General features: G+C 41.5%; 2 protein-coding genes across 2 annotated transcripts; both read left to right on the plus strand.

Moving 5' to 3' along the window:
* Positions 1–7,868: 7,868 nt before the first annotated feature.
* COLEC10 (collectin subfamily member 10) lies at positions 7,869–31,922 on the plus strand. The gene is made up of 6 exons (XM_051778510.1): positions 7,869–8,485; positions 20,320–20,391; positions 21,801–21,872; positions 23,866–23,919; positions 24,524–24,619; positions 26,094–31,922. Exons 1-6 carry the CDS (start codon positions 8,338–8,340, stop codon positions 26,483–26,485), a joined length of 834 nt encoding a protein of 277 aa, XP_051634470.1. The 5' UTR covers positions 7,869–8,337; the 3' UTR covers positions 26,486–31,922.
* Positions 31,923–42,233: 10,311 nt separating this feature from the next.
* Positions 42,234–53,871, plus strand: MAL2 (mal, T cell differentiation protein 2). Its single transcript, XM_051778517.1, has 4 exons — positions 42,234–42,450; positions 44,594–44,764; positions 48,747–48,905; positions 51,171–53,871. The coding sequence occupies exons 1-4, from the start codon at positions 42,316–42,318 to the stop codon at positions 51,249–51,251; spliced, it is 546 nt and encodes a 181-aa protein (XP_051634477.1). The 5' UTR covers positions 42,234–42,315; the 3' UTR covers positions 51,252–53,871.
* The last annotated feature ends 18,218 nt before the right edge of the window (positions 53,872–72,089 follow it).

A 72,089-nucleotide genomic window follows, 5' to 3' on the forward strand; every position in this document is an offset into this window, starting at 1 on the left:
TTCTTCAGGCCAGTTCCTGCTCACTTGAAATATTCCACTTAGGAGGAAAGGTCTGAGGAATCCCAGGAGCAGCAAAATCAAAGCAGCAGATGTTTCTAGTTTGGTTATAATCTCATGTAATTAGAAAAACAGATAAATCATAACTTCTCATTTTCTGATTCCTGCTTACTTTTTAAGGTTACTTGATTCCTTTGTTTCCTTGCTCTATTACTGTGGGTGCCTGTTACTTACTATTTATTAAGTGCTGGTTGATGCAAATCTTTGGAGGTATAAAGCTGTAATGTTTGCCATGATGTTTAGGGGCTCTAGTCAATAAATCTCGGCTCTTGCCCTTTGTCTCCTTGAGAAAGGGCAGCTCAGCATTCAGTTTCTGACTCCATCACCCTCCCCACCATGGAGTGGCACTCACTGAACCTGTTCCAGCCTGTATGGCACAGCCTGAGGGCAGGTACAGTCATAACATCCCAGGGGACACACTGGCCTCTGCACTCAGGGAAAGACTCACACTTACTGACTCATTCCCCACCACAAATTCTCCTTAAAAGAAAACACATTAATCTCTTCCTAGTGCTAAATGGCAGTAATTCACTTTCAGATTGATTAAGCTTAAATTTTTTTTATTTTATTTTCAAAGTTATCATTGAAAATAAGCCAGTTCCAGCTGGGGAATTGGCATAGGCAGCATCGAGCAGGATGCCAGCCTAAATCCACTTCCAGTGCTCATCTGTACCCTTGTGTAATTGGCTTCCCACTTCCGTGAGCAGGCACCATGCCATCGCACTGCATGGGTACTGGGGTGGGCAGCCAAGCAGTCATGTGCACACACTGACTGTGGGCAGGAAGGGCACAAATCCAAGCCCAGGAATGTGGAGGCAACAGCATGCCTGGAGTCTGCACAGATTCAACAGTTAATGGACCGTGTCAACAGCATGAAGCTGGAATTGCCTCTGATATCAGCCAAACAGCCCCCTTCACTGTGTGAAGTACTTTTCATCACCAAGGAATCAAGACATATGTTGCACCAGAAAAGAAAAAGGAGAAGAAGGAGAAGGACAATCAGATTTCTTAATGATGGGTTGTGCATTCACACTCTGCCTGCCCTTCCCCTAGCCTTTATTCTTTTGATTAGGTTGCTGATCTTTGGAAAGGGAATCACTGATCTGTGACGCAGCACTGTGGATGCTTTGCATGGCAAATCTCTTTTGTATTATAAAGCCAAGGACCAGTTAAGATTAGAGGAAATCTCTTACCATTAATCTGACAGCTCATAAATTCAGGTTTATTCTTAACTGCTTCTGGCTCGTAAGAACTTAAGGAAGTGCTTTGAACTTCCCAAAGGGTAAGACCTCTTTGCCACAGCACAGGACAAGAACCTGCCAGGATCTACTGTTTCCTCCCAGCACATGCTGCTATGACCAAATTGCAAGCACCTAGCAGATTGTGGCAATTTCCTGTTCCTTAGATTGAAAGTGACTGTTAATCCCATGAGAATAAAGTTGAAATCTCCAAAACCCTTGGAGAAATAACAGTGCTATATAAAATTTTACTGACGGTGTTGGACATAGTCTGACACTGTCTTTGGAACTGATTTATACTTACTTGTAAACTCATAAATTCTTTTGAATGCTGTCATAAAATTCCACATATTAAACAAAACCACGCACCAGTTTTTGGTGGTGAGAAATACTGTGCTGACTTATGAGCCTTTTTTCTGTATCTATACTTACACTGCTGCAGTCAAGAGAGCAGGTAGATTAAAAAGCAAAGCATCTAAGTAGGTGTCACTTCCTCTGAGATGAACAAAAACTTGAAGTTTCGGAGAATTCTGTGTTGGGGAAAAGTGCTGAAAGCTCTGTGGTTCTCAACAGTTCCCACTAATGGCAAAGTCATTACTATTCAGAAATCTTTTTATAAGCCCTGTAGCTCATTTTTTGCCTTGCCAGAGGTAGCTCAGCAGTAGTTCCAAGTGATGTGAATTACTCCAAATGGTAGAAGTCACAGCAGTCCTTTTATCAAGTTTGTGCTAGTGCTGTAATTTATGTTAAACTATTAAACTAAAAAACAGCCATAATGACACCACATTGTACACCTAAGCAAGTACCCACAATTCAGAGGACTGGGCAATCACCAACTATAAGAAGTTCAACAAGGGAAAGTGCTGGATTCTGCACCTGGGGTGGGGCAACCCTGGATGTTCATACAGACTGGGGAATGAGATGGTGGAAAGCACTGCCGTGGAAAGGGACCTGGGGGTCCTGATCAATGGCAAGTTGAATATGAGTCAGCAGTGCCCTGGCAGCCAGGAGGGCCAACATAACTAGGAAGGTGGGAGAATGAGGTTCAAATCTTCTTTTTCTTCCCAAAAAGACACCCACATATACGTGAAACCAATGTTACGATACATATTACACAGCACTGTGAGTCCCCAAGCACCAGAGAAGCAACTCAGGATGCAAGATAGAGTTCACTGAGCAGTGCAGACATCGAGACACACTTAGTAACAGGGTTCAGGCAGTGACCAAGACCAGGAGAATATGAGCTAGAAGGGAGGTCTTTAAGCATTCTCTGGTTTCCTGTGGACCCTTACTTGTTCAGTGTGTCTCCCACTCTCATCTTCCTCACATCCTTGCCTTTCCTTTTTGCTGGATGAGCTCATAAATCTTCTGGGGCAGGTAGCTGCCTCTTGGTTTGTCGGTGTTTCTTTCGCAAAATGCTGAAGAAAGTGATAAAAGCTTTTTGGCTATGGCTCTGCTTGGAAAATATGCAACAGCGTTTGAACTGAAAAGGAAATAAAAAGAGAAACTAAATAACTATAAATTTAGATGTTCTGTATAATAATAACTTGTAAGGTCAAACGGTTAATACAAGGCACAGCAGCTGAATTCTAGGACCAGGGAACTAAGATCCTGTACGACTGGCAGAGCTTGTGTTTTGAAGTTTTGTCATTGCTCTGCATGAGAAACAGGTTTCATATAAAATCCACAGGTTGCACGTCCCCTAGGTACCACTTATTCATTTATGTGTTTTATCCTGGACACAATCTTAACATCTGCCATCTCCTGTGACTATTTCTGCTACCCATCACATGGTTTTTTCCAGAGTACCCCACACAGTTCACCACTTCATGGAAGGGTTGTGATCATGTCAGAAAGCAAAGCTCAACTTTGCTCTAATACAAGGCTTTGTACAAGGTTCTGTCAGTCTGTGCTTCAATGTCAGTGTTTTTCTGTTCTCTTAAAAAATGTTAAAGAGAGCAGAATCAACCTTTTTCAGTTTGTCATAGGGGGGATTATACCTGTTCTCTTGGGGAAACTTGTGCACAACTTTGCCACTAGTCTGTATTATAAATTTAGAAAGCAAACACAAAAGACTGCACACAAGTGCTATTTCAGTTCACAGCCATGTGTACAGGCGTGTTTCTAAAAAGAAATACTTTCATTAGCCATGCAATCCTCTGTTTCATTGCTTACATGATTTTTTTTTTTAGAAAGGAGCCTCAAACCAGAATGGGAAGCGCATAACTATGCAGGACAGAACTGTGATTCCAGACAGAACATTAAATTTGGTTCTTATTTCTGCAGCCCAAAATAACAACTCTCCAAAGAGCATCAGGGATGTTCAAATTCCAGAGCCAGAACTAAGCTCCATGACTCAAGACATTCAATTTCTAGGAGGAGACTGAAGAACAACTCTAAAAGACAGAAATGCCTGAGATAAGAATGTAAAAATCTAAGGCTGGGTAGATGCCCATAATCTCTCATGTGTAAACAAATAGTTAAATTTATGTCAGGGAGCAGCATGTTCAGTTTTCTGAAGAAGACATGTTTCCCAGAAGGAATTACATAAATATTTATGAAAATGAAGCAGGAAATATTTTCCCAGGGTAGGACACTGTTCCGCACTGCATCAGGTCAGTAGAAGCTGGGGTTTATTTTGTCAGTCTTCCCCTGGAACTGAATCATTGCCCTCTTGTTTGCAAAAATCTGTTCTGACACAGGAAGAGGCTGCACTTATATAAACACAATTACAAACCACACTGAGTATTTCACTTTCTATCACATCTCTGAATGCATATGTGAATGACTTATATTTTTGGACAGCTTCTCTGAGTGACTGCCCAGAAAACAAAAGCAATAGGTATCTCTTAGGCCTCTCTGGAAGGCTGGTACCGTTAAGTCAAAAGTGTCTTCAACAGAACTGAAAACCTGCATCCTAACTGATAGAGAAATATTCTCAATCCTAGTGTTCACAATAAAAGTGCATATAACACATTCCCTGTAAGCCAGGACATTTTTGTTAAGTGCAAAAGTTAGAAGTGCAAAGTTATAATGCCATGCTACCTGCGTGAGCAGAAGTCACACACAACTGAGGTCTATTTAAAAAAGGGAGTACAGGGTTCAGTACTGCATCTCATACAGCATCCAGTAGCTCTCTGAATCTGTGGTCTGCAACCCAAGCTCCCTCTGAAATTTCAGTGCTGACCAGCTATTCTTCTCCCTGGACAACAGCTGTCTCCAAATCCCTCCTACCTCACAGCAGACACTTACAGCTGGAATCTGGGTCAGTGTTTCTGTTTAGGGGCTAAAAGCTGAGGGGGATAGGAATGTGAAAGGAGAGGTAGGAACATCCCAAGAAGGGGCTGTAAGCTCTAATGCAGATCTAAGGATCCCCCAGAGGACCATGCCTGTGTCAGACCAGGAAAAGCTCACACCTATCCCTCAAGACACTCAACTCAACAGAGAGTAAAACTCATCAGCAGGAAACCAGTGAGATTATAGTTGACAGGGGAACATATATTTCTATACTGCTGAGGTTGATAAAGCCTTTCAAACATCCAACAAGAACTATCTATAACCATTAGAGTCCTAGAAGCTCTGTTTACTAAACACATAAGCAAGGAGATTTTGGAGAATTTTGTCCTTAATTTGTATTTTTTTCCAGTTATTTTCAGGCATATCAAGATCTAGTAATTGTTTATATCTTACTCAGAGGAACAACAACTGGTGAAGACTGTGTTTACAGGCTCAAGTAGTCATTGAAGGGTGTCAAAACCAAAAATGAGGTTTTACAAAATAGCCCTAGGATTACTTTCCTACCTACACTTTGCAAATCATGTGTTACTGCTCTTCCTTTTCCATTTTCTCTAAGCTTTGCCACTGCAATTGATGTATACGGTATGACAGACTGAAATATCTCAAATGATCATGACCTCTGATACCAGGAGAACTTAAACCATCCCAAAGTGGAGAAATAGTCTAATTTTTTTTCTTTCAGATGTTCCCAGATTTATTCAGTACAGTAAGGTACAGAAGAGGAAAGTTCTCCTTAATACTCAGTTTGGGTTAGAAAGGATGCCATCAGACTCTCAAAACTGATGGCTGAATCAGCAGGATGTATTAACTTAGAGTCCAACCACAGGATCTGGGACTCTATAAATTATTAAAATTGTTTTTTTATGAACACTATTTCAGGATGTTATCTGTATTCCTTATAGTCTGATGACACTTAACTACTAACAGCTGAAGAATAAGCAAATGAATTACAAATTTTGAAGGAAGTTACTTGGACTCCAAATAGGCAACGCATGACACAAAGATTACCTGACCAGTGCTCATCTCAAAGAACAGAATCTTTCAAGATATTCTTTTGCGTCTCAGAGTTTTCTTGTAAAACATTCATGTCCCTCGAAATGTTTGCTTTATGTCTTTTATGTCTGGACAATGCTGTTTTTCTCTCTTGCCTACAGACATTTCTTTAAGCCTGATTCAATCAGAATTAACATGCACAATAGGCACTTTGCCTCATTAAATCTCCATCAGCAATGAAGCTGCTTGAAAATTTTTCAGTGAAACTGGTTTGATAAATACTGATTTGCCAAAAATCAAGCTTTTCATGCTAGCATATCAATTTTGATGGATTGCCTGCTAAGGGAGGTTTTCTAGCTCCAGGACAGTGTTTCTGGTCCAACATACAGTAAGACCTAACTGATTAGCATACAGCCTTGTAATAAGGGAATATAACCTTAAGGCTCTAGTGCAAACATTGGTTTGAATTAGGCAGAGAAATAATCTGAATCTGGAGCTCCTACATTTTAAGTGTCTCCGTTACCAAGTTTTTAGATACATTAAACTTAATTTCTCACTGCGTGTTCAGGAGGTTTCTGACTGTCATGGAGGGGGGAAGTAGGGTCTTGATTTATTTTCTAATGTGGAATGAGAACATTTGTAAATGATCACAGCACTATTAGAAAAATGTTCCCTGCTTAGTCCCAGACAGTGACTGAAGTGGCTAAACAAATGGTTTCCTCTCTCACTTACACTTACCCCTCTTTATCCCTGATAAATAACAAAGAAGTCACTGTAAGTCTCTCAGTACTGTGTAACAGATAGCATCATTCATGTCAGTTTGGCAACAGTTCCCAAAATGCCTCCTCCAAAGCTAAGTACACTAGCTTCCCACTCCTACGCTCTCTATTCTTGCTCTTACATTGACCTTCTGCTCACAAAATGGAAAGTGAAGAAAAAGATAAATAAAACAGATTTACAGTGTACAAGTCAGAGGCACAGTGCCCAACGCAAATCACAGAGGAACAAGTTTTTCCTGGTATGACTCTACTCAACTATAATCCTGTCTTTCTCTTTCCTCCCCCTCTAGCTGTGCGTACCCATTATCAAGGCCACATTTGAGGGGGTTAGTTAGATGACATTCCTTAGGACAGAGACCACTATTTATTTCTGAAGTACTGTATACATTTTAACAAAAAAGAAAAGTGTTTTGAAAAGGCGGACAGTCTGTGACCAGTCTAGAAAGAAAGAGGGAGAGGAGTGTCTTGATGCCTCTTGGGACTTAGGCCAACATTTTATCCCAGATGAAAGCCTGAAATTGAAGCCTTCCTTCAACCTTTACAGAAAGGTATTCGCTTTTACATCAGTACTGCTACTTATTCTGTCTGCCCAAAGGTTGAAACATTGTAGGACTAGGGAATTAATACTCTCTTAAATAATGAGGAAAACCTCTGATAAGCTATTATCATAGGGAATATGTTTTTTGCCTAGAATGGAGAGCAAACATGCTCTCATACACTACACAGTTCAAAACCATAGTTTGGTTTTTAGAGTAGCTATGTCCTTCACTGTGGGAGAAACCAGAAGTTAACAAAATTACTGGAAATACTACAAATACTCATCTCCCCTTTCTTTTCTGCCAGGCTATGTCAGTCTTCTGTCCCTGGTTACTGTGCTCTCCTTAAGAGAAAGTTAGAGTTTTTTCTAGGAAGGGAGTGCACATAGAGAGATATCTGTCACAGCTCCTTTCAAAAGGAAGGATGCACACTACTTGTTCCTCCATCCAAGAGGCCTCCTACACCTATTTTCAAAGTCTCAGCAGCGAACTGAAAACCTCGTAGCTGCCTCATGCAGATTTGAACAAGTTGCAGCTTCCTGGACAACCCAAACATAATATTCTCTTGGGACATATGCTACACCACTGTCCCAATAGATGGCCTTTCCCACTGCATGGAAAAAGCGTTATGGGAGGAGGTGCTGCAGTCATTCAAGCTCATCTTGTTCTGTGTCTTCAGTTCTGAAGTGTGCCCTTTCTGTACTGTGTCTACCAACGTAATCTGGGCTTGGAGCAAGCATTGTGAAGTTATCTGTAAGCATAAAACCATCACTTGTGGGTTTGGGGCTAAAATACCCATTGATCACATAAACTTTTCATTTGCCACTCTGGGGACTGTGGGTACACGGCACCCAAAGGGTGTGAAATGGCACCAGTGATTTCCACCCACAGAGAACTGGCAGCTCGTCCGTGGTCACTAACAGTCCCCTTGGAGGAAAGCTTTTGTGGAAAAGTGTTATATGGAGTTTGCATTACTTTCAGACCACAACCTGCCAAAAGTATCCTATAACTAATTAGTACACACTTGGATACCGTACCAAAGTCTTTTGTCTCTTTTCACTTTTGTCTCTCTTGTCCCTTTTCACTTACTCAAGTGAAAAGCTGAGCATAAAAAAAATCAGTGCTGAAAGGAAAAAATATTACAAAAGAGATATTCCCAAATGTTGAAGAAATTTTCCACAGCAAATGTAGCTAAATGTCTCACAGATAAGAGATAAATTGGAATAAACAGCTGTCAGTGTTAAATAAATATCCTGGATAATGTGCAGGACAGAAATAACTACAGCATCGTCAAACTTCTTTCTTCACTTTATTTAGCTGTTCTTGCATATAGCTCCCAATCTTTCCACTGCTCCAGTTAGTGAAGCATTTATTTTTGAGTCAGCTGCATTTCTTAAGACAGTAACAACGAAAGGCATTTCCTGAGAAGCTGCAAGGATGAGCAGCAAGAAAGAACAACAGCTAAGAAAATATGGGACCCTTGTAGTGCTTTTTATATTCCACGTTCAGATTTTTGGTTTTGATGTTGACAATCGACCTACAACAGATGTCTGCTCAACACACACAATTTTACCTGGACCAAAAGGTGAGGAATTATCAGGTTGCTAATGCGGAGACCAGTACTGACAAAGGCTGATTTTTTAAAAATTAGAGACATGGAGGGTTTGTGGCATGGGCTGGGCAGGAAAGATGTGAATTATTGTGGACTGTACAAACATCTAGGAAAGTGGAACTGTAATGGGGGGAAATGATGAAGCAAAGATAGTTAAATTTGCTTTTCTTCAGTTTCAGGAACAGTGTCACATATTTTCATATAAGTTAGAGGTGTCCTTTTGCATCTTTCTCCAGCCATGTAAATCTTCTCTTAACTTTTTGAGTTCATCACGCAACTAGTACAGCTGCAAACTGAGGAACTTGTCTAAAAGTAGAACCTATTGTGAACTGCTAATTGTCTGCTTTGCACTTACAGACAGAGATATGCAATATTTAAAATGACCGAACCGTCTTTATTCCCAAATGTTTACTTGTAAACACATCTCTGCTGCACTCATCAGACCTGATCCAGTAGCTCTTGTTGAATTAAACAGGACCTTAGCTACAGATTTCAAGAACTGGATCAGCCCGGGCATATACAGGTCTTTTATTTTCAAAACACTTTGAAAATACGAGAAATCAAATTTTCTGCCTTAACTAGGTTTTTCTGTAACACAATTAATGTTGTTGGAATTGCCTGGAGGGTATCTTAGCAAAAAATTCAGGTTCGTGACATACAAATCTATCTTGTACTAACAGATCTAAAATATATATTCCACACCATGGCTATTGCAGTTCAAACTATTGCTTTCTTTTCAGTAATTCATTGTATTTTTCTATGGGCTACAGACTGAGAGAAAAAAAAAGTACAACTGATGTAAATTTAAAGCAGAAAAAAGATTATCAAATCAAGAGCACTGCTATAGACTCATTTGTTTTTATGATGGATTATTCAAATGCATGTTGCTTAAAGGACCATTTTTAATCAGCAAGTTAATTTCTTTATGATTACAATCCAAGCTTAAACTTTTGCTGCCACAGCATAAATGCAGAGAGATTTAATGATCCCCAAGGGAGCTAGTGGGAGTTGGTTTATTTAGTATCTAAATAATGGCAGGCTGGAGAACAAAGTTTGACAGGACTGTGTTTAACAAGTCACAAGGCTAATGAGGTGGTCTCATGAAAACACAGAGTAGTTGGAACTCCGGCTGGTTTCTGTGGTCTAGCTTGTATAGGGAGCATTTGAAGGTTAGGTATTATGGTTCTTTGTAAGTGTGGTACTGAGAAAGTCAGAATTTAGTCATTAGCAGTCCTACTGCCTCCTGGCTGACACCAAGACACAAGATGAGACAAGTAACGTATTGGCATAGCCCGCACTACCACTTTAGATTACTATGCCCAAGATCCATGACTGATAGAAGGAATATCAAATAAATCACCTCCAAATTACTGGCTCTCATCCACTGCAGGTCATTAAATACTATTTTGCAGACTATGTGATATAATTCTGTAGATTAATTTCAGTTCCTACCAGAGCTGAGCTCATCCAGGACAGTTACAAGCAGCTCTCAGTGGTAGTTTTAACTACCAGTCATCTGGGCAACTGAAGACCAAGCAGGCTGAGTGTATTAACTATCCTATTACTCCTCAGGCACCCCTTGTAGTCAAGTATGAAACATGCTGACCTAATATGGCAGAAGAAAGTCTGTCCTGCTGCCAGTTTTCCTCTATTCATCTTATGTCTATGAACTCAGAGCACATGATCCAAGCTTATGACCACAGCCACAGGCAGCAGTTTGCTGCTTAAACTCTAACCTCAGTAGTGCACAAGCCTCTGAGTTTTGCTGCTGTAGGTTTTATTTCCTGTGCTACATTTGTTGTGTCCCTTTGTCCACTGTTCTCACAAAAATGGGGTTTGACCCACCTGGCACAAGTTTCACCCCCTCACCTCCCTCTGCTCAGCATCCCAGCTATGGTAAAACATAGTGGTGCTCCCACAAGACAGAGGTGCTGAGGTCACTCAGTATATTGGCCAGCTTCTTCTACCACCACAGACCAGATTCCCGTTGTGACAACTTCCTCCTTCCATGAAAACATGGAAGTGTCTAATGGTCCAAAGCAACCAGAATTCAAAGGAATTAAAAGATATTCAGTAGTTGTTAAAACTTCCTACACTGTTCCACCTCACCTATCCCAGTGCAAGGTACAAATTGTCCTGTAGGTTAGACCCAGTCTGTGTGCTATGAGTGGGATGGCTCCTGGTTCTATGCAACAGCAATACTGCCATTTCCATCACACAGCCCAGAGAAGAGTAGAAAGCTGAGGGAGAAGTGAGTTTGTTTGAAGAGGCTCAGAATTTATAATCCTTTATTGCTTGCACTGTTGGGGGCTGCATTTCTCACTTCATCATCTAGGCATTCACAGTTGCTACAGGAGCAAGCTCCCAACCTCTCCACATGCTCACCCTGAAAACTACCTGTTTAAGAAGGGTCATTAGTGTTGTGAAATTAGGCCACTTTGTCCACATGTAAGCCACATGTAACTCATCCAAGTTACTTTGTGCAAGGCATATTCTTCCCCTTCAAAAATATACTATTTGGTATGCTCATAACTGAGATGTCCCAAGAGTAGTATGACATGAGTGACGGGATGTAAAAAAAAAAGGGTAATTCCAGGTTAATTATCAGGAAAGCCTTCAAACCACTTATGACACTCGCACCAGCTCCCACAAAGCATGAGGCAAAACGAGAGGCCATCGTGTATAACACTGAGCTAGAAAATACTCTCGAAGACTGCAGTCTCCCAGCAACAAAAGGAATGTACTAATGTCCTGTCAGCCTTTGCACTTTGTATAGCAATGACAGAAGTGGGTCCGAGTTAAACTGCTCAGTGTGACAAACCATCAGGGGTTTCAGCCTGACCTCTGGTGGTTCACGCGATGATCACCAGGCGCCTGCAGTCCACGCCATCCATCTGCTGCTTTCCATCATTGGTGCAAGAAAATTAAAACTGAAGTCTGTTTGCAAAGAATTATGCAAAGAAATTTGCTAAATTGGCACTCCCTAAAAATAGGAAATTAAAAAAAAAAAAAAAGAAGAAGAAGAGACAGGCAAAGGCTGGCAATTTTCTCCCAGTTTCCTTTTCTAGGCAACTCTCAGATTTCTTCTCAAAAAGAGGGGATTATTTTCAATGAAAATAGCCCCACTGCAATGGCTGTCTAGTGCTGTCTTTCTGAAAATGCTTTTGAGATACACAACAATCTGGCTTACATGGCAGTGTGAGGCATTTTCTAGGGTTCTTATTGAAATACCCAAGGAACAAAACAAACAAACAAAAAGTACAGATTTTCAGTGTTTCTAACTAGTGATTTTTGGTGTTTGATCTGAATCTGAGGTGTTAGGAACACCTTGCTCCTAGCTGGGTTGTTGTGGCACAGGAACTGGGCTGAAAATTTACACTAGGTAATGCTGATCCACAGCTGAGCAACTGGGGCAATAAAGGCCAAGTTCTGTACTTCAATCACTTCTTGGGTCCAAAGAGAACAAGATCAAGCACAAACAAAACCATGAATTTTCCAGGGTAGCCAGATGTTTGGCCTAGCAAAACTAGTCACGGCCCTATTGCTTGCTTTCTACCCTTCCAAGCTTGGAAGCAGGCTGGCTGTTCCTGCTGCTGAGAAAGGATCTGGGACTGTGGGGAGGCAACAACTAACACAGTTAGAGCAATGGCACCAGTTGTTGGTCCATGCCCTGGCAGCATCAGGAAAACCAGGCTCTGCTCCCCTGGGCTCTGTCCTTTCTTCCAGCTTGCTCTTGCCTAGAGACTGCAAGCTCAGTTCTGTCTAACCAGCAAAGGAAACAGACAAGATGAGATTTGACCTGTTCTGAGTAAATCAATAAGCAAGAACATGAGGGTAAAAATAAGCAGAGAACCCAAAGCTTTGACTCCTAAACTCCCATTAAAAACATGAGCAGGGGGAGAAGATGACTGGGGTGGGGGCTGGCTCTGTGGAAGCTCATTTCACATGGATTCATGGGAGCTCAGCACTTCAGAAGGCTGGCTCTAGATCTTGCTGTCTGTCCCAGGTCCCAGCTCATTTCCTTTGAAATCCAGACACAGAAACTTTGAAGGTCTTGAATCAGATCCAGGTTGAGAAACTGAAATGAGATGAAATCTGAAGAGTACTGGGAGTTTTCCATAGCAATTTAGATGTTTCCTTATCATTATTTCTGACAAGAGATGCTTATAAACTCTTTGACATTGGCTGTTGCCTCAAAATAGCATTTACTGTGGTCTCCAGTATAGCTGTCCATCTCTCAACTTTAATTGTGCTTATGCAATTTCACTCCTGGAAAATCTCAAACTCTCTCAGAAACCAGATATACTCTTATGCACATTTCCTTCCGAAAATATAAAATGCTTTACCACATCCTATAAGCCGTTCAAAACTATAGCTAAACTTCCCTCTTAGTGCCTCAAGTTTGATCTGAAGAGCCCTTTAATTTCAACACATAATTCTTTTCTTCATGGCTTTTAAAATTCCTCATTTTAGTGTACATTAAATTTCTGACATTTATCAGCCTGAGCTACAAAGGATGTATGTGGGGGCTTAAATACATAAATTCAAAAGATAGTGGGTCTGTATTTCTTACCAATGGCAGTCTGATTCCTCCCCGAAGCCAAAATAATTCATGAGTCTCTGAGACCATGCCAGAATGGCAGGAAAAAAGGCTGGGAAAATTAAATTAAGCAGATCAGGTAAAAGGAGAATCAGGGATAATTTAAATTATTTCTGTGTTATTAAAGAAATAATGTATGTTCCACTCATGCACAAAAGCCCCCAGTTTCAAATAATATAAGTCAGCAGAGGTTCACTGAGCCTCCTGAAGGCTTAGGTATGACTCATGCAATGCAATAGGAGTGGAGGGTATTCCTACTGAAGTCAATGGATATTTACAAGTAGAAAAGCAAGCAGAGAATTCAGTTTTTCTTGAAGATTCTATTTCACAAGGGAAGAGATTCTGCTGTCTAGTTTGGATCTGGGTGAAAAAAGACAACACGTCTAAAAATGGAGGAATATGTGGGAGCCCTGTATGTTCCTGCAGGACACCTGGGAGAGTGGCCATGGGTGCAGTTTCCCACTGCACTCAACTTTCAGGCTTTCTACCAAAAAGGGAGGCCAAACATTATCTCCTTCTTACACTTTGACCACGTGGCCCCACCTTCACCTTGTGCTGGGTCAGCTATTTACTCACCATACTTTTCACTGGGCTGATTCAGCTCACTCACTGTATTTGCCTTACCGGTATTCCTCTGTTAAGGGAGTTGAATTCCTTCAACACAGGGTCAAAAGAGTGCTCAACATCAGGCAGAGGGGAGGGAGGTGTGCAGGACAGTGCTGGGAGCTGAAGTGAGGAGGAAGGACAGGGAAGATGACATCATGTCAGATAGGCAGATGACATCAAGAAATCCTGTCCTCACTAGACATGTATAGTGTGAAAGCAAGAATGCACACTGCTATGGAAATTTGCTAAGGATCTAAAAGACGCTGAAAGTGAAATTAGAGGAAATCTTGAGTCTCTCCACTGACGTAACTGTGACGCGCTCATACATTGGAAATACAAACTGGGACGTGTTTGCTTATTTTTTAAGGTCTGTGACTCCCTCTGGTGACAAACTCTTTCAGGAGCTATTGCGCATGCGAAAGTGCTGCAAAGGTTCTCCCTGCTCAGGGTCAGTCGGTACCCCAGGCTGCAGAGCTAATCCTGTGGCTATCTGCAAGGTTCTTCCAGAAGGGCAAGGCGCTCAGTTGTTCCTGCAGGGTTCTCAAGGCTTCAGAATTATGCACATCTCCTTATCCCTTTAGTTTAACACCCAAGACAGGCAGAAATCACCTCCACTCTTCACACTCTCTCTCTGGAGATGGGGGAGGTCTGTCCCTCTGGTGCCTCTGGTGGGACTAAGAGCATGAAACGTTGCTCAGCAGAACTGTGTCACACATAGTCAGACGGTAAAACCACATAACAAATTCCATACAAAACCTTTGTGATGGGACATTGGCTATGCCCAGCAATGCTAAACGTATGCAAGGCAAGCTGTGCAAAGCACCCATGTGGTATACTAATCGAGTTAACCATCCTTCCCCCCTCATAGCAGATTAGTCATGGCCCAGGGCTTCTCAAGGACTTTTTGACTGGTAGTGGGCTTTTTTTCATTTCAGAGTATCTGATGTAGGAGGACAACTGCGCTGTAGCCCAGCATAAGTGGTGTTTCATTTGGAAGGGTGGGCATGCCCTGGAGTGTGGAGGAAGATATAGCTGCCAAAGGGAGGATGAGAGAGCATTAACATTTCTGTAGTGGTTTTGCTCAGAAGACAGGAACTGGAGCTGACCTGAGGCCGTGGCTTGCCAGCACACCTAAGTGTCCCTGCATGGACCCAGGGAGTCTGAGTAGAGCTCCAAGAGAACAGGCTATGTGCTGAGAGAGATAGACATGCATAAGCCCAGATAGGAGTCTCCTCCTGGTGTTAGCCCTTAGGCAGCCTGCAGATGTGCTCTCACCCTGATGCAGGGCTGCCTCTGTTGATAAACGCGGGTTCTGTAACCTCCGGGAATCACAGCCTGGTTCTCCAAAAAACAGGGTCAGCCCTTGATCACAAGATTTGGAGAGTCATTAGATATATGTGAACAATATATATGAACCAGAAAACATCCTCAGTTCATGAATACAAACGAAATAAATTGCCTACAAAAGATTCAGCAGGGAAATCTAAGTCACTTGAAGGTCAGTAAAATCTTACTACTTAAATTCTCACCAAATGTAACCTCTCAACACTGTGTTCTTTAGTGAAAGTCCTAAAAAGACTGAGCCCCTTCCAACTGTCTAAAAATCCTGCTGGTGATTAGACCTTTAGCATTTTCCTGAACTTGTTTATAGGAGAAAGAAGGTCTGTTGTTCCCTCTCAATTATAATTAAAATTTTCTAATGGTTGCAAAAATCACTTTCTATTTATGGCTTCTGCTTTTCTTTTGTCTTGCACAGTCCCAAGATGGAAGAGTCGAGTAATGTACTGCTTCAGGTGTTCATTTCAGTAATCTGGTATTTTAAATCTGTAACACAGAAGAAACAAATCAACTTGAGGGAATACTAACAAGGTTGAGAAATGGTCTTACTTCAGTTACTGATTTCAAGTGCTTCTTCACCCATGCTTCAAATGCCAATGCAGTGCATTATCTGACATCCCTGCAACCACAGTTTTAAAGTGACAATCTGCTAATTAGATTAAAATTTAACCAGACACTGCCACGAGTGTAAAGCAGCACAAAGGAGAGGTGATACTCTAGGTATAGATTACAAGCATATGAGGTCAAGGGTCAGAAAAATCACATTGCACAAAGCACAGTAGTACAGAATTCAAAAATCCAGCCCAGAGTACTAGCAGGACAGATTTTTTTTTTTCTGGATAATCAAAAAACAAAAAAAAAAAAGGGGGCTAATACAATGGGATGGCTTGTCCACGTGAAGCCCCAGAGGAAAGGGAGGAATAGTTATTATAAATTAGAAAGGAAGTCAACTCAACCTCTGCCCAGAACAGTCAGCCCCTCCTACTTGGTTGCAAATCATAGCGAGACCACAAGAGGGGAGCACAACACAAGAGTTCAAGTTTCGTGCCAAAATTTGAGATCACTGCACACAACACCAGCTAAAGGAGGACACAAAACATTTTAAAACCATATTAGCAAGCACTGGACTTAATCCAGTCTTAAATTAACAATTAGATGGTACCACTAACTAATAATGGTTTGTGTCTACCCTTGTTTTGTAATGGCCTACCTACTCTCAGATACATGGGGAGAAAAGCAAGATTACTCTCCTTTACAGACAAATTATTTTTCTTCCCATTTTTCTGGATAGGGAAACTAATACAGAATGTGGTAGGCTGCTTTATGCCAAGGTGATAGATATTACTTCCCTCTCCCTTAGGCTTTTGGATGGTTTAAGCAAAAATTTAGACTATACAAGGTATAAACAATAAAAGTTGAGGCCCTTCCATAACCTCTCAAAATCTCAGAACAAACTTTCCAAAATCTATCATTCCTTTCACCTGTTGGCTCTCAGTCTGATGGTCCATACAGGACAACCTTCATCTGTAGCAGTCCCATGTGTGAAAAGCTTACTCCAGTGTCTCTCAGAAAAAGTCACTCTAGCTTTCAATGGCTTGAAATGTTGAAACTGAGATAGGAATAAAACATCTTTGGAAAGGAATCACAGCTTCTCTGCTTTTATATTGGCTTTCTTTTTTGGGTTCTATTTCTAGGATTAACTGTCTAAGCAAGGTTTCTTTAAAAAGAAAAAAAAATGAAAAGGCATCTTGCACAGAGGTCTTTCTTCTGCAGCAAACAAGAGTCCTTCTGGAGATTTTAACCCCACAGAGCAGCCTGCAGGCCACAGGGAATGTAACTAACCAGCCTGAAAGATGATGAGGACTGCCAGGGTGACAAGCAATGGTTTGAAAGGTCAGCAGGAATTGGTTTGCTCTAAAGAAACTCCAAAGAAACAAAGCTTCTATACCAGACCCAGAATTACAACCTATCTTACATAAAGCAATTAATTGCACAGGGAAAGGTTGGACCTGAAAAGCCTCCCACAATTCTCTCTTGTCAGAGAACATAGTCCATTTGTTAAATATCCCCATATTGTATTTATAGTCAAGATTCATCCAGCTTTTCCAGCCTTTGAATCATGCCCTGCTTCCTTTCTATTATCACACAATTTCCCCCCTGTATGGGTTTCATGACCATATTGGCTCTTAACCTCCTCCCAGAATTTCATTTCACAAGCTCTTTGTCAGACTCTGGGAACCTTTTCTGAATTTCTGAGCTACTGAGAAGTGACTTTTACACTTTTCTCAAGGGTTTCATAGATGGATTTGGAAAGGACAATATCTTGTCCACTGAAGTCAACAACAAAATTAAACTGTACATTCTCTAGCTCTGCTGTTTGATGACCAGTAGAATCATAGAATGGCTTGGGTTGAAAGGGACCTTAAAGATGATCTAGTTCCAATCACTGCTGTAGGCAAGGACACCTTTTACTAGGCCAGGTTGCTCGGAGCTCCAACCCGGACTTAAACACTGCCAGGTATGGAGCATCTACAGCTTCTCTGGGAAACCTGATCCAGTGCCTCACCACACTCACAGTACAGAATTTCTTCCTCATACCTACTCTAAACCTACTCTCCTTCAGTTTAAATTCATTTCCCCTTGTCCTGTCACTACATGCTCTTGTAAATAGTCTCCTCCATCTTTCTTCCTTCAGGTACTGGCAGGCAGCAATTAGGTCACTCAGAGCCTTCTCTTTCTCTGGCTGAACAAACAAAATTCTCTCAACATTTCCTCGTAGGAGAGGTGCTCCATCCCTCTGATTATCTTGGTGGCCCTCCTCTGACTTGATCCACAGGTCCATGTCCTTCTTGTGCTGGGGACCCCAGAGCTGGAGGCAGTACCCAAGGTGGGGTCTCACCAGAGCAAAGTAGAGGGGCACAATCACATCCCTCACCCTGCTGGTCATGCTGCCTTGGATGCACCCCAGGACACAGTTGGCTTTCTGGGCTGCAAGTGCACATTGCCAGCTCATATCCAGCCTCTCATTGACCAGCACCCCCAAGTCCTTCTCAGCAGGATTGGAAGCCAGTAAAAGCAGGCTGATCCTTCCATCAGCTTCAGGCTCAGACCCACAGCTTCAGCTGGATATTTAAAGAGCTTGGCTTTTGGAAATATATACTAAGTTTTTCAGTATTTTTAAGACCCAGTGAAAATAGAGATGTTTAAAATTTCTATTGCTGCCTGCTTATAGCCTTTTCTCTTCCTATTTTGTCCTGTGGCAGCTGGTGTTAAAAACAAAGTGCCTGAGTAAGCCAGCCCACACATACATCATGTTTCCTCCTTGTCTAGCCCTCTAGAAACTGCTTCCTCCCTCCAACACAGACTGAAGTTCAGCCCTTTATCTTTCTCAGCTTGGACCACTGACCTGGCATCCTGATCAACAGACTGAATCTGCTCTCCACAAAAAAGTCCCAACATTGAAGGGTTTTTTGGCATAAAGGGACAGACTCAGCTCGGTCCATGCAACTGGCATGGAAAGGTGCCAGACATCTAAAATTACATTTTATATGCTGCAACTAATATGCAGCACTTCTCATCTGGCACCACTCCACAGAACAGCCTCATGGCACACTACCTATGACTACAGAAGTAGAGGAAGATAAATAAGGAATGAGTGGGCAGTATTTCTCAGGAAAAAAAATGAGACCAATGTAATGATCAGTCTTAAAGCAACCACGGGAAGGTAGTTTCTCCTCACCACATAAAAAAACCACTGAGCTCTTTGCCACAGGATATTTATTATAAGGGACAAAAGTATACATGGATTTAAAAGGCTATTTGGTGGAGGGAAGAATCACTAGTTCATAAGAGGTCTGGATGCAGTGTTTGGCTCAGGTGAGCCTTTAAACCACTGCTTGTGAGAGTCTGGAAATGGCTGCCTGGGTCATAGTCACCCTCAGTAGACACAGTTCCCTAAACACCTCCTGTCAGGGCTTGGAGGCACCATCCTCAGTGAGACAGGTTATTGGTCTTGTCACATACTGCTGTTCTGTCCTCATTTCTCATTTTGCTGACATCCAGGCAGACTTCCCTCCCCTGGTTCTCCATACACTGAACTGCAGCCTCTTCTTCCCTTACGGGCTGCAGGCACAGACACAACTGGCTGCCAGTAACAGGTGAGATCCTGGCTGAGCCAAGAGACTGTGGCACTGCTTCCCACTGCATGGCAAGGCTTACTGCCAACAAGGGTAGGGAACAGGGGGAGAGGCTTGGAAGACTGCCTGTATTCAGTGCTGCTGTTTGGTGCAGGTGAGTTGTGTCCCCTGCCTGCACCTCCTGGGAGAGGGCAGGGGGGAAAACCGAGAGTTTTCTCGGGAGTTTTCTTGGGATTTGGCTCAAAACTAAGAAGTAAAAAATAAGAAAATCAACTTTAGTTGTGCCTCAAATTTCCTGCATAGTGCAAAGAAACATTGCATGCTACCTATGGAAGGAGATAACATTTCTTTCCAACTAATTGCTGCCTTGCACCTTTGGACTGTAAGCTGCACAGTGAGAGACTGTCTGTTACAACAGTAAAAATGTTTGTATGGTACTACACAGGAACCTGTGTAAGAGGGTCTTGATCTCATTTGGAGAAATCTCTGCACTACTGTAATAAATGCAATGATTTTGCCTCTTACAGATACCCTGTGTGTGATTTTTCAAAATAAAGCATTGGAGTAACTGCAAAACAAATTTGTTATATCAACATACAAATGTTATCTGTCAAAAACTGAAGGCAAGAATTCTGCCATATTAAGTGCCAAGGTCTATGTTAAGAAATATTTCAACATATTTACATTCCTCCCATTTTGAAAGCATCTGCATATCTTGAACACAGAGTCACTAGGAAGAGAATCACTAGGAACAATTAATAAACACCTACTGCCTCCCCTGGTAGTATGTCTGTGTGTTCACAAGTTTCCCAACAGAGAAAGATTGGCTTATTTATCTGTTTTACAGCTAATAAGGCTTAACGTGTGGGAGTAGAAATTGGTGTTGTTGAATTCCCATGTTGTAACAGCCTCTCAGAAAGGGAAAGTTAATAGCTTTTCCTAATGATGGTCAGATTCATCATCTCTTCTCTGGAAATTTATCCCATGGCTACTGTGCCTTCAGTGTGAAATAGAAAGAAATTAATAGGAAAAAAACCCTGTGAACTTTACTTTCTGAGCATGTATAGTTGTACTTACTGCACTGAGAGAAATGTACCATGTTGTTTTATTTTCTGTTTTTTTGGAAGGGGATGAAGGTGAAAAAGGAGACAGAGGAGAAGCAGGCAAACAAGGAAAGGTTGGACCAAAAGGACCAAAAGGTATTTATAACATTTTGTTGGTTATTACTGATATATGAATATCATTATGTACAACTGTAATGGTGCATATGATTGCTGATGTTTAATGCTTTTCATTCCTGTTGAACCAGTGGATTTCACAATCCTGTCAAACATTAATCAGAGAACCTAACAATACTAAGAGAGCTTGGAGCAATTCCTACCGATACTTAAGACAACCATATATGGCTGTTATGAGTGTGATTCAGAAGACCCACATCATATGTATAATCAGAAAGATTACTGATCCTTACTCAAATGATTCTTTAGTTGAAACTGAATTTTGAAAGTTATTTCCTAGTAATACATCAGGATGCTCAATAATATTGGGTCTCAGTTGTCTGTATTCTGCAGAAGAGCAAACAAAGCCATTGAAAACAGAAGTTCCTCTAATCAAGCAGCATCTGAGCTGAGAACAAAGAGTCACAGATGTTTCAGAACTTGGCTCAATTAAACATATTCCATATCCACAGTGTGACCTGTGGAGGGCATTTGGAGGCACCAAATGTGATGGTGTCAGCCTTGTTTGCATTCTGCAATTCAAAACCTTAATTTATCTTTAGAGTTTGATGATAATGTGTATCCATGGTCTTTCTTCCTTGATAGTGGTGTAAGACTAATTGGGAAAGTTTTTACTTTTACAGAACCTTTAAAATCACCCTGTTATTATTGCTATAATAAAAAACTTTTTCCATTTTAAATGCATTCTTATGATTTTGATTCTTACCTTAAAATGAACATCAGGTAAGATACAAGGGAGTCAGCTAACCAACCATTTACAAAGCATCTTACTGATGTTAAATTCAGTGTGCAAGCTGAGATTCCCTAGATTGGCCTGTCATCATTAGACAGCTATTTTAGAACTTGAACTACTAATCAATTAAAAACTACATCCGTTATTTTGGTGCTCTGAAGACAGGGAAAGCACATACAGCAAAACTAGCTCTTGCAATTCTGCTTCGAGAAGGATTCCCAGCAAAGCTGCAAGGACTTTACCTCAAGAAAGAAGGGAAGACTTTTGTCTGAGGTGGAGAAAAATGAAAACAAATAAAGCTGCTCTCAGCCTGGTTTGACTGTGAAGTAAGATCAATATTTGAATATTCACTAGCAGTTTTAGTTTGCATTTTCTGTAAGAAAATATGATATTTCTGGGCATTGAACAGGCAGTTCTATTAAGGTGCCTTGCAACGTCCCACTGTCGTATCCTACAGCAGCAGACATCTGTGCTGTACTCCTCCAAACATCCTCAGGGCTGCGCTCATTCTGACTTTGCCACACATGCAGACTAGCCACACTCAGGAAAAATAGCAGCAGTAGATACCTAAACAGTGCCTTGGAAAAGAAATTACAGAAACCATCCATACTCATTTCCTTTTCATTTCTTCTCTTAGGAAACGAAGGACCAGTGGGGGATGCTGGTGACCAGGGAATGCTTGGGAAAATTGGCCCAATTGGTGGCAAGGGTAAGCTCTGGTCTGGGAGTTTTCTTGTTTTTTTTCCCTTAAGGTAAAAATGTGTTTTGTGAGAGTTCCAGAGATGGAGTAATATCAGATAATGGCTGTGACCAATGCTCTCCAAATAAAGTTATGCATAAAAATCGGTGATGAGAGCTAATGGAGATATTCTTGTTTTATTCCCCATGTGCGCTACATCTGTCTTATTTGGATAAAACAATTTGGTTTATGAGTTAAAAAACCAACTCTTTTCGATGGATCTAGTTGAAGGTGTCTTGGCTCATTGCAGGAGGGTTGGACTAGATGATCTCTAAAGGTCCTCTCCAACCCAAATTATTCCACAATTCTACGGTAAAAGAGGAAAGGAAAAATCTAGCCCTTGTGAGGCAAATCCTCTGCATGTTCTAAAAAAGAAAGACAAATTTATGTCTCTCATTTGGACACAAAGGCCTAAGTTAATGTTCTGCTGCTGTTCAGGATGCCACACCTGGTCACCTGCACTGTTCTGGGTCACATGTGCACAGGACAGCTTGGTAAGGAAGGGATTTAGGAGTTTTAAGAAGATACTCATGTAAGCAGGGACAACAACTACTTGCAAATCAAGGTAGACTCCAAGTCTGCCTGGACAATAATTTCATGAAATTATGCTCTATTTATCTTAAGAAGAACCTCGGGCATTTCTTTCTGGTATTTCTAAAGAGTTACTTAAGAAGGAATATCAATTCTGCCACAAGGAGACCTGCCTTGAAAGCTGATCAGGAACTCCACCATCCCCAGGGGAACTCTGTGGTCTCTAACCAATGCATCAAGCCAGGTATGCTGGTGAATGGGAACAATCTCTCCAGGGAGCTTCTCAAACCAGTGTTTTCAGTAGGCCTTTGGTGGCCTCTAGCCAGCGTCAGTATCAGAGAAGAAAAGAATTTTGTCTGAGGGACTAATTTTAAATGAAGTATCTCACAAATTGCTTTTCTTTATCTGAAAATAAACCAATGATCTGAGCCTTTAAACCAAGCTCTCTCAATCTGAATGCACAATTTTCCTCTTACAGTTTTTCTCATTTTCTTTATTTGCAGAAGCAAAGGTCATTAAGTCACTGTTTAAATCTACAATTAAACATTTTAGTTTTTAATGAAGTAACTGAAATTCCAGCTTGCAAGTATGCATGTCAAGCAATGCTAATTAAAATGACAGCCAACATGTAAATTCTCTTAAAAAACACAACCATATAAAGTAAAAAGTTCATCAAAACATGGCTATCAATAAAGCAGAGCAAGCAGTATTTTTTCACTTCTAAAGGTTTAATTCACAAAAGAAGAGCTGACATGAATTCCAGATAAAGTCCAGCTGCTCCTGATCCAAATTACAGCTGAGATCTTTTAAAAAGCTAGTCACCTCCACTTATATACTAGCAGAGCATTGTAAATCATTTTTATGATTTACAAAAGAGGAAAGCAGTTGGATGAAAATAATTCACATTTCCATAAACTGCAACTGAAATTAAATGCTGCTCCTTACTGACCTCCCTCTGTGCAGGTGCAGGTGCCAACTGCTGCCCACACACACAATCTGTGGCACACATGAATCCAGTGGCTTAGTGCACATGAGCCTTGTCTGGTGCCTCAGCCCATCATGGAGCTACTAAACCCAGGGAAGGGCTCTGTCCTGTAGCCCGTGAGAGAACCCAGATCTCACCTCTCCAAGATTTCTGGAGTGCTTTCAGCCTCTCAGGATCGTTTTGCAGTTTATATTTACAGTAAGTAGTACCAGGAACCAGCAGAACACAAGATGCCTGTGTTATCAGCAAGTTAGCTATTAAAGGGTTCTCATTTCCATACACCAGAATTAATCATGGTTTGTTTAACTTGGCATGTCTTCCAGCACAGTACATCAGAGCTTCCTATCAGAAGCACGCTGTTAATATACTATTAAACAAGTTTTCGAATACACTCCCCTGACATGTGCACTGTCTGAGATCTGAGAATATATTCTCCTCTTTATTCAGGTGACAAAGGAGCCAAAGGCTTATCAGGGGTTCCTGGAAAAAAAGGAAAAGCAGGTATGCTATGCATCCTTCTCTGCAGAATGGTCAAGTCTGCTGGATTTTTGATTTCAGGACTGGTTTGCCTGGAGTTTCGGGAAATTTTGAGGTCCACGGGAAAACATGAGAATAAACAGGAGGAGACTGAAAATGTTTTGTTGAGCAAAATGAAGACTAGGATAGGACATGACTGATGCCTACAAATACACCAACATACACAAAATAAGAAGAGTCACCCAAATTAATGGGCAATGTTTGTTATCACAAAAACTAACACATAGACAGGACAGCAGTTTACATTTATACTGGATTCTAGAAGAAAGTTACTAACATAGTTCACTAACATACCCACACTGATATGGGTCAAAAGAAGATGGCAAACTCTTCTATCCACATTTTTAAAAGCAGGGATTCTTAAGCCAGTTAGCAAGCGATTATACAGAGCCAAAATATTTAGCGCTTTGATCAGCAGAAGTACAGCCAGTGGGTCAAGGTGAGACTGGCTGTCCACACGTAAAGCCTGGGTCTTCAGAAGCTTTGGAAGTGGGCTATGGGTGACTCTCCATGCACACACACAAATGCTTCTAAACAGATAAATCCTCTACCCTTTGTATTGCATTAGGCACGGTCTGTGACTGTGGAAGATACCGCAGATTTGTTGGACAACTGAATATAAATGTTGCTCGTCTTAATACATCCATCAAGTTTGTAAAGAATGGTAAGGATCTTTATGTATTTGATGGGTTTTAATTGGCTTCAATAGCAGTTATCATTGCTATTCTTCTACCATTGCTTCTCTATGGTAGAAGCCACAGATGACCCAGAGACAGGGTCCTGCTGTGCCAGGCACTCTAAAAACCTACAAAAGAGAGACAGTCTTATACCTATAAGAATGTAAGGACCAGATGACTAAAGGCAAAAACAATAAAGAATTATCTACAGCACAACAGAATGAATAATGAAAAGCACAAGGTACAGCTTGCTAATCACCTCTGCACTGTCAGTCTGCTTAGGTTCAGTGTCCAGTCAGGCAATGTAAGGAAAAAGTTTGTGTCAATGTACTCCAAAGAGGCAGGAAAAGCAATAGGAACCTCTTGATCTTTCTTCTGCCCAAGAAGGCTGCAAACATTGTATTCCTAGTGCTCCCTTCAGTGGAAGCATCATTTTTCTGTAACAGGGAGCCAACGCTCAAAGATATGGGTTATAAGAAGCCACATTTGCAGGCAGTGCTGTCAGGTGGACAGTGCAAACTGCCCCACTGAAAGGAAAGCAGAGAGTTTCCTGGCATATCAGAGATTTTGAGACAGCTCCACCACTGCTTCCAGGACTAGGGCTGCATCAGTAAATTAAATGCATTTAAGACTGTTCTCTGTCACTGCAGGCATCCAGCACAAAACTCATCTGTATTATAAATCCCACAAAACTGAATGACATATTATCAAGGAGTATCTCTCTACTAACTCCTAAACTGTGCGTGGGATAACTCCTGAATTGTTTGGGAGAGTGTTAAATGTCCCAGGCCAAACACTGCTCAGGACCATGCCAGCAATCCATCAGCAGAGACTACCAACTTCCAGCTGCCCAGGCACGCTCCTTGTCACTGCTTAATTCACGAGGTTATACACTGGTTGAGAGGTCTGCCTTTTAAAGCTGCTGAGCAGCCACAATTTTCTTCCTGGTCAATGCCACATAGTGCTACAGAAGCTCTGAGTATCAGGCTGTATTTAAAATGTCTTATTTTAGCAGTCACATTCATTTTCCTCTTTATGGAAAGGGCCTGAAAAGCTATCTATATTCCTATGTTTCTATCCCTGGGCACTCTTTCACAATTTATATTCAAACACGTACAATGGAGGTGATTCAGAGTTAGACATTGCTATTTGACCATTTAGCATGCCTTAATTTGGCTAGTATTAGATATCTATGAAGTAAAACTTATGTGTCACAGGAGACACACCAACCAGGACTGAATAGTTCTTGTCCTAATGTGTGCAAGGTGCTTGTCAGTCCCATTAGTTGCATCACTCTCTGATCATGTCTTCATTGTTCATCACAAATTCAGTGCTGGGAATACTTTTCCTCTTTCCCTTTTATCAATTCTAATCTAAAAATCATCTTGCTGTCATGTTGGAATAGAAGCACCTTCAGCACCTGTTGACATGCCATTAAGCAATTTTTCTTCTCCTTTAAAGTAATAGCAGGTATCAGGGAGACAGATGAGAAATTCTATTACATCGTGAAAGAAGAGAAGAATTACAGAGAAGCCTTGATCCACTGCAGGGACAGAGGAGGAACACTGGCCATGCCTAAAGATGAGGCAACCAATGCCCTGATTGCCGACTACATCTCCAGCAGTGGTCTCTTCCGAGCCTTCATTGGGCTGAATGACATGGAAAAAGAAGGACAGTTTGTGTATGCAGACAACAGCCCACTGCAGAACTACAGTAACTGGAAGCAAGGGGAGCCTCATGACCCAGCTGGCCATGAGGACTGTGTGGAAATGCTCAGCACAGGAGAGTGGAACGACTCTGAGTGCCAAGTCACCATCTACTTTGTATGTGAATTCCTCAAGAAGAGGAAATAAAGGTGCCAGAGAATGTGCCTGGCACCTGCTGTGTATACAATAACCCATCCTCATTCATCTGCTGTAGAGAGAGCAAACCAGGGATAGCAAACTAGGGATAGGACCGAATCCAGCCTTCATGTCACCGGGTTAAGCAAGAGTAGCTAAGGTTTAGTCATCAGTGACGATAAAGTCAGCAAAGATTTGCAGAGGGCATCCAGCCAGTTGTGAATTTTTGTTCCATTTATACATGCATTTTAGGGTGGGCATTTCTTTGTGTAATTTAGGGGTAAATTTAGAGCATGTAGAGGTGAATATAATTTCACCAATGCCAGAAATAGTAAGCTCATTGGTATATTAATCAGTGATGTGATTTGCAAAGTCCACAAAGTGGAAAAAAAGTGAAAGAGTATGATTTTCACTAATCTCTGACCTGTGCAGGAAGTCCCAGCAACTTCCCTGGTGACTTCAGAGCTGGGAGAAGAGATTTACAGCTTCTCTTGAAAAAATCCTTCTTTTGTTAGAATCATAGAGTAATCTGAGTTGGAAGGGATCTCTGGAGGTAATCTGGTTGAATCATCCATGAAAAACATGGCCAACTTCAAACTTAGAAGTTGGAATATTCCCTTAATTTGGCTGTGCAATTATATTGCCTGATATGCATTTATCTGGACTTCTGCGAAGCCTTTGACATGGATGCCCACAACATCCTTCTCTTTAAATTGGAGTGAGATGGATTCTCTGGGTGGACTATTAAATGAATAAAGAATTGGTTGGACTGTGACATCTAGATGTCAATGGTTGATGGTTTGAGTCCTGATGGTCATCAATGACAAATGTTGTGTGTGTCCCTCAGGAGTCCATTTTGGAACCAGTGTTATTTCATAGCTTCATTAATCACATGGACAAAAGGATTGAGTGCACCCTCAGCAAATCTGCAGATGACACTGAGCTGAGTGGTACAGTTGACAGACCTGACGGATAGGGTGCCATCCAGAAGGACCTGGACAAGCTCAAGAAGTGGGCCCATTGGAATCTTATGAGGTTTAACAAGACCAGGTGCAAGATGCTGCACTTGGGTCAGGGCAACCCCTGGTATTAAAAACAGGCTGGGGATGAACAGACTGAGAGCAGCTCTGCTGAGAAGGACTTGGGGGTGCTGATGGATGAGAGGCTGGACATGAGCAAGCAAGGTGCACTCACAGCCCAGAAAGCCAATTATGTCCTGGGCTGCACCCAAAGCAGCGTGGGCAGCAGGGCAAGGGAGAGGATTCTGCCCCACTATCCCACTCCTATGAGACCCCACCTGCAGTGCTGCATCCAGCTCTAGAGTCCCCAGCACAAGAGGGACATAGACCTGTTGGAGTGAGTCCAGAGGAGGGGCCACCAAGATGATCAGAGGGATGGAGCACCTCTCCTGTGAGGAAAGGTTGAGAAAATTGGGTTTGTTCAGCCTGAAAAAGAGAAGGTTATGGGTGACCTAATTGTGGCCTTCTAGTACCTGAAATGGGAGCCTACAAGACAGTTGGAGAAAGACTTTTTGCAAGGGCATGAAGTGACAGGATAAGGGGAAATGAGTTTAAACTGAAGGAGAGTAGGTTTATATTAGATATCAGGAAGAAATTCTGTGTGATATCAGGAAGAACCACTGTGAGAGTGGTGAGGCACCAGATCAGATTGCCAGAGAAGTTGTGGATGCCTCATCCCTGGAAGTATTCAAGGCCAGGTTGTATGGAGCTCTGAGCAATTTGGTCTAGTGAAAGGTGTCCCTGCCTATGGCATGGGGGTTGGAACAAAATCTTTAAGGTCACTTCCAACCCAAGCCATCCTATGATTTTACAAAGGAGGGGTCTTGCTTATTTCTGCTTCCAACTCTATCTTTTATCAGGCTGGTCTGAGTTGTGAGGAATTAATGGTACTTCTGCATACAAGCCTGCACAGCTCGTAGGAAACCTGAGAATAGGTGGAGAAGTTCTAGTCTCTGAAGTCTCCCAAAATCTATGAAAGACAAAGAAAAATAAATCTAGTACAAAGAGAACTGCACAAAGGAAGCAAAACCATTCCTGTAGGCTGTAAACAGCCCCATGTAGTATAAGCTATACCTTGTGCATTGCTGGTTTAACAAGAGATTCTAGAAACATATTAACTCCCTAACTCAGAAGGCAGTGACATGTGATGTCTAATGCTAAAATCACCCATGCCTTTGCAACACAGGGCACAGCTATGCAACAGGCTTTATCCCCCAAGAATTCAGGTGTTGTTGGGCAACTTAGTCATGCACTTCAGAGGGACTCCCCAAAAATGATAAGCAGTGAACATGAAGGCTCTGCCGTCCGTGCCTGGCTGCTCACATCCGTGCATCAGAATGCCCACAATGGATCACAGCTTCATGTCTTTGAGAATATTAACAGACCTTTTTTCTTCAGATACAGCAACCACTTTGCCTTCAGAAGTGAGCCTGTTCTTAATCATGGTTCACGTTTCCTCACAGCAGGAGATGTCAAGAGACATCTCAGGGCCATTGCCATGAAATTTTCCTTTCCCACTTGACACTAAAAATTAAGGAATGATATCTGGAAGCTAAGGAGAATGCTAGACATTAAGCACCATACAGCGACGTACCCTGCAGGTCACTCTGAGCACCAGCTGCACACAGTCCTCCTCTGAGTGTATGAAGAGGTGGACATGTCATCAGCTGGTAATGCAGAGGATCAGCTCCAAGTCTCCTACTACTTTACACAGCACTGCAAAGGCAAACAGACAGTAGCCAAATTTCCTCAACCTCACCCTCAACAGAAAAATCCTCCAAACCATTTAGCTGGTCGTTAGTTTGACTCCAGGTTCAGCTCTGAGCAATGACCAATGCAGAAAGATCCCAGAAGTGGTTCTGTGACTCAGAACCACTCCTGTAGTCCACTTTCTCTGACACTTGTTCCTCCAGTGAACCTGTTACCAGCAGTAAAATATCTGTGTTGCTACACGCCATCCAGAAAACTATTCAGATCCATGAATGAAGGGGTGGGACCACATTTGTTTTCATTGCTCCCCTACTGTGCCATGAGAGTATTTGGGCAAACAGGTTCACTTACCGCAACACAACTCAACATGAATTGTTCTTTCTCTGGGAATTGATATTCCCCAAAATTAAGCAGCATTACACTTTTTAGGATCTATACTAATAAACTCATTAAGCTAAACATTTTTGGTTTAGAATCATTCATGGGTAATGATAGAGTTAATGACTAATTCGAGGCCAAGTTTCTTGACTAAAAGTAATACCTTTTAGAAGTTCAAGGCCAGGGCTGCTGGCCTCACTCACAGCAGATCAGTTCCTACCAGTCATGCAGAAGTGTCACAGTAACATCCCTGTGAGTAGGCCCAATCATTTCTCTTCATCTCATCTTCTGACCCAAAAAGCCACCAAAACATGCTTGCCAAACTGGGGCCATATTTTGAAACCCTCTAGCCATACTGAGACCACTGAGTGACAAAATTTAGAGACGTCCTTAATGCTACAACCATCAGGAACTGGATATTTTCCTGTTCTTTAGGAGGAAACTCAGAGTTAATAGAAGGTGAGGAGCATTACTTTGCTGCAGGATCAAGTTCTGCCTCATATTAGACCAGGTACACTCCTACACATTCAAAATTGGGGAATACATGTCTAAATTGAAACTCTAGGGGTTTTTCAGGTGACCATGAGTTATGAGTAATCCTGAAGCATGCTCCACATACAGGAAGGAGTGACTGTCACAACCTCTGGCTGCATGGCTGAGGGAAGCGAGTGAGGACCTTGTGTCAGGTTTGTACAATGGAAAGGCTGGAACTGCCCTCATCCTCTCCTACCACACCAGCTCCATCCTTTCTTAAACAGAAAAAAAATAAACAAAACCAATCCTTTTACACACTATGTAGTAATGTAACCCTGGGCAAGGCTAGGCCAGTTAAAACAAGCAGGTTTGAGGTTGCAGTTCCTTTGCTGACTACAGAAGAGGGGCACAGCAGATGTTAACCCAGCCAGGCATAAGTGTGATCAGGTGCTTGTGCAACCCATTCCTGCAGCACTAGGTCCCAGTTAATAAATTCTGCCAAGAAGCCTAACCCACAGGCCATGCCAAATAAATAAAGCTATCCCATAGAGGAAAATTGGCAGGCAGGTGCATGCAGCCCTGCACCATGCCATGCAGACACTGGCTTGAGCCTTCACTAACTGAAATACTACAGCTGTGTTTTGCAGAAAAAAATATTCTTGTTATAATTAAGAATATGGGATATATCAAAGGTTTCATTGCTAGCCAATGGAAATTCACCGTGGTAGGTAAAGTATCTTAGGTTTCTGTACTAGGTGGATGGAGCCAGGAACACAGGAAATGGTGTCTGACTATTCACTATTTATGGTCTGTTAGTGCTTGACACTAAACCATTTTACCCAATCCCAGTATTATTTTTCACATGTTTTTCTTTTCATCATTGCCAGGCTGAACATTTCTTGTTTCAATTTATACCTGCTGTTTCTTGTTCTCCCACCAGTTACCACTGTGAAAAGCTTGGCTTTTTCTTCTTGAAAACTCCCTCATAGGTCCTGGCAGGCTGCTACCAGGTCCACCTGAAGCCACTTCTTCAGACTGAATAAATCCAGTTCCTTTAGCTCTCTATCACATGGCTCTGACTCTAACCATCTTGGGGGGCCTCAGCAGAACTCGGCTCCAAGTTTTCAACGCCTTTTCTGGAGGGGCTCAAAAGGACACAGTGTCTAGATGTGGTCTAACAGGTGCTGAGCAGGAGCATAATCCCTTCTCACAAGTTCCTGGCTGTGCTCCCTCTAGCACAGTCCAGATGCTGTTACCATCTTTGCTGCCAGGGCACTTTGATGCATGAGCAGCGTGCTCTCTGCCAGGACTCCCCAGAGCCTTTGCAGTAAAGCCAGTCAGCCCCAGCATGTATTGATGCAAGGGCTCAGCATTCCCAGGTGACAGAAACTTTCATTTGTCCTTGCTGAATTTCATAAGGTTCCTCTTGGCCCATTCCTCCAGCCTGCCTAGGTTCCTCTGTACAGTAGCACTGCCCACAGCATATTCACTATTCCCTCCAATTTGGTGGCATCTGCAAATCTGAGGAAAGTGGACTTCATCACCTCCTCAAGGTAACTGGTGAAGATGTTAAAAAGGATCTTTCTAGCATCTAGATCCCTGTGGTACTCTACTAGGAAACCAGGTAAATGTTCTCTGGGTAGAGAACAACTCATTTAACCATCCTCTTTTGAACCGAATCATCCACAGACCACAAAATCCTAACTCAGATGTAAGAATATGTTGGAGACAATGTCAAAAGCCTTGCTAAATTTGAGGTAATGACATCCACTTCTCTCCCCTCATCCATAAATCCAGTCATAGAATCATAAATACAATCAGGTGGTCAGGCATGATTTACCCTTGGTAGATCTATGGTGATTGTTTCCAATCACTTCTCTCCCCTTATCCATAAATCCAGTCATAGAATCATAAATACAATCAGGTGGTCAGGCATGATTTACCCTTGGTAGATCTATGGTGATTGTTTCCAATCTTCATATGCCCAGAAATGTGCTTCAAGAGGACCCATTCCTTAAAGTTCCAAGGGGACCGAGGTGATGTTGATCAGTTTACAGTTCCCCAGATTGTCTTTGGCCTTTTTGAAGAAGGGTGCAACATTTATCTATTTGCAGTTATTAAGAACCTTCTATTACCTCCATTACTCTTCTGATTTGATAGAGTGACTCTGCAGAGACATCTAATCAGTTTTTTTGGCACCTTGGACCACTCCATGGTCCATGTGCTCCCATGGAGTTTTCTTGTCAAACTCTCTCAAGTAATCCCTGGTTAAACACTTTAAGTTCTCTTTGGACCCTTTCCCTAAGCACAGAGGAATGGGATATTTTGGTGGTAAGGATGGCAAATAAACTTCAGAACATCTCCATTCTATCCATGTCTGCTGTCACTGCATCCCCTCCTCCATTCAGCAATAGTTCCATTGCTAATACAGCAGTGGAAGCTCTTCTTGCTCTGCTTCCCATGTAAGTCTCAACTGCATTTAGGCTTTGGAGCCCCTGAGGCTACCCCTACAAACTCAGGCAATGTTTCTAAATTATTCCATTGTAGCCTGTCCTTGCTTCCATCCCCTCTACACTCCCTTTTTGTATTGGATCTCCACCAAGCTCCATGTTTAGCCACTCCAATCTCCTGACACATTTGCTTGTGGATATACAGTGAATACAAGACAGCTGCTTAAGATCTTGCTACATCATAGGAGGAATACTTCAGCACACTTCCTGCTCTTTCTCAGTCAACCAGGAATTTATGATCGTCTATATTCTGAAGACTGTCACTTGACTCAGTGCAAGCATTATCATCCTGTTCTCCCCAGGCTCATAACACACATATGGCAAGGATACCTATGGTAAATATAATGTTTTAAAAACTAATTCTAATAAAAATGATCACAGAATCAATATACCCCATTAAGAATACATTTTCCTCAAGCATTTTAAACAATCTCACATGGGCATTCAGCAGTTGCAATTCTTTCTTTCTGCTTCTTTCACTGCCTTTAATCACTTTTCTAAAAAAACAATTTAGCACCTAGAGCAATGAAATGACACATTCTTGACCATAGCCACAAGAATATGTAGGCATCTCTATTTAGTTCCACATACAGTCTTAAACAGTATATTGCAGTTGTAGTTCAGCTGACTGAAATGGTTAATGAAATGCAATTTGACACCAAATATGATAATAAAAATAGTAAATGTCTCACAGAGAGGAATTACCATAGTTATTTGGAAAGCATTGCTCTAGATTGTCTTGATTTAATAAGGTTGCACAGGTACAGAAGCTGTGAATTGATATTTCTTTTTTTCCTCTCTTTTTTGTCATTTATTGAAGTCACATGTAACCTACTCACGTGGGGGAAAAAGAATGAGCAAGATCAAAGCAGTAGCTTCATCTGGGTTTCTTTTATGCTTGTGTGGTAAGGAAGAACAGCAAATTGTAAAAGAATTGTCTGCCTACCTGCTGCATACAGCGCGCCCGACTGCAGACTCGGGCCCCACCCCCTCCTGGCCTGGAAAGGTTTCTCCATGTGGATCTTTCAACATAGGGAGGAAAAGTTTCACTTGATTGTCGTTGGGTGGGTGGGACCAGTAACTCGCGTCACTGTTTTGCCGGCAGCAGCAACAGCCTACCGAAGTACAGTGGCTAACCACACAAAACTCCATGCCTGGGAAGTGTGGGTGGACACGTGCATTTCTGAGTTCTGAATCCCTAAGGCCCTTAGTGCTATACCTCAGCACCCTCAGTGCTATACCCGTGCTTAAATCCCATGGAGGTCCTGTGCCTAATCAAGTGCAGATCTGCAGGTGCTGAGCTGTAAAGGGACTGTAGCTTCTCACTGGGTGCGATGCAGTGCATCACGGGTGCATCTGCAGAGCCATTACCTTCACAGACAGTGCAATTCCATTATATATCTTCTCTTTGGTCACATTTGTCTTTTCTCATGTGCTTTACAAAATAGACATAACTTTATAAAAGTAGCCAGATGCCAATCATTACTTGGATTTTATTGATGCAGACATAGTTCAATCCTTAAGAGTATAACAAATAAAAGTAAGGTATTTTTGGAAACAGATTTCAGTCATGAATACCCTGTTCATTTTCTTCCCTTACTAGATGTTTCAAGCTTTTGCTATGTTACTAACCCCTCAGCAGTGAATTGTCTAGCAAGAGATGCTAATTTTCCTAACTTCATTCAATAGAAGTCTTTATAACAGTTGCCCCATGACAGTCCCTGAGCACGTGGAGCACTCTACTCTCTGGAAGGTGAAAGTAGTCACAATGATGATCATTCAGTAAAAGGCTAAGTAAAACAGTGCAGAAAAATGTGAATACAGAGTTGGCAGATGCTTAGCATGTTAACTGATCAATTTATTTCCCCCTGTGAGACAGTTTCTAGGTCTTGAAAATGCTTTAAAGTTTGTCAGAGGAAATCTAAAGGATTGTCAGTATGTCCAACAAGAAATTTCATTTTAACAGCTCAGGAATACCAGAGCTTTCTGCAAGCTCACATATGCAAGAGAGAGCTTTCTCAGGACCTGAAGAGGCAGAAATACATTTTTTGTAAAACCAAGGACAAAGCAGAACACAAATGATTCATATGATCTATTTCCAGATACGTACTTTAGTACTAAACAAATTGTTCCTCAAATGCAGCCATTTCTTTCCTGTTTGTAGTGGGGGGTCTAGCCAGGTAACTAGAGATACACAGAGGCAGTTGGTCAGCTGAATCCCAGCGTGCTTGCTTTCACTGTGCACCAGAAACTCAAAAAGGCTTCAAGCAAGTTAAGTATTTCTTTTTGAGTATAGCTAGATGTAGAAATGTATGAACAAAACATTAGTCCTGTACAACAAATTACATCTTCAGAGTACCCTATAAACCCTAACTACACAGCAGTTAGACTATGCTACTAGTAAAATAAGGCACAGAATACTGACTGACCTATTTATTCTTTTGCTATTATGTAAAATTAATGAGCTGTGTTTTTTGACCACTGATTCATCCTTCTTCCAAATACCTGTGGATTAAAATTTAAGCTACTTAAATAGCTCCACAAAACTACTGGTAGGCAGAAAATGGCAAAGCCATTCAAGTGTTTGAAATGCACTGCTACAGACTGTAAACGCTCCAAAGGATATGTGAACATAAGGTCCCATTCCAAATCAGATTCCAGGGTAGAAGAATAATTTTGTTTAAAGGTGCAAGAAAGCTGCTGTTTAAAGTTTGTTTGGTGTCATTTATTAATTACTGCCTTTTAAATAAATTACAAAATTTTCCTGGTAGCCAGTCCACCGTTCCTTTCTCTACCCTCATCCAGCACCTCTGAGAACAAGTCCACTGTGAGGAGTTATTTATTGTAGTGAATGAAAACACCCACTACATAAGAAGAGCATGTGCAAGTGGAAAGATGTAAGGAAACAAAGCACAAAGACATTAATGAATACAAGAAACCATCAGGAACTGCAAATGAAATAAAATATTCATTTTCTGTTTGAGTAAATTCTGTGGTTGTCTCATTTAAAATCATGGAGGGAAAATGAGACAGTTGGTCTTTAACTTATTTTTCATAGTCTAAACCACATCTTAGCAGACTGTGTCTCAGTATCAGGACAACATGAACCACCTCATCTTCCTTGATGATTTGTGAGCTAAACCTGCTAGTAGAACCACAGTTTGTTTTCTATCCAGAAATTGCATACATACTGTGTGTAACACATATTTCTTCATGAAGGACGCCAGGCCAACAGGAATGCAGTTTAACTGGTTTAGGATTTATGAAAGAAAGGAAAGAAAAAAAAATCAAACCTGTTTGCTTCCCTGTGAATCAGAACCTACTTGATCAAATGTTTAAACTTACCAAAACATTGTGAAAGAATCTGGGCCTGGGTTCAGTAGGAACTAAGTAGCTAAGATAGGCCTAAGAAACATATTCATAGTAATTCCATGAAATAAAGATATTGTTCTCATGTGTTCTATTAACTTCTCATGTGGCTTCAGCACCTGGTGAATCAGAAGCAGCTACTATTTGGAACTTGCCATCAGTATCAGGGCTGTTTTTCAGAGGATGTAAGCACATCAGTGGGAAGTATTTCTCAATCTGATGTCAGAAGATCAAGCATTAGAAACAGGGTTCCTGTTCTATAAGTGGCATCCAGCTCCTGAAAACACCTGGGTGTCCTAGGGAGTAATCATTGCAGAGGACAGACAAACTCATAATAAGCTCATAACTCTAAAGTTCAAGGTTACAGAACACGTATTTCTGCTTAATCTAAGTAAGGAAAATGAGAAAAATGCTAATATATTGTGACCCATTCATCTCAGTTGAGACTCTTGGAGTCCTCTGGGATGTAAAACACTGTAAACGTCACTCAAGAAAATACACTCCAGATAGCATTTTCCCTAAAATCACCTATACATAAGAATGTTCAAATACCTCTTTACAAACAATTTGAATTTCATAATGAAATCAATATTCTTCCACTACAAACAAATAACTGTGATAATTTAATTTTTCCCTTTGCTTAATATGGGCATGGCAGTAGAGTGTCTAAAGATTCAGAAGCATGGCTCAGACCACCAGAAGGCTTCTAGAAGCTGCATCACCATTTCTTGTCTAAAAGAAAAATTCTAATAATGGCTTTCCATCTATGATCTTAAAAGAGAAAAAACATCCAATTTACTGTACATTCTATGAAGAAGATAGAACATGGTGGTGTATCTGCTTCACAAGTTTGTGTTCATTTTTAAACTGTCCTTTTGTACTGAAATTAATTAATTTCAGCATAAACCTAATCAACCAAAGAGAAACAAGGAACAGTTTTGCCTTGGTCTGAACCACTCTGTACCCTCATTTTCATTGGGTTTGATGCAAAGGAGGTAGAGGGAAACCACGGCTGGGGGAATGGGATCCCTTAATTAGGCAGCAGCTCAGTTACACTGGCTTATGTGCAGTTTGAACTACCACGAGGAAGTTTGTGAACACCAGAGGCACTGGATGCTTGGAGGCTGGAGGCTTGGAGACAGTTTTGAAATGATGCTTAGTCAGTAAAAGGATTACAGGTCTGTCAGTAATTTGGTAGCAGAAGAGCTCCATCTCAGCCTTATAACTCCAGTAGTTACTGTAAGTAAAAACATGTGTCAGTAGAATAAGACGCTGCTGTTTTAAGCAAACTGAAACTAACTACAAATATATATTATATATCCTTTAAAGATGCCCATACCTACATACAAATAGCTCTTTACCATCCTATTAACAGTCATCGGATAGGTCCTAATTATTTTAACACTGATAAATCCTTCTTATTTACAACTAAATAAATTCAGAATGCTTTGAAACCTATGGATTCACTGCTTTTGTAGCAGCATTTTTATGCTATATTAAACCATTACAGTGCTTTTTTATACAACCCTATTTTAATGTCTCCCTGCTTCTCCTTCCTGAATTCATTCATCACAAAATAAAGTCACCATTGTCTTTTGCTTAAATATCCTTTGCCATCTATTGGATTTTTAGCCAGGAATTTGCTCAATAAAACAAACAGTCCCCAAAAGGTAAACAAACTCCAACTGAGGAAAAAGGTGACTTTCCGTCAGTACTGATAGTTCATCAAAACAATAGATTCATACTCCTGAGCAACAACAGATAAGATCAGAGGTCAACACATTATGAGTAAAGATTAGTAGATCAAGCCTTGAGTGATGACAGAGTGAGAAGAGACCCACGCTACCAGCAGTACCAATGGCATGGTGCCGTGCTGCATCCTGCACTGGCAGCATTTAACACATCCTCCTGCCTGTGCTGCTGAACGTGAGTTCCTCTGCGACTGGCTGGACTGGTCCTCTTTACATCATGAAGCTGGAGGGGGACAGGGAAAAAAACAAAGCATTAAGTATTGCTGCTGTGCAGTCCGTCTGCTGGTTTCCCTGGGCAATTCTATCATAAACAATCAGTGTCATTTACTCATCTCTCATCTGCAAGAATGTTATGCTCCCAGTTTGTACCTCTGAGAGTTCCACATTCCCTTCTAGAGATGATCCATGCAAAACGTTTTTCCTGCTGGGTCACCTATGCCAAGAGCAGCACATTGACTTCTGGAGACATTTTCCCATTAGGTAACTTTGCTCTGCTCTGCCATGTCCCTCTCTACACACCCTGCCTCCTGCACCATGCCAGTTCAGGATCCTCCTCTCTACTACAATGAAATTTTGCACTTTTACCTTTGCTACTTTTACCTACCCTTACACATCTAAAAGGAGTTCCTCAAAGTAAATTAAAGGAGAATCCGCCCTTTGACTGTACCTTAAACTACACTGCTAGAGAACAGCAGTGCCATCAAGTCAAACAAATTAGGTGCTGGCAACGTTAGGAACATGGAAATGATGTTATAGGAACGGTCAGAGACCTCAGTCTGTTCTCAGTAACACCAGGTTACTCCACCAAGGAGGGCCCCTGGCTCAATGCCAGACTCTCAGCTGTGTGATGCCTGTGTGAAGGGACCCTCAAATGCCCTTAACCAGCCAGCTAAGGATTCCCTGCTTTAAAGGGCATTCTTAGACTGTGGAGAGCCAAAGTAGCCAGGTCAATGCCTTTCATCCCAAAGCTGTGGGCACAGAAGACACTGCTGTGGGAAGAGGTCATATCCAGAGTACCACCGCAGGCTTATGAACCAGCCAGAAATTACTGCTTGGAGCAGCTGTGAGACTGCTTTAAGCTACTGTAGGGACTGGTTTGGTAACCAGCCATCCCTGGGACTGGTGGGCCAAACAGGTGGCAGATTTATCTTAACCTGCCCTCTGCAGCACCCATCCCAAGCTCAGTTTAACTGGATGAAGTGAGAGATTTCAACAATTATTTTTCCCTTAGTGTAATGATTCAAAAAGGGGCACCATGCATTCACAAGCCTGGCCCTGCCTGCTAGAAATAAAAACTGTTCCACTGCCTCCCAAGAAACCTCAATAGTGTAGTGGTATTTGCACACTAATTCATAATATGCATAGGTCCAACCATGACTCTCAAGTTCTGTTACCACTGAGTAATGGGTATGTACACTGTACAAATGATACAAAAGGGTTTCCTTATCACTCATCTTATGCAAACCAGTTTTATGCCTATTTAATTTCACTGGATAAAGGGGAATGACTCCAGAGTTTGTACCAGTATGAGATCAGAATCCTGCATGCAATTTCACGGAGCATGTTAAATTAATTAATCCATTAAAAAAACAGTCCGCATTTATATGATCAGCCTCAGGTTTTCTATTTTTGATATGTAACTAATTATGGGATTAAGAGAGTCTGTGTTCTTTCTTAAGAAAGAGCAGCTTTGCAAATCTAAAAGAAACACAGATGACTTTTGGGGGCAACTTCCTCCATAAAAAGAAAGTTTCTGGAACAAAGAAGCAGATCTTAATACTGTCTAATCCTAATACTTTCTTAGCTCTGCTCTGGCTTGAGGGAATCTGTTTGTGTGTAAACATAGCCACAGGAGAATAGAGCTACTCTCATTTATTGTTTTTTTATTTTTCATCCCTTTGGCCATTTTGGCAGACCACCCTTGTGCACACTGCAACGTGGGATGTGAGATTACATCTCTTCCTGAAGTGCTTTTGATAACATATTCAGATAAGGTGTAAAGGACCATGAATTCTTACACTAACATTACTTTCACCTATTACTCCTTACTAATATTCAGCTTTTCGATAAGTGTCATGCCACACATTACAAAAGGTAGCCTGAATTTTGCTGCATAGGACTGCTGTATAAGTAATTTTCATATCCTTACTGCATTTTTCTAATGGTTGATCACTTGAGGGAGAATTACAGTATTCCAAAACAGATATTTTAATTTCTATATATAAGATATCTACATATTACATCACTGTACGTGGAACTCGAATCATCAATTATTTTGCATAATCTAAAATTGATAGCAACTGGTTTTGTAGTTCTATGACAATGCCAACTTTGTGTTAGGCTGCCATAAGCATAACAACATGAAGGGGAAAGAGTTTGGATTTTATGTTATAGCCATTTAGGAGCAGTTTTTAGTCCTTGTGGTTGTATAGACAGACCTTCTGTGGCACAGTGAATCAATATACTTCTGTCTACTTGTTGACTCTGGTGGACTTGAAGCAGCATCATTAGTTTACCTTGTAACATGCCAAGATGCAATTAGTTACATAAAAATGCTATTAAAAAGCAGTCCAACACAAACATGTGCTTTTGCCATGGAAATTTAAAAATGCAATCCTGACACTAATCCCTTAAAGAATCCAGATCTTTAAAGATTCAAACAGGTCACGAATCAGTATAAAAGCAATCCCTTATGGTGCTGTAGTGCATCCTGCCTGAACACAGTAAAAATAGTTTAAACAGTCAATTTCATTTAAATGATTATGATTCAGGGAAAAGCCCTGCCAAAAATCTACTCAGCATACCTATACCTCCCAGTGAAATTTAGACTTTATTGTAAAAACCTACTAAAATTCTAGAAAAGAAGTGTTAAAAAGAATGTGCAGACTAAAAGGAATGGTATTTATAAGCAAGAAAAAGTGAATGCACATGGTATGTAATCATTAGTAAAATCCAGTGCTGCTGGAGTTCACACAGATTAATTGCACAGCTGGATAATAACACTGGAGATGTTTATGACCAAGTGTTATTTGTACTTCCTTTGTATAAGATAAGGACAACCACAGTTCTCCTTCTGAATCATAAACTGATCAACCCAGCTTTCCGCCCACTGAGATTTCTCCCTCTGCAGGGCAGTCTCAACAGATTTAGGGCCAGACTGTGAAATTACTTGGACGTATGGTCTTCAGAATGCAACCCCAAGAAGAAACCACCTACACCTAATCACTTAGGCACAAGTCTGAAACCCATTCCTTTCCAAAACACGCCCAAATCAGGTCCTGTAGGCATACACCTCCAGAGCCCAAGTCCTTTCCTGAAGATAAATGGATGGGACACAAGGTTCACTTTTAAAATAGGTCTAGAGGAGAAATATTATCTTATTGAGTAACTGATGGGGTAAAGCACTTAGAAAAGAGGGAAGACTGGGCTCAGTGCCTTCCTCAGCCTAATGGGGATTCAATCCCACATCTCCTACTTAAGTGCAAGAGGCATCCAGCTACAACAGCCATGCGGATGAAGAGAGTGAAATAAAGAATGCAAACTGTTGTTTCTTTCTCCTTTAGAAGTCACAATTTCAAAGCCAAGCAGCTTTTACTGCATTTTAAAAGCATCACAAACCTATTTATGTACTAGGTATGGTAGAAGCATGGATGAGTCGTGTTTACTGGAGTCAACTGCTCTCCACCTGGAGCTTGGATTGGGGTGGGGAAGACAGGCATTCAGGCTGTGGTATTTCTTGTCATGACAAAGGCACATCCCAGAAACATCATGCATCTAAACATAAAGGAATATAGTCCTAACACCCGAGCTAGCTCAACTTCCAGAGCTGCCGCTACGCTTGCATGAAACCTTCTTAAAATGTAATCTGTCAAATCGCAGCTATATGTGTTGTGGATAAACACCCAGAAACACTGCACGGTTTAACACTGGGGTGAAACAGTGCTCAGTCATCCCATAGTCAGGACACTTAATCCTAAACCACTCTGGGAGAAATAACAAAACTGCTGCTTAGTGCCACATCCTTCATCTTGGGAAGATGTTTATACAAAGAAACATAAGAAAAAAATGCATTATAAGTGGTCTGGGGAACGTGTGCCTTTCTAGACCCTTCCCTACCCAAAACTTTTACAAACGAACATTTTCTATTACTTTTAAGCAACTGTGCATAGTTGAGCCAGTCTGAACGAAAAGAAGATACACACGAAATGTTTTCAGTATTTTGAATGGGTAATGTTCCTTTCTAAAGGTTCCTTTAAAAAAAAAAAAAAAAAGGTGCCACCTCGTAATTTCGAAGCCCCAAAGATCTGTAACCAGAAGGTAAATAACAACCTTTTGCAAGCCGGCATTAGGAAATCACGGACTGATTCAGGACTTATGAATGCGGAGCGCTGCGCTGCCGGGGAAGCCGGACAAGCACGGGTCGGGCACGGCCCAGCCCCGGGTCGGGTGCCCGGCACGGCGGGGCCGCCTTCCCAGCCCCGGGCGAGGCGGGGCGGTGCCGGCCCGGGGCGGGCGGGGGGCGGGAGGAGGCGCGGACCGACCCGCCCTCACCTGCCCCCGCCCCCTCGCCCACCTGGCCACGGCTCGGGCGGCCCCGCCGCGCTCGGCACCGCACCCGCCGCCGCGGCAGCATGTTGCCCAGGGCAGCCTCGTCCATGCCGCCGCCTCCCAACCCCTCTCCCTACTTCCCGCCTGCCCGGGTCACGCTGCCCTCCGGCCTGGAGATCTTGCGCACCTTCTCGGGAGCCGTCATCTTCCTGGAGATCGTGAGTGCACGGGGGAGTTCGGGGAGGGGGGAAGTGGCCACCGCCTTCCCGCGCTCTTCCCTGCCCTCCGCGCCCGCGGCCCCCCCGCTCCCCGGGGCGGCCGAGCAGCGGCTCCGCGCCGCCCGCGCTCCTCACCTGCCATTTTGTGAGCGGGGCAGGTGCGGGGGCCGGGCCGGGCCGGGCCGGGGGGGCAGCGGGACCCGGCCCCGGCGGGTCCGCTCACCTCGGCCCCGCCGAGATGGTTTTCCTGGGGTTGTTTGAGCTGTCGAGGACTTTAAGCCACTCAGTGACCCAGACCCAAAATCGCACCGTGGAGTTACACCGGGTTTTCCTGCGCGCGTGCGTTACTGGTCCTGTGCAGACTCCTACAAGTGTGTTTAATGTCATGTATGTGTAAGTCCTCGCTGGTGTACACGGGGCTGAGACCTTTGAGCTAAGGCCGTGTATGAGGCTCTGCAGTGCCCTTGTACTGATAAGTAAGAGGGGAAAAAAAAAAAAAACACGGTAGAACTGATTTTATTAACTTTTTTTTTTTTTTCTCGGGGTCAGAGCAGAATGCTGCTTGTGAGCTGGGTCCCGCCCCACAAGCTATAAAACTCCGCCTGAGCAAGGAGCTCAAAACACAAGTCCAGGCACTAAATCAGGCCCTGAGTCAGTAGGAACAAAAGGTTAATTAAGTTGGCCCACCTATTGTATATCTGACAGCTGAGCTGAAGTGGACAGGTGTGGTGTGAAATAACACAATAGTGAGCACTGAGATTAACAGTCTCTACAGTACATTTCTAAATTTATTTTTAAAGAACCCTGCAAGTTTGCACATTCAAAATACTGAAAACATTTCACGTGACTCAGTTTTTTTTGTTTGACAGACACTTTCTGATATCCCTTCTGCTTCCTAACTGCCCATCACTATCTGCTCACTGAGTAACAGACTTGCACCTGCAGTTTTGTGAAACTAGAGAAAGTTTGGTTCTTCACAGCAGCTAAAAAAGGAACCCTAGAGAACAACTTGAATGCTAATACATAAACCCTTGGGAGCTTTGAACTGAGACTTACAGTGCATCTTTACATATGTGCTGCTGCAAAGTAACATGAGAGAGGAACCAACTAATTTTATAGCAGACATTATTTAAAAGGTATCTCTCATCCAACCCTGATACAAAAGGAAGTTCTCTGAATCTGAAAGTAACCTCTGACTTCCTGGTTGTAAATCTGTAGAATTTAAACAGGAGAGAAGTAACTTGCTTGGAAATTGATTGTGGTTGTCACTATTCAGCAGGTTGGATTATGAAGTTAAATCTTTCTGTAATAAATGAACATACTTCAGATGACAATTGTGATTCGCTCCATTTATCTTTTTTTTATTAAGAGGCAGGATTTGCAGGAAGAAATAGTAGCCTTCCTTACACCAAGAGTTGATTAAACCAGGGAAGTCATAGAGTACATAAATTCTCCATCAGTCCATCATAGCATTGTGTCCCTCTCACTCATTCGCTGTGATCAATACGCTGAAATGAAAATTGGCAGTACTGAATTCTTCCTCAAGTTATGATGATTCTGGAAAGCTGTATATTTTTCTAATCTTTACAACATAATTTACAACATGCCTTATTGTGTATTCTAGTTTTCTCTTTCACTTTATTGCTTAATGTGTTCTCTTTCAGTTTGTTATTACAAATACATTGAATAAGAGAAGTAGTTTCATCTTTTCTGTATCTCATCTGGTTAGGACTACTAAATTGAATAGTATGAGATTGAATCAAAATCTGAAGTACGTCCTTCTCATGCCAATTTTAGTATATGTAGATAGATTTGCTTCACATTTCTTATATTTTCCTCAAAATGAGACTAAGGGTAAGAATTTTCAGCAGCAGCAGGAGCACACAAGTCACTTGGGTTCGTAAATCCCATTTTCAAGACTATTTTAAGAACTCTGAAGAATTTCAGAGTGGCTTTGTCCTACCACCACTTAGTGCCTATCATTTCTGAGAAGAGGACTTGGCTTTCAGAGTAGTTTGGAAGTGTTTCCTCTTGGTTCCTAAGAGTAATCTGATGATGTGTAATGTGTGATATCAGTTCTTAGGCAGAAATGACTGAATAAAAGTTATCTCTCAATTCATTCTCTATATTCCTTCCCTTGCAGCTTTTTGGAACAATAGTCTGGATTTTGGTCGCTTCTACCCAAGTTCCACTGCCACTGCTGCAGGGATGGGTCATGTTTGTAGCAGTGACTGCATGGTTCCTGTCCATTGTGTTCCTCTCTGTGTTCCTCTTCGGCTATGCAAATAGAATTGCTGTCAACTGGAACCAGGCGGTAAGATTTTTTCTTTATTTAAGGGTTCCCTTTGTTTTATAAACTGATAATGATCTAATGAGAAGCCCTGATCCAAAGTCTTAATGACTGGCCTTCTGTATCAGTGGAAAGTTCTTCAAAATGGAGGAATTCAAAACTGGAAAAAGAATAGGGTTACAAAGATGACAGAGGAAATACAGGACCTGTTTTATGATGGAGGTTGAAGGAGCTTTCAAAACTGAAGGAATATACTTGTCCTCTATGAGCACATAAAATGCATGAGCAGCAGGAAGAGGACTAGTTTAACAAGGCATGACAACAAATTGGTTTAAATGGCCAGAAATTATTGTGGACTGGTAATCAGAAAATACTTTCTGGTATTAAAGAAGTGGTAGTAACACCCTGTGAATAATGGGACATAGAAAGATACATCTAATATTGTAAAGGAAGGGATGCATTTGTGAACATTCTGTGTGATGGGATTGTCTGAGATTCCACAGACTGGACTTCAGCACCCAGAAGGTCCCCTCCAGTTCCTAAGAAAGTCTATGGGTGACTTTTGGGCTGATTCCTTAAAACTGGGGCAGCAATGCTGAGTGGCTGTTAGACCTTAGGTGGTCGAAGACAGAATAACCTGCAGGATGATATAGCTGCTTATTAGGAGACTTAACGTTCGTCTGGTGAGACTACAGATGTAATTATACTCTGCTCAACTTTTCCTCATTGTGAAGACAAAACCTGATTCTTGCTGTAATCGATTGTTGTGGCTTGTGCCAACAGTTCTCACAGACTGTACCTTCCTATTAAAAAAGGGAAGTTGTTTGCTCTGGTTTTGTCAACCAGATGGATACCTCAGGTTATTGACTGCTAATTTATGTGCTCCTTTTTTGTAATTAACTGTTTTTACTTTGAGTTTTTAGTACTCAAATAGTTGAGTATGAGATGATATCACACTCTTTTATATTACTGGAAGTGAGTAAAAAGGAATGGCAAAACTGTGATCAGAATGGAAGTTTTAAAAAAATCTAAAAGGATTACAACCTCTAAAACACTAAAGTATGGCTGTCTGTAATTGCTGATCACCTTCACCTTCCTCCTACATGGCTTAGTTTTCCTGTTGACACTTTCCTTGATGACAGCTGGAATTGCATGCTTCAGTATCAACATCTGTGGAATCTGTTCAGGTTATTCATGGACAATCCCTTAAAACAAAAGGTCTTTAAAGCAAATCATAGACATGAGTTTGGAGCTCAGATAACTTCAAAGCCTATCAGTGATAACAGACTGGACTCTATTAAAAACAAACTTTAGCACTGTGAGTACACAAACATACAGCATCAGCTTTCCAGCACAATGCAGGCAGTAATTAGGCTAATAATGAGTTACAATCACAGAGACCTTTACAGGGATTTATGCTGCAACATCCTCACAAATTATGATGCAACAAAGCCCTTGAGCATGTGCATAACTGAAGTAAATTAATAGTGTCCTGGGTTTCATTGAAACTGTTTGCCAGTTTACAATCATGCATCTAGTTAAGAGTTGCTGGGTAAAGACAAAGCCTTCTATAGATTGAAAATGCTATACAAATTTCATCTTATGACAATTGTGTGTGTGTTACACCTTGGCTACTTGATACTGGCAATGATTTGTTGTACTGTTCATTTTGTCCCCTTGCATATAATAAATGACTGGAAAACTTTCTATGTCAGGAAATTGCTACAAAACTTGTATAAAAGCTGTATCTGTAGCTTCATCTGAAAAGCTGTCATAACTCAGTCAACATCTTAAATAAATGCAGAAAGAATGATTTTATCTCTAGCTTGGTAACTAAAACTCAGCCCTTTCCAGCTGTCAACAAAAATAAGACTAGATAGATCATTTGACCACTATTTTTGGGTACCCAAATGTTCAGTAACTTATTGGCACTAAACTCTTTAGCAGCACTTCACAAGATTTTTTACCTTCTGTTGCAAATAAATAAATAATTACTGGAAACACTAGAACTATTTTTGTTACAGTAAACGCAACTCTGCATTTAGCAATACCTTACTTAGTATAATGGATATATCCGTTAATGCTAATAAAGATATTAAAAAATAAGATGCTACACAGTGGAAAAGATGGACCTTATGGAGCCACATCACTCTGTACATCACTGTATTAAACCAGATGGTATGACAAATACTGTCCTTTGCAGCCTGACTCACAACATACTCATTTGCAAAATTAGATGTGAACTAACTTATGCAGATCTGTTAGTATTTTACGAACACTTTGTATGAGGTTCCAATGATTATATAAGTGTGGAGGCAAGGGAGAGTTAGGCACCATGCCAACAATTACTAAAAACAAAAAAACTCTCCCTCATAAGATCTTGGGGTTTTTGGTCACAGAAACCATAACCATGTGAACGTGAAGCCTTACTGATGCTACGTAGCTTCACTGTCATTGCTTCCAGGAGAAGGAAATTAGAGGGTTTGGCAGGAGAATGAAGGAAATGAAAGAGTTTGTCTTCTGAAAATATCTCTCTTGTATGCAGTCAGTCCTGATCTAAGTGCAATGGGGAACTGTAGTAGCAGCTTATATTGTAACTTGTCAAAGCCGATGAGGGTGTGATAAGTAGCTTTAGCTGCTATCAAATATGGAACAAGTCATGGGTTTGAAAAGAAAATGCTTTCAATAAAAAGAAAATCTCACATCTGCCAAGAGACTGCATGTTTCTAAACGGGGAAATGCAGCACTTTGATATTAGGTAAGGATGTCACACAGTAATTTCTAGTGCATATAAATGCTGACTGCTGCTGTGCTGGGCACACACAGTGTACCTTGGGTTCTCACTCTTGACATGCTGGTAGTCCATTGCACTTAAATGAAGTTAAAGTTGATAAAGAATTCATCATGCTGGAGATAGACTGTATATCATGGATATCAGCATCATCAAAAGCATACATATACTTTTGTGTATTTTAAAAATTGTGTCTGTGGCTTTTGCAGACCTGCATAGGTATAGGCACAAAGTACATGTTGTATGGACTCAGGAATTGAGTGCAGTGCAGATGTCAGTGCAATTTTCAGACTCAACAACAAAAGGAGTTGTCAGAAGAATATTTTAGATGTTTTAAAACTGTACTGGAACATATCTTAGATCTTGCTGCTGGAACACTGGACTCTGAAATAGAACCTGCAAAGATACTTGAGCACCAGACCTTTTTCCTGTGTGTCAGTAATAGAACCCTGAAATGAGAGTTAGATGTTTAAACCTTACATTCAGTTAGTATTCACCACAGAGGAGGGAATAGAGAGGGCTAGGAGAGAAGCATATTTAAAGTAAATCCTAACACCCGTCCTCTCAAATCTCAGGCATTTTATTAGACAGTGTCATGAAGAACTTTTAGATTACTGACTATTGGGTAGAGCCAAGTCAGAGTGAGTTGAGGAAATGCCTCAGGTCTTGTATTCTGATGTTGGGAAGTAAATTTCATCTGTGTCAAGGCTGAGGTGTCTCTGGGCATTCACAGAAGCAAAATTTAAGCACAGAGGGGGCATTTTTTGAGCTTTGGTTATAGCTAAGAAGGTATGTGGGGGGCTGCAAGATCATATTGTACTGCTTGAAATGTGATAAAGTTGGCCTGTATGTCCCTTCTTTTTTATCTAAGCTGTATGAAGAGAGACTTCTGTAAGCTCCAATAGCTTTAAAGTGATCTAAGAGGTCAGGATGTGGACATAAAGATGAGCACATGCCTCTTAATTTGAAAGAATGTAAGGTTTGGAGAGTGAGAGAGCTGCACTTTATCACTAATAATGTTAGTGAGTTGCTTATAAGTACAAGCAGCTGTGAAAACATGTTCAGGTTAAGCTCCTGCATGGATTTAACACAGTTTATCTAAAGTTATTGTTATCAGTGCTCGTTTCATGTTTCAGTGTTGGATTTCGTTCGTACTGAGACAGAAGAATTACGTATGGATTGCAGCCCAGACTGATTCTGTTATTTGTTTTTTAGGATTTTATTTTCCATGGGGCTACTTTTGTCTTTTATTTTGGAGCTTTTCTACTCCAAGCAGCAACTACATCTCTGCATCACTTTCCCCGCAAATTCAATTCCACCGCACAGGAGAGGATTCTAACTGGTCATGAATATAACATAAGCATAGCAGCTTCGGTATGTATTTTGTGTATTTGTATCAGGGGAACAGAAATCTGTTATAAGTCCTTGTAGCCAGCCATTCAACTTGGGAACTTAACAGCAAGATGGAATAGAAGGAGGAGCTGTGAGAGAAATGATTGTCTTTGAGAGCAGCAAATAGTGTCTAACAGCAACATGCGAAAACTATTGGTATAATAGTTGGTATAACTAATGGGATATCTACTCTTCACTGCAGTGTAGAGTTGCTACTCTTCACCGTAGTGTTTTACGTATATAATCACTACAGTTTATAATTTTTAGACAAGGTAATGTGTAAAAATGGTGTTGGTTATTTGAAGAAAAAATAACAACTGAGGCTTTATCAAAGAATGAGGTACGAATTTCATGCCTGTGCTCAAATTTTCAGTTGCCTTTTTTTTATACCATTTAGATAGTCCTGAATATGCCATGGAGAAATAAAACTTGGACTAGATCTCTGTGAAGCTCCACATACGTACTTATTAAATCAGACATAAAAGTTATGTGTCAGGGCCATGCTGTCTCTTATGGCAATTATTAGAGTGCTTTTCTTGATAGCCCAAGTTCAGAATGCATTTTTCCATCATCATTGAATCACTGTATCTGCTTATGTGGGCGTGCATAGCTGAATCAGAAAATATACCAGGCTCTAGTTTTCTCCCTGGCTGGACTCCTCAGGGGCAAGTAGAGGTATGCCATGTAGGCTTAGCTTAAAGTACTAAAACTAATGCTCTTATTTTTTGTTCCATCTAGAGGGTCTTGCATACCTCAGGGAACAATATGTATTTATTAAGCTTCTCAAACCCTCCTCGAGTATCTGTTGTCCTTAAAACTTAAAAGTACACCATAAATTTTGCATAGTAAGCACCCTCAGTTCATCTTAAGATAAAACCAGATGAATAGTTTGAAGAGGTGAAGTGGTCACGTCAGTCTCCAAGTCCGGAGTTCCTCACCATTAGCCACCTCCCAGTAACACACAAGCACATCTGATCTGTGTGGCCATGTGGCACAAGGACAGAGGTGGTGTCTCATAGCTGTGTCTGAGCTAAGGGAGGTCTTTATACTAAGCAGGTATCTCAAATTCTACCCTTAAGTGTACCTCTTCAATCCTAGTTTAGTGTGTTCAGATCCCACTGAATATATGGTCACTTAAGTAATTTTGTCTGACAACAGGATACTGGCGACTCCAAGAGACTGTTTCCTCCTTCCGTACTACTTTTTTAAGGAAGAATTCAGTTCTTCAAAGCCCTCAAATACCTGTCAAGATAGGGGAGGAGTAGACTCTTCTGTAACTTGCCTCAGTATCTTCAATTAAGAGATGCTTGAAAATGGCGAATCAGATAACTATAGTCTTTAGTGTCTTTGCATTTTTTGCAAAAGTGTATATTTAGGAAGTCAGAACACACAGAAAAAAATTTGTAATCCTTTGAAATACTTCATTAAAATGGTCCTGTAAGCTACATGACAAAAAAAAATATATAAGGTTGCTAACATTCTGTCTTTTTAAATTACTTTCATATACCATGATTAGAAATATATATGTTCATTTTTTACAGGTGGTATTTCTATGGTGTAGCATCTATTCAGAACTTCAATTGTCAAATTAAGACGTGTATGCAAAGCAAGGAATAGATTGTTATGATTGAATTCGTATCTTCAAAGAGACATAACCCATTATTATGTATTCAGTTTTATTGTGACATGACCTTCAGTTCAAGTCTGTCCAGTTCAGTTCTTGAGCAAGAGCAACTTCCTGGTGTTGTTCCGGAAGTTGTTCTAGTGACTGGATATCTGGTTGAGGAGGCCAGACTTAGAGTTCTTTCTGTATTTCTGCAAGTTAAAGAGCTCTGCTATTTAGAGGGATGTCTTCCTAGATGTTTGCTGATGAAGACATTCACTTGGAAACAAATATGAGATTAATGTTTGATCAGTCTAGATAAGAGAAAACTGGAATACACAGTGTATGTATACATGTTTACTTTGTACCATAACTTTGCAGGAATTCTATTTAATGTTCTATTTCAAAATGTCTTCTGAAGCAATCAAGTGTAAAGTAGTAACATAGGGTAGTAATAAAATGGGGTTATAACAGAGAAGTTCATAAGGAGACTTCAGAGGATCCCACACTTATCTTTACCTTAAATGTTTTGGTGGGAGGGGGATAACTTTTAAATAATTTGTGTTTATATATTCATTTAGAATAAAAACAATTGTAGAACAATGTAATGTGTGATTAACTTTTTTCCCCTTTTTCTTCTCTAGATTTTTGCCTTTGCAACAGCTGTTTGTTACGGTTTCAGCACAGCCCTGGCATTGAGGAGATGGAGACTAAATAATAGTTGAAGAGAGATTGACACCCATGTGTTTCACTTCAGATCAAATTAAGTGCTACTTGTCTGTTTTACTGTAATTCCAAAAAGACTTTTTTTCTGCTTAAAATCTGTTTTAAATGCAAATAACCCTTAATTAGGATTTCCTCAACAAGTTTCCATCTCTTCCCTTTCTAATATTTACTTTTATTGTGTATGCATTTTAAGTGTACTTATTGTATGGTATTAGGGAGTTCAGGGATAAACAGACATGTCATTAGCAGACAGCAGAACTCTAGTGCTACATCAATAGAGGAAGAAAATGGAAATTAAGCCAAGATGTTGACTGCATAGGCAGATAAAAAGCTTCCCTCTTGTTAAGTCCTGGGATTGGGCCTTAAGTGTCTTGCAGCATTATGGTGCACTCCACACAGGTCCAGCCTGGAGGCTCCTTGTAGAGTCATGGATGTTCTGTGTGCTGCTCTTTACATGATCAGAGCTGACTTTGAGATATCAACTTAGTATAAATGTATTATTAACTTCGATGTACAGAGAATATATTTTAAATAACCATGCAGTGAAATTTTTTGATACTCTTTTGTAGCCATATCTGGCTGTGGTCATCTGATCCTTGAAGCTTATTACATTCTATACTAGATGAAAACTGTTTGGGACTGACAATCAGTAGTTCATTAGTTTTAGGAACTATTTATCAGATCTATTTATACTGCAGAACAAAACAGTGCATTTGTGTTGTGTGTGTATATACATGGTGTATTTTTGTTTAACAGGAATATTTGCACTGTTTTACTTCCTTAGAGTACAGATTTGTTTTTGTTACCTAAAGTGCTGCATTTGTTGGGTATTGTGTGAGTCAATATCATTTGAATGGAATGTTACCAAATGGTGAATAATGTCTGACCTCAATTCTTGCAGTGTGTTATTTGTTGCATTCTAAACCTGCAGTGTTGTAAAGGTGTTTTTATTTGGACAGATGCCTGTGCAACATCTTACTGAAAGCAGTGGAATGCAAAGCAATCCACCCACTATGGAGTTTGCTTTTCGTATGAATGAAGTTTAATTGAACCTTTCTTGAATATCCTGTTGTATAATGACATGCAATATTTTATATAGATAATTGATTTAGCAAAACTAAACGATAACGTTGTGCTCTGCTCCCTGACACTCATGTCCTTTTGCAGATGGTGAAATTTTTTTTATACTGCTAGCAAATAATTTTCTGTTGCAAATAGTGCCAAATAGATAACCTGGGAGAATAAAAGCTCCCTGTCATTCGTAAAACAACTTGTTCACTACATCCTACCAGTGCACCTGAATATTCTGCAGAGACCAGCAGTGGTTGGGTAAGGGAAGACAGGATTTCCTTCATTCCCAGGTGTACTCATTCTCCTTGAGCCAACAACGGTATCTGCCATGGAAGTTGCTTTATCAAACTTGTCAGGGACAAGCATTTCTGAGAGGCAGCCACCCCCAGCAGTGCCCTGCAGTCCCTGCTGACGCAGGATAGGTTCTTATGGGTGACACGGCACTGAGTGGCAGCCCTTCTGACTACGGAACCACTTGGTCATCTGGAATTACTGCAATGGGATGTTTTCCTTTATCTGTTTTCTGAATCTTTTTTTCTTCCAAAGATTTTGTACTCTTGTCTGATTTTTTTTTTCCTAATTCTCTAATTGCGTTGAGACTTTTTGTGAACATTTTATCTAGAGCCATATACTTTTAAAAATACTTCATATTGTAAAAAATACCTTTACACTGGAGTATATGGATGAAAGTATATAACAAAGACTTATGCTAAGCAGCATTAAATTTACTTAATATATTTATGACAGTAGTCTGGTTAATAATTTTGTCTTTGGAAAGTCAAAAAAACTACCTTGCAACTTTGACTCGCTGACGCTAGACATAGAAAATTAAGGCTAAGATTTCTCGAGAAGGCACAATTGTATTGGGGCTGGTTTCATATATATATATGTATATATATAGTTTCACAGCTGTTTTGGCATGTGACACTGCGTGAATATTAGTGAGAATAGTAAGGCCGGCTGCAACAACATTTCAGATGGATGCTGATCTTTGGTGTGGTTTCTCCTGTATCCTGCAACCTGGCTGTGCACTGCTCACCACAGACTCTGCATGCCACAACTATGGTCTTGGCAGCCAGCTGGGGTGATGGAGAGCAGATCTTAATATTTTGACTATTAAAACCTACAGAGTATGAATCCCACACCTGGTGTCAATTAAAAAGCTTCCAAAGTTTCGTCAGCATTTGTATCTAACTTCTAAGTTCAAACCTGAGCTGTAAAGGTCATGATTAATGGGTGCTACTCAAGTCTCCCAATCTACTTGTAGAAGTCCAGATAGCAGAGTGTGGTTAGTGTAGAATGGAAACTGTTTGCACAGTGAGGAAAGACTGAACTTTTCCCTCTTAAATATCAAAGGCAAACAAAGGACAGAGAAGAGATAAAGGTAAAAACTACAGTAATGAAGAATGACTTTAACAGCTAAAATGGAGTGAAAGAATGGAATTTTTCTCATAGTGTGCACTGTACTTTGAGGAAGATCTAAGGAGAGACACACCAGAACATGCAGTTACATTCTTTAAAAAAAAAAAAAAAAAAGGAAAAAAGTCAGTAGTTAATTTGCTATTACTTTGTACTGGGAGGTAAAAAGATAGGTGTGACTCAGAAATGGTATGTGATTGCTGGATATCTGTATGCAGATACTGATAGGGGAATAATACGTAATCCTTGTGATAGGTATTATAGAGGATATATGCAAGCTGGTTCTAATAAGTCTCACTCTTCCTTGTACAAAAATTCCCCCAAGCCTATAACCTTGAGGAACACAAGCTTAGACCTTCCAAAGAATGGAAAGCATAGGAGGGGACATAGGGAGATAAATAATCTCAATTAATTTAGGGCAAAAGGAAGAAGACCACAGATGCTAAATAGCGTTTTCATCAAACATCTCTATTTGATGTGAAGTTGCAGTGCAGCAGTGTCTAAGACACCAAGCAGGTCCCTACTCTTAGAAGATATTTTAAGGTGTTTTGGATATGACTGTATAGTAGCTGCTGGTAAATAAGAAGAAGCCTCAAAGGAGACTTTCCTTCAAAGGGTGCAGAGATAAGCAGCAGTTTATTGCTTTTTGCTGAAGAGAAATGAAAGTGCAGATTTTAGAAAGCTAAAACTTTATTAGAATTTTTTCAGAAAATATGCACAGCAAGTGCTTCACAGGAGTCCAGACTCTGCTTCTACCTCACTGAATGTCTGGAAATAATCAAAAATTATACAGGTCCTGCAGTGATTATTGATCTGTGAAGATCAGTCTGTTCAGATTCTCATGGTTTCTCTGCTGGGTACATTGGTTATAACTCCTGATGTGAGTAAAGTTATGCTACGTAAAATACTGCCTTAAAATACAGCTGTAAAACACAGCTGTAAAAGGTGAGAAAGGTAGAATTAACGATCACACAGATCTGTGCCCTTCATAAACATTAAAGAAAAAGCACTGGATAATCACTAAACCGGCTGTTCTTTGTCTTTTGCTTCCAAAACAAGGTGACAATGCTGACTCCTGTTGCATTTCCTCTAAGCATAGTATGTTTGCATTTGCTTTATAACTTTAAAAAATGTTGGCCTTCGTAATTTCTCCATCTGAATTTGAAAAAATAGTGCTAAGAGAGCTTACAACTCCAATAGCTTGTTTGTTCCATTTTTATCTAGATACTGTGAAATCGGTCTCTGAATACAAATGTCCTGATGCCTTTCACACTCCTCTACCAGGCTGCCCAAGTGATACAGAAAGGCTTCCCAGGGTTTTGTCTGTGGATAACAGTGAACTAGTTCTCAGACTGAGATGCAAATAGAACATTGCTCTTTTCAATCTTACAAAAAGAAAAACTTGAAAATGAGAGCGTGTTGTATTTCTTTCTTAGCTGTATTTTGTACAGTTGGTCATGATGCATTAGCCTTGTTGAAACACAGAGAAAACCATCAGAAGAAAAAGCAAACCTGATGTACTAAAGTCAGTAAACAGCAATGGAAAGCCCATAATATTTTTTTAAGAAGTTGAGTTCAGCATGACTATACCCCTTTCTCCCATTGGGTTAAGTTTCTTTTGGTCAATGATGGTGTTTATCTAGATACCCTTATAACGTGACCAGCTCAGAATTTACAGTATTTATCCTCAAGGTGCTCCTGGAAAGGGGGGAAGTGCTATTCCCATTTCACAGGTGGGAAACTCAGAGACACTGAACAACAACTTGCTTGCCAAAGACCTGTCGTGGGAGATCTGTGGTGGAGCAGTAAAAGGAAACCTGGTTTCTCAGGTGAGAGTTTCTCCATGCCCTGCCCAGCAGCCCCTACTGCTGCCCACTGTGGGCTGGAAGGAAGCAATGTGGTGTGGATGGTACGTGACCTGTCCCACTCCTGTCTCTGTCCTGGTGGTATTACTCTGGCAATTAGTTACATGGGGTTAAAAGGTAGAATGAGGAGAATTATGAGTCAAAGGGAGCTTTAACGTGCCAAATTGGCTTTCCTATATTAAACATAATAGTTTCTGGGTGTTCTAACAAATTTTGATTATGCATGATACATGGAGTTTGAGGTTTGAGGTGTTGATCAACCTCCTGCGTCTTAAGAGAGGAAACAGATCCTCAGGAATCTGCAAGTTTCAGCTGCTCCCTCCTATACAGCATGTTTGAACCCTAAATTCTTGATGCTAGTAAAATATTACCTGCCTTAAACCTACCAGGACATAGCACCTTCAGTTCAGACACCTGAGCTAAGTTTTGGCAGCTAACCTGTCAAGCTGTTCAAGGAAATCCAGTGATCAAACATGATTATGCCTAGGTGTGGTTTTAACACCTTTTTTGCCATACGGTTATTGCAAATATCTGTTGGGATTCTGGAGATTATGGACAAAATATTCATATACATGTCCAGACTTACTGTGCCTGTCTCTAGAGAGGCTCTTATGCACTTGATGATCCATGTTGGTCCCTTCTGACTCAGAATATTCTGTGATTCTGTGATATAAATATCCCAAAGGTGAGTGCCAAGAGGATGGTGCCAGACTCTTTTCAGTGGTGCCCTGGGACAGGACAAGGAGCAATGGCCCTAAACTAAAATACAAGAAGTTTTGCCTCAACATGAGGAAGAAATTCTTTCCATTGAGGGTGGCAGAGCACTGGAACAGACTGCCCTAGGAGAATGTGGAGTCTCCCACTCTGGAAACGTTCAAAACACCCCTGGTTGCATCCCTTTGTCACCCCCTTGAGGTGACCCTGTGTTGGCAGGAGGCTTGGACCAGATGATCTCAAGAGGTCCATTCCAATCCTAACAATTCTGTGATTCTGTAACTGAGCTCTATGGATCCATACAGAGCTTGATTATGGTTGCACCATTACTAGTAATCTTAAAAGAATGACTGGAGATTTTAATTTCATCTGAACACCTTTTCCTGTTCATCTCAGCAAGCTGTGGCCTATGTCATTGGGCCAGTGGTGCAGCAGAATAAACAGCAGATCAGAACAAGCCCAGAGGAATGCTCTATTTCCCTTGCAGAGAAAAGCATCATAGTATCATAGAATAGTCTGGGTTGGAAGGGACCTTAAAGGTTCTGCACTCCTGCTGCAGAGCTGGGACCTCCCACAGCCCCGTGACGCTGTACAAAGGTGCTGGGGCTTCGTGGTGAACTGATTACAGGCTCAGGCAGCTCTGCTTGCAGTGCCCACCAGTGACTGGCTGTTAACTTTACTTTGTGACAGGTGGTGTTTTGGGTTCAATAAGCTTTACCAAAATAATGATGCAAAAAGGGTTTTATTTCTGTAAACACTTTGCTGACTCTTGTTTTTTCCCATACAAAGATCACAGCCATTTTAATTTGTGATTACATTTTAAGTGGAAAACACACTTTAACATAAATTAATAATGTAATTAATCATATCATAGGTCTTGCTCTTCAAAAATTGCATGGTCTGGAAGTATTTCCAGACACTTGGGTCAGTGTGAACTCCCCAGCTTGGTTACAGCTCTGTGCCACAGTAAGACCTGAAAAAGCATTTTCTCTTCTCCCTGCCTCTTCCCTGGTTTTAGAAAGAAAGAAGGGAGCTGCAGAATGATCTGGACAGTCTGAATAATCCAAAACCCAATGTGGTGTACTGGAATATGATTCCCTCTTTAGGAGCACAAAAAGGCGTGGATGGTCTTAAGGTTGTTACACCGAGATAAGATACAGCAAATGGGTGAAATGGGGTGGGAGGCCTGCCAGTTAGAAAAGGAGAATACGACCTTAGTACTTGGCTACAACTGTTTGCTGTATAAAATCTGGCATTGAATCCAGCACTTAGCTCTATAACATACCTGTTTTTCAAACTGTAAATACCTTGGCCTGGGATCTAAAGCCCTGGGGAACCTGTAGGGCCAGCTTAGAGCTTTGGGCTGTTGGAATAAGAGGCAAGATGAATCATCACCAGATGCTTTAACCCAAAATTCAGGAGCAGAGGAGAAGGGAAATTGTTTTCAGGTCCACTTTCCAACTTGGTATCAGCTCTAAGAGCTGGGAGAAGGGCTGGAGTAGTTCTCCTCTACCTCTATTCTCTGGCTCCAGTTGTCATGGACCCTGGATGACCTGGGGGACAGAAAGGAGGAGGACTTGGACAGAGGTGTCATCTGAGTCCTGAAACATGCCTGACTTACCCACAGCACTGGCAGCTGTTCCTGGACCAAATCCAACATCCAGCCCCTGACTTATAATAAAAATTAAATATATGCCATAATGAAATTGTCAAACAACAAGGCTGAGTCTTAGCTGGAGCAAATGTTCTTAGAAAAAGACACAGTTACCTCAGAGAGAAATTTAATGGTGAACAAGAGGCCAAATTGTTCTTTTAGTTACATAAATGCAACTTCCAGTCGCCAGCAAGGAATTTCACTAATGGAAGTAAGAGCAGAATTTTCCCTCAGCACTAAATAGAGCTGACCTTTGAAACAAATGGTATTACAAATTCCTTGGCCTTCTGTTATTTGCTATTCCTCTTAAGGATCCTGCTGCTAGAGCAAGGTGCTGCTGGGATATGTTTCTGCTGCCATTAGGGGACAAATAGCCTTTGTGTTCATGGCAGACTTAGAAAGTGTGAAGACTCCAAGATAAAAATCCAGCACTTGTAGAATCTCATTATTTTGCAGGACATGACTTATGGCTTGTGAATGGTTTAGGGTTGGCAAAGAGGAGAGGGAATATGAGGTGCAATGTAGCATAAAGCTCCTAAGATAAAAAACTGCTACATTATCACCAAGTTCCAGTGGTCTTTTAGGGATCTTAGTACCTCTGCTGGCTGAAAGGGTAGCAGGAGAAGAGATCCATGCCGAATTGACTTCCATCCAATGCACCGTAACATTTTTTGGTAAAAGGAGACCCGCGGAGATAACCGAGCAGCTGCCGCAGCCCGTGGCTGACCGGGGCAGTCGGTACCGGCAGATGGAGCCGCAGCGCCGGGAGCCGCTCGGTGCCAGCCCCACGGCAGGGCTCCTGCCTACCCTAATCCTGAATAAACAAAGCTCCCAGGAGTGCAATTAGGAACACTTATTATAACTTAGGTGATTCATCTGAAAGGACCGGGCTTACTTTTTCATCTTTTTCTTATAAGAAGACATAGCAACAACTTAGCATTCTACATGACTTTATACTTTTGTCACTATGGTTGTGTTAAAAATTTCATATTTATCAAGAACAATCCTAGGACACAAATCCTACGATGCGAAGTCCCTTTTTGTGGAGTTGAGGTAGCTGGAGACAGTACCCTTCACTCTTCTTCCTGCAGGACACAGTTGGCTTTATTGACTTCTAGAAATCATTTGTGATTGAAATCCATGTAGCTCCACTAGGTTAGAGAAGTAGAAACTAGCCTTCAAACCTTAAGGGGATTTTGAAGGGATTTCTTTTTCCTAGGGATTTTTAAAAGTTAACCAGGTCAACTAATTTAAAATGGCAACAGAACCAGCTCATACCATGGAATTGCTGTCATTGCAGTTTGTGGATGATACTTTAGACAGTCAAGTTCTGTGCAGGCCATGAAGACATCATCAAAATGAGTTGGCTCAAAGGTGGCAGATGAACTTTGTATAGATAAATCCAAGGCAATGCATCTAGGAAAAAATTATCCACATCAAACTTGGAACTGTGAGTTACAATTTAGGCAAGAGATCTCTGAGCCACTGCTGATGGTACTCTGAAATCATCAGCTCAGTATGCAATGGCAAACATAATCCAATAAAATGTTGGAACTCATAAGAAAGTTATTAGGAACAGGACAGAGGGTGTAATGTTACTGCTACATTAAAAAAAAAAAACCAAACCACCCTAATGCATTCCTGTAGTAAAGGGCAGTAAAAAAGGTCAAGATTTTGAAGCCGCTGCCTTACAAAGACTGAAAATACTGGGACTCCACTCTGAAGTGAAGGAGGTAATGGAGTGGGGTAATCATGATTTACCAGACGATGAACATGCTGGTTAAAGCAAACATGTAACTGTTGTTTAGAAGGACCTTGTGTGGGATCTGGGGGACACTTGAGGCAACTACCAAAAGATGGGTTTAAAAGAGATAAAAGAAAGTATTTGTTGACACAGTGACTAGTGAACTTCTAAAGCTTGCCACCACGGAGTGAAGGCAGACAGTATTAGCATGTTCAAAAAGGGATTGGACAAATTAATGGGTCTTTATGCAAAAAGGATGAGGCAGGAGAATACCTCTAGTATCCCTAATCCAACAGTTGTGAATGCTGCATATTAGGGGAAAGGGCTGCACGTAACAACCAGCCTCTCATGTTCTTCCTAAACAGCGTGTCCTCTTGCCACTATTGGAAACAGAGCAGTGGGTGAGATGGCTCACTGTGTGACCCCAAGGCCATCTCTTTTTTGCAGCTTGTGACTTCTTCCACGTGGCAAGGTTATCCTGCAGGATACAGCCTCACCTGAATCCTCGGTCCTTGCTCCATCACCAAAATGCTGAGTTCATCCTCAGGCTGAGGTCAGCTGTTAGTTTAAAATCAAGCCAGCTAAATAAAGATTTTTAGGAAAAGGTGCAACTTGTTTATCCTAGCATAAACAGAGCTACTTGATTTTGTACAAATGAATAGCAGTGTTGGCTCCTGTTTCTTTACAAGGCAATTGGAGAACAAGAGGCAAGATCAGCTCATGCTCTTTTACACAGTTTTGGGAGGAGTAAATGGGTACAATACAAGATGCCCAAGTCAGCTGAGGAAGTACTACCTTACCTTTTGGTACTGCTCTTAGGAGTTGCCCCCAAAACATTTTTCAGCAGTGACAAGGTGAAAGCTAATTGTAAAACTAAGTATTTGTACAAAGTTATTGAAAAAAGATTAAGGAAATTTTCATGTTATCTCCTAGATACTTCCTGGCCTGTTTTTTTCTTCCCCGGTTCATTACCTTTTCTTACACGATTCTGTGAGGGTTGGGCTGTCTGTACACACATATAAACACACACATGCACACGCAGAGACACAGACAGACACACACACTTCCTCATCCCACTCACAGTTTTCACAGTCTAATTCCCTTCCCAGTCTCTCCATAGCATCCTGGTTCAGCCATTCTCTCTGCTCCACCTTGCTTTGTTATTCTTTTAATAGTCCCAGTTTCCTTTGTGTAGTGTTTTCGGGCCGGTATGCCTTGCTGGTGTTTCATGCCTGTCTCTTCTCACTGTCCTTGTGTCATGTTTTAATATTCCTTGTTGTCAGCCTTAACCAACTCATCACTTGTGTCAGACACAAGATGGGAGCATCGGCCTCCAAGTGACTTGAACAGGGCTGTGGGACTTGAGGTAACCAAGGAGTTACACTCTGCTGTGGGCATGCCACTGCTTCTATGTGTTGAGTGAGGGACCTTGGAGGTGGTCAGGTACCTGCCTTTCCCTTGTAAAACATGCAGCTGCTTAGTAATATAGATACAGAATTATTTTTTCACTATAGGCAGAGCAGTTTTTCCCAGTTGCTCTGTTTGAAAGGATTGAATGACTTCTGATGAAATCTTTCCCAAACAGTTCAGCAGCAAATAAGCAAACATCATGGAGAATTTCAGCCTAAAAGTCTTTCAAAGGAAAGGTTACATTTCTTTAATGATAGGCAATGCTTTCTGCTCTGGCCATGGGATATTTAAGCCTTCACACCAACAAGTCCCCTTGACACCAAAGCAACACTGCCTTTTTTGGATAAAATTTCAGCTGTATGATCATCACTGGAAAATGCTTGTATTGTTATGACCAAATTTTCTCAATTACAATCTAAATGCCATTTTTCTGAAGTAAATGAGAATGAAGTTTGCTTTTCAGACTGAGAAAAGTATTTGCCACTTTTAAAGTCCCCCTCTCCTCTGAGTATATGTACCACTTTTCTGGAGGTCTGAAGCTGAGGACCTCTCCTCTTACTGCTGTGGGGCATCTGTCTTGGATTGTTCAGCTGTGCCAGCTCACACCAGCTGAGCATCTAACCTGGCCTTTAATTAAGTTCTTTTTTAACCTTTATGCTTTGTGTTTCTTTACCCAGCAATTACCATGATGATGAGGAACAACTGACAATAAGAGATAAAAGCATATGGGAACAAGTGAAGGGAACAAACTTCCAGCACCAGTTTTTCAGAGGTTCACAATAACACACTTCCCCTAGAGAGTATTCTTTACTCAAATATCCATTAAAGGGTAGCAAGTAACCATGGGATTCAGTATATCTCTGAGTATTTAGCACTGAGACTGCACAGCTTCCTGGATTGTCTTTAACAGGAGACAAGGCAGACCTGGAAAGCTTTCCATTTTCCAGCCTGCTGGCTTTAGCAGTAATGTCATGTAAGTCCAAAGGGAGGCAAGTGACCTTCTAGCTCATGCTATTGTGCTGGTAACACACATAAACAAAGCCTGTAGCTAGAGGGGGAAGAATTTCACAAAAAATAAGGTCTAAGGAGAAGTCCTTTCCTTTTCACCTTCTCATATAACCCTCCTGTCGTGAAAGCTCTTCCAAGTGACTGGTGTTTTTGTCCTCCATCCCCCTAGGGGGTTTAAACTCACGTCTCCTACTGTCAAAAGAGATCCTTAAGCACCACACTCTCAGCCAGGCTGGAATAGCTCACAAACATACATACACATGCTGAAGTTGTACCATAGTGAACAAAAAGGCATTGTTTTCACATGGTGACAGGCATCAAGAAACTTCAAGTGATAACCATTTTCCTATCATATCCTTGTCATCCATTACCAAATGGCTATAGAATATCCCCAAGAGGCTACAGGTTAAAATTTTAATAGCTGTAGAAGGTGGTCAAATCCTTGGACTATTAGGTCATTACTACTGCCCATAGCCACTATCAGCCTGGATGAATTTTCCACTCTTCTGACAGCACACAGTATGCTGAGATCTGACCCCAGATGTAGTCTCAAGTGAGCCTGCTTCTGACAGCAACTTCGGAAATCCCCTCCCTGGCTGCTACTGCCATCCCAAGGATGCTGCTGCCCCATCCTGGCCTGCTGGCCCTGTGGAGGGTACCTGTCCTGCAGGCAGCTCTCTCTCTCCACAGTCGTGGGCAAGGCATACTGAGCAGCACATCCAACAGAAAGGGGAAAAAAGGTATTTAAAATATTTCCTATCTTTAACATTTGAAAAATCTAGACTGTTCCAGTTCAATAGTGTGCCCCTTGTGGCTTACTCTACAGCTCGGTCCAGCACTCCCTTTGATGTTTTGCCAACAGGATAATAAACTTCACCGAAGAATAGAAAAACAGCTTGTCTCTGTGAAGGCCACAGACAAATGAACTGGAAATGTGAAGTGAACTAAAGCTATACCATGTTTTTTGCAGGAGCAGATTCTTTTATATTAAGTGGCCTAAAAGTATACTGTAAAATTCAGCCAAACAGAATGGTTGTCAACCTTGCTAGCATTTGTCTGGGTAGCAAATGTTGTGTTTATAGCAGTTTTGGTAAATTACTAAAATTTGTTAAGTGCAGAAAAGGGAAAAGGGCTTTCTTCAGAGTTAAGTGTCTTAGTTTTTATTTCTCTTCAGATTCCTGGTTTCAGCTCGTTCAGTATCAAAAAAGCCAAACAAAAGTATGAAAAATATGACTTCTGGGAAATAATCAGTTGTGGGAAGAGCAAAACTCAGGTCTGAGAATTGTAATTGGAAAATAATTTCTCTAAGACCAAATCCCCCGTGCCCTATAAGTTTAAAAAGGAAATATGATTATGTCTAATCTATCCTGAACAGTGGGAGATTTTTTCCTCTCCCTGTATTCATTTCTGTTTGTGTCATTCCTGGAAAGTGACCTCTTTTGTAGATATCTTCTAATTTTGTGGTGGGGATTGTGGATTTTGGTGAAATGCCAAAGTTTAAAGACTTTCAACACTGAAAGTTTCTAAGAAAGAAATTATGTCAAATAGTCTCTCTTACCTCATATGACACTTGGCCTGAGATTTACTGCTGCTTTTTTCTAGGATGCTAGAAGAAAGCTATGCTGCCACTGAGTGAGTAGCCTGTAGTTCATCTTTCAAGCAGTCCTTCTCTATGCTCAGAGAAACAGAAAACTAATAAGAAAATGTAGTGCATCAGCTGTAACAACATGCCACATGAGTTAAATTTGGGGTATATTTTTAAAACCATGTATATGATATGAAAGGCTAAAAATCCCATTGTCTTTTTAGGTCATAAAGGGTCAGCCCATCAGAGGCCAGAATTATGACCACTGTTGTCATGCCTAAATATGGGTGCTCAGTGCCCAAACTGTAGTTTCCTGACAGGATTCAGAGTGAGAAGGCAGGTAAGCTGTCCCAGTGCATGACCAGAAGATATTGTTGTGCCTATAGATAATTTTCCTTTTATTTTAAAGGTGTCGTGTGACAAAGCATACTGGAAAACAGTACAAGAGATGAGGAAGAACATGTCAAATGTCTAAATGGCAATTGCTGCTACTTGTGCTTCCACTTCTATTCCTAATTTGAACAGTCCTGTGCAGTGTTTTACTTAATCTCAAGAGGAGTTCCCACAGCACAAGTACTGCGATAACCACAGTGCTTTACCCTTGTCACTCCCCTTTTTGCAGGCAAGGACTGTGCATATATTTCTCTGTCCAGGGCACTGGTCCCCTCACCCACACCCAGCAGTGATGCTGAGGTGCAGCTTAATAGGAAATACCCTATTTCTCTCTTCCTGTTGGCATCTGGTCTAGCTTTTGAATTTCACATGGTTTTGTTCTATACTGGAAGACCTGGAGCAGGGACTAGTGCTAAATGCAGCAAATTATTCCCTCAAGCTGTTGCAGAACTTACCATCAGAGAATCACAATGTGGGACAGCCTGTGGGATATATCTGCAGACAGCCCTTATTGGGAACAATTCTGTCAAGGCAAACTAGACCCCAGCTCAGAGTCTACCTGCAGTGAGTTTGTAAGATTTGCTGTGAGAAGTCCTGCAAGTCTGCCTTGTGCCTACCAAGCAAGGCACAAGCTATATCCACCTAATTCTTTAATTAAGACATGTTGTTCTCTATACTGAGCTCACACCTGCTTGTTGCTCTGCAGATGTACTCCTTGTTGACTCACTAGGAAGCAGACCATGAAATCCCAAAAGACTATCTTGAAGAATGTCTGCATGTTCCCTAACAGCTGTCAGACCTCATGGGGATGAGAAGAAGCTCTCTCCATAGAGTGGCATGCTCTATCCCCTGACACCTCGTTGCCCTTTTGCAGAGTATTCAGTGATGACCCGAATAGGAAGCCTTTTGTGATTTTTAATTGAGAAAAATTCCCATTGCACAGTCAGCCTTTACACATTTGAGGGCAAAAGTTTTATTATTAGGAACAAAAATTAGGCATACAAATCCATTCATTAATACTCTTTGGCTTTTCCAAAGCATCTCCTCATCTAGGTTAATCAGAAGCCATGCGAAGCAAAGAGGATTAGGAAGGCATATTTTCACAAGGAGTTTCTTTATTATTTTTCTGCTCTAAGGCTCAGCACTTATGTGCTGGTTTTGGCTGAGGCAGAGTTAATTTTCTTCACAGTGGCTCGTATGGGTTTGTGTTTTGGATTTGTGGTGAAAACAGGGCTGATAACACAGAAATGTTTTTGTTATTGCTGAGCAGTGCTTACACAGAGCCAAGGCCTTTTGTGCTCCTCACCCCACCCCATCAGTGAGGAGACTGGGGGTGCACAAGCAGTTGGGAGGGAACAAAGCTGGGACAGTTGATCCCAACTGACTCAGGGGATATTCCAGACCAACCTGATCTCCTTTTATGATTGGGTGACCTGCCTCGTGGATGAGGGGAAGGCTGTAAATGTGGTCTACCTGGACTTCAGCAAAGCCTTTGACACCGTCTCCCACAGCATACTCCTGAAAAAGCTGGCAGTCCACGGCTTGGACAGGGGCACTCTGCACTCTGTACTGGGTTAGGAACTGGCTGGAGGGCCGGGCCCAGAGAGTGGTGGTGAACGGTGCTGCATCCAGTTGGCAGCCAGTCACTAGTGGTGTCCCCCAGGGATCAGTGTTGGGCCCAGTTCTGTTTAATATCTTTATTGATGATTTAGATGAGGGGATTGAGTCCACCATCAGCAAATTTGCAGATGACATTAAGTTGGTGGGGAGTGTCAATCAGCTGGAAGGCAGGAGGGCTCTGCAGAGGGACCTGGACAGGCTGGAGAGATGGTTTGATTCCAGCGGGATGAGGTTCAACAAGGCCAAGTGCCAGGTCCTCCGCTTCGGCCACAACAACCCCATGCAGTGCTACAGGCTGAGGACAGAGTGGCTGGAGAGCAGCCAGGCAGAAAGGAACGTGGGAATTTGGATTGACAGGAAGCTGAACATGAGCCAGCAGTGTGCTCAGGTGGCCAAGAAGGTCAACGGCATCCTGGCCTGGATCAGGAACAGTGTGGTCAGCAGGTCCAAGGAAGTGATTCTTCCCCTGTACTCAGTGCTGGTGAGGCTACACCTGGAGTACTGTGTCCAGTTCTGGGCCCCTCAGTTCAGGAAGGATATTGAGGTGCTGGAGCAGGTCCAGAGAAGAGCAACAAGGCTCTGGAAGGGACTGGAGCACAGGTCCTCTGAGGAGAGGCTGAGGGAGCTGGGGTTTTTCAGGCTGGAGAAGAGGAGGCTTGGGGAGACCTCATCACTCTCTACAACTACCTGAAAGGAGGTTGTAGCCAGGTAGAGGTTGGTCTCTTCTCCCAGGCAGCTATCAGTAAGACAAGAGGGCATGGTCTTAAGCTCTGGCAGGGGAAGTTTAGGTTAGATATTAGGAAGAAAATCTTTACAGAGAGGATAATCAGGCATTGGAATGGGCTACCCAGGGAAGTGGTGGATTCTCCATCCCTGGAGATTTTTAAGATGAGACCGGATATGGCACTTAGTGCCATGGTCTAGTAACCACGGCAGTAGTGGATCAATGGTTGGACTTGATGATCTCAGAGGTCCCTTCCAACCCAGCTGATTCTATGATTCTATGATATGGCATTATGCTTAGCACAAAAAGCTGGAGGAAGAAGAAGGAAGCGGGGAGGGCGGTATGTGGATATTCAGAGTTTGTCTTCTCAAGTCACTAATTATGCGTGATGGAGCCCTGCTTTCCTGGGGATGGTTGAGCACCTGCCTGCCCATGGGAAGTGGTGAATGTTTTTCTTTGCTTGTGTACACAGTTTTTGCTTATCCTATTAAATGGTCTTTATCTCAACCCATGAGTTTTCTCACTTTTACTCTACAGACGCTCTCCCCATCCCACTGGTGGGGGAGTGAGTGAATTTCTCAGTGGTGCTTAGTTGACAGCTGGAGTTAAACCATGACATTTTATATGATGTAAACCCATGCAATATCACACTATACTGGAATACCAAAGAGATACTTTTGATTATTACTTTGACTCTGTGATTCTCCAAGGCACTGAGTGTCCCAGAATGAAAAGCAGAGCTGGAATGCCAATGGAAAAGGCTCCAGCACTGGTGTCTCAGGAAGGCTACAGGCATGCCTTTGCAAGGAGTCTTCCAATGAAGTGCCAAGTACAAGCTAGCTTGGCCGGCAGGCACAGATTTCACCACAGAAATCTATACAGGCATAAACTGCAAGCCTCTGGCAAATAATTTTTGTACAATTTCCTTGCCAAGTGCTTATGCTGGGGCTTACACCAACAGCTGTGCACGCAAGTCAAAACAAAACCAACTCCCAGTTCCAATGTTATTCTATCCCCATTTGGCTTTTGATGAAATCACCTTGCATTTCATGGCCCCTTAGTTCAGCTGACGAGACTTAATACTTGAAGTGGCCATATACTAACACCAGACCAGTTTTACACAAACTGAGCCAGTTCTGCAGAGGAGCAGTGACTCTCCCAGTGTATCATCACAGCATGTGTGGGTGTCCCCCTTGCTGAGTGAGTCTGACCTGGGACTGGAAGAGGGACAGGATTTGCTATTTAGTCAAGAGCAATATTACAGAGGCCTGATGAGAAAGGTGCCAGATGTGTTTTACATGGATAGTGTGGCAGAGAAGCCACGCCAAGTGGCTTCCAAGCCAAGTGACAGCAGAACACAGTGTCCAATAACCTCGGATGAAGTCCTTGGCATTTGCTAATGTCTTGAGAGGATACTGTGAAGAAGATCATCTGAGGAAGTACATTTATGGCAAGAGGCTATCACAGTTTATTTTTCAGTAAGGTTTTATCCTCCATCCTATTCATGTTACTAAGCAGTTTAAACCTTTTTTTTATTATCTGAGTGCTTAGCCAATATTTGAACCCACCAAGGGTCATTTCCCATAGAAAGAGAAACAGTTAATAAGATTTAAGTATGCACTCAGAAAAAAAAATATATTTATAGAAAAGAGTTTTTTAAAAAAACCTTATTTTCACTAAAATCACAACTGAAATAAACAGCAGCAGCCAACTACCCCCCACCAAAATCTGCCCTCCAGCAAGCTTTGGGCTAAAAAGCCTGAATCTCTTCCTCCTTTTTCCTCTCTTTCCCTTTACTTTCAGTGTCCCAGTGACTAGCTGCCTGTTTCCAACACGCCTGTTACATTTCTACTGCCTTGAGAATGCAAGATCTCAAAAAGTCTCTCTGACACACGCAAGGTACATTTCTCAGTCTCCTTCCCTGCTGGTTATCACCCCAGGTCCCTGGGGTCCTGCTTGGGTTCACTGTGCCCTGACATTGGCAGCGTCACTCGAGGTGGACCCAGTACCACCACTGTATTCCTTTGAGGGGAACACTTCTCCTAGTGACAACTCTGAGCATACTGGCGGAAGCTAAGGCTACTGGTCCCCCTGCAGGACAGTCCTCATGCAAGGAGACCTCTGTCAAGGAGCCTGTGAAGTGGAATTTGATCCCTGGAGTCACAGATTATGGATGCATGTCCTAAGTGTCTCACCTCTAGACTGGTTGTTTTGGAAGACCATTACAACTCGCCAGGGTTTTTAACATCTTCATTAATGACCTTCTGGGACAATGGGACGGAGTACACCCCTCTGCAAGTTTGAAGATGATACAAAACTGGGAGGAGTGGGTGATGTTCCAGGGGGTCATGTTGCCATCCAGAGGGACCTGGACAGTCTGGAGAGTGGGGCAGACAGAAACATTATAGGGTTCAACGAAGGGAAGTGCAAAGTCCTGCCCCCAGGGAAGAATAATCCCAGGCACCAGTACACACTGGTGGTCAACTATTTGGAGAGCAGCTTCACAGAAAAGGCTCTGGGGTCCTGGTGGTCACGAAGCTGACCACGGGTGCCCCATCACTGGAACTGTTCAAGACCAGGTCGGGGCTTTGAGCAACCCGATCTAATAAAGGATGTCCCTGCCCATGGCAGGGGGTTTGGACTACATGATCTTAAAAGGCCCCTCCCAACCCAAACCATTCTATGGTTCTATGATTCTATGAGCCAGTGATGCTGTGCCCTTGCAACAAAGGCAGCCAGTGGCCTCCTGGGCTGCACGGGGCAGAGCACTGACAGCAGGTCAAGGGAGGTGAGCCTCCCTCTTTGGTCTGCACTGGTGAGACAGATCCTGGTAATGTTTCTAGTGCTGGGCTCTCCGGTACAAGAGAGTCTAAGTGAAGTGAGTCCCAGTGAGGGGACAGGAAGGTGATTAAGTGCTTGGAGTATTTGACACACAGGGAGAGGTTGAGAGAGCTGGGAATGTTCAGCCAGGAGAAGAAAAGGCGCAAGGGGATTTCAAAGATGCAAGTAAATACCTGATGGAGAAAGTAAAAAAGGCAGAGCCACACTCTCCTCAGCAGTGCCTAGTAACAGGACAAGAGGCAGTGGACACAAACTATAACACAGTAGTTTCATTTAAGTGTTAAAACACCACTTTTTGTTATAGGGAGTGTTGTCAAACACTGGGACAGATTGCCCAGAGAGGCTCCATCCTTGGAGATATCCAAACCCCAGCTAGATACAGCCTTGAGCACCTTGCTCCAGCTGACCATGCTTTGAAAAGGTTGGACCAGAGATCCATAGTTTCCTACCAACCTCAACTATTCCATAATGCTGTGATTTTGGCAACACAGGCAGAACAAATCTGAAAGCAGAAAGGCCTAAATGAGATTTGACTTAGATGGACTTCCTTCAGGCTTCTAAGCAGCAGAGCCCATTGTTTTGTCAAGTCAGCTGACAGGTTGTAACAGCTGGACCCCTGTAGCCTTGCCTTAGGACAGGCCCAGTAGGATTAGGATTTTTACACTTACTGAAGTTGTCATAAATCACAGAAATACAGAAGAGCTGAGGTGTGAAAGGATCTTCTGAGACTGTCTAGTAATTCTCTCCCCACCTGCAGCCAGTTCAACATGTTAGACGTACTGTATATGCCATGTCACAGACAATCTCTCACTCTTCACAGTAAGATCCTCTCTGCAAAGCCCAGGGACTGTTGGATGCACCTTTGGGTGTGGATGACAATGGAAATCTTGCGCCCATAAGTCCTACTTTGCCCTTAGAGTGCTTTGCCAGTCGCATTAATTTCAACTTATTAATCTTTCTTTGAGTATTTTTGGGGGGGTCTTTCTCTTAGTTTTTCCAAATCTATATAATTGAGCGGTTTTCCTCCTTTTTTTTTTTTTTTTGTCAAGCTGGGATTGTATCACTAATGATAATATTTCTCTTTCCTGATTTTTGATTAGATGGCTTTTCTTCAGGTATGAGCATTTAATCTTCTTCAGTAACTACAAAGCACTTTGAGACTTTGTGTTAGATGTCCAATAAAGAAGTGAAATTTAACCAAAGAAAACCACTGAATGACATTTTCTATATTGCTGACATCCTGTGAATTAGGGCAACAGAAATATTTGACCTACTTCTTTAATCAAGCCTGATCCAGTTCTCCCCGAGGAACATCGTAGTCTTTCCACCAGCTTTCATATGTCTGGAGCACATATACAGTGTATGCAGTGTATCTCCACCACATCAGTAACTCATGGAATGTTCTCCTAACCTTTAAAGAGTATATGGTGCATTTTATGTATGTTTATATACATATGTAAAAGGAGTATGATTTTACTGCCATGGCTAGACATAAAAGTAATCATTAGGAAGTCTTACCTTGTACCTTGTGCCTATTCCAATACTGAAGTCTACAGCAAAATCCAAATCTGGAGGAATGAAGGGAAGTCATTATTAGTTTTTCTATGAAAATGCTATTTTTATTAAAAGCAGAAGGTGAGCTGAAGGCACCAAGCCTCTTTAAAATAACTTAGGGTTTAGTATCAATAATGGAAATATATACACTGTGGCTGGGATAAGTCTAGCACCTCTCCCATCTTTTCTGACTGTCCATAAATAAGGAGTTTAAGGCCAATGAATATAATAAATGAATGATCTTAAATTTTGCTCTCAAATTGTTTCCATTTCATAGGAAATTCAAGTTTCCTTCAGTAAATGGTTTATACTTTTCCAAACGTTCTTGCGTTCTATTACAATCTATTTTATATGCATTAAGGCTTATTTTATTTATTGGGGGAGAACAGCAACACCACAATCAATATTATGACATTTTAAGGTTACATTTCTTTAAAATAGTCAGCAACTCCTTTTCTCCTGCCATTTTGAGTAGGGTGTGTGCATCACTGCTTTCACTTTCTTGATAGTGCTAATTTCCTAAACAACAGCCTTACACTGGTTTAGAAATGAAAATTTGAAATGCAAGTCTAAGATCAGAAGCGATGAAAAACCTTTGCCAACAGAGTTCTCTACTGCTTTCCATGGAGCTCTGGAAGGGACAGCAAGTCCCTGTGCAAGAATCAGATCCAGGACTGAAGCCTCTTAATTGCTCCAGGCAGGGGGACTTTATCGGCTGGTGTCCTGGACAATGGAAGTTTGGCACATTCTACTGCTCTTGGGTAGTCAAAACCTGGAGTGTCAAGAACCGAAAAATATGGTGGGAAAAACAGGACATGCCAACTGCTCCTAATGAATCTGGTTTACTACGTGTAAAGAAAAAGATCTTTTTTATAAAACCGCATAGTTATTTTCCTGAGAACAAGTTTTCTCAACAAATTAAACACTTTCTACTTCACAAGGAATACAAACCTCTGTTCATTGCAAACACAGTATATCCTGCTAAAATACTGAAGGAGTTAAAAACCTAAGCATTTCTGCAGGAGTTAACTCTAAAAAATTATAGTATTGGAATCTTCTATGTTCACTTTACTGAAATTTCTCCTGTATCTGTAATGAGTCCTTTATCACTAATTTACCTCAAACACTTGCTCATTTTTTGGTACCAGCTCTAGGAAAATTGCTCTTGCCATTTTCTTTCCACTAGTCTAGAAGAAGGCTTGTTAACAGTCCTTCCTTGCCTATTTTTATATTCC

Source organism: Manacus candei, unplaced genomic scaffold, assembly GCF_025592945.1.
Source record: "Manacus candei isolate 608988 ecotype Guabito, Panama unplaced genomic scaffold, ASM2559294v1 h1tg000013l, whole genome shotgun sequence".
NCBI lineage: Eukaryota > Metazoa > Chordata > Aves > Passeriformes > Pipridae > Manacus > Manacus candei.

Bases quoted from the DNA above. Each gene is read 5' to 3' on its own strand.
- COLEC10 (XM_051778510.1), top strand. From the start codon at position 8,338: ATGAGCAGCAAGAAAGAACAACAGCTAAGAAAATATGGGACCCTTGTA. The intron at 21,873-23,865 runs GTAAGCTCTGGT...CTCTTTATTCAG, and splicing joins TGGCCCAATTGGTGGCAAGG to GTGACAAAGGAGCCAAAGGC. The intron at 23,920-24,523 runs GTATGCTATGCA...GTATTGCATTAG, and splicing joins TGGAAAAAAAGGAAAAGCAG to GCACGGTCTGTGACTGTGGA.
- MAL2 (XM_051778517.1), top strand. From the start codon at position 42,316: ATGTTGCCCAGGGCAGCCTCGTCCATGCCGCCGCCTCCCAACCCCTCT. The intron at 42,451-44,593 runs GTGAGTGCACGG...CTTCCCTTGCAG, and splicing joins CCGTCATCTTCCTGGAGATC to CTTTTTGGAACAATAGTCTG. The intron at 48,906-51,170 runs GTATGTATTTTG...TTTCTTCTCTAG, and splicing joins ACATAAGCATAGCAGCTTCG to ATTTTTGCCTTTGCAACAGC.